Source organism: Humulus lupulus, chromosome 3 (assembly GCF_963169125.1).
Source record: "Humulus lupulus chromosome 3, drHumLupu1.1, whole genome shotgun sequence".
Taxonomy (NCBI): Eukaryota; Viridiplantae; Streptophyta; class Magnoliopsida; order Rosales; family Cannabaceae; genus Humulus; species Humulus lupulus.
In genome coordinates, this window is record NC_084795.1 from 255,379,176 (window position 1) to 255,451,264 (window position 72,089).

At 39.3% G+C, this 72,089-nt stretch overlaps 2 protein-coding genes across 2 annotated transcripts; one reads left to right on the forward strand and one right to left on the reverse strand.

The window, feature by feature from the left end:
* The first annotated feature begins 26,713 nt into the window (after window positions 1–26,713).
* Window positions 26,714–27,790, forward strand: LOC133825581 (uncharacterized). The gene is made up of 2 exons (XM_062258504.1): window positions 26,714–27,167; window positions 27,249–27,790. The coding sequence occupies exons 1-2, from the start codon at window positions 26,714–26,716 to the stop codon at window positions 27,788–27,790; spliced, it is 996 nt and encodes a 331-aa protein (XP_062114488.1).
* A 21,980-nt stretch (window positions 27,791–49,770) lies between these two features.
* LOC133823713 (probable aspartyl protease At4g16563) lies at window positions 49,771–51,542 on the reverse strand. The gene has a single exon (XM_062256559.1). It carries the CDS (start codon window positions 51,462–51,464, stop codon window positions 50,070–50,072), a length of 1,395 nt encoding a protein of 464 aa, XP_062112543.1. The 5' UTR covers window positions 51,465–51,542; the 3' UTR covers window positions 49,771–50,069.
* Window positions 51,543–72,089: the final 20,547 nt, after the last annotated feature.

The following is a 72,089-nucleotide window of genomic DNA, read 5'->3' on the forward strand; positions in this document are numbered from 1 at the left end:
TGTTGCTGTTCGATGGGATGTTGTGTACGACCAGAGGACTTCAGGCAACTGCTCTGGCCATGCTTCTTTTGCTTCCTCAAGCCTTTTCTTCAGAGTATCCTACAGTGTTTTATTGACAGCCTCGACTTGCCCGTTTGCCTGCAGGTGAGCAATTGAAGAAATGCTTTTGATAATTCCATGCCGCTTGCAAAAATTTGTGAACATATCACTATCAAACTACGTGTTGTTGTCTAAGACAATTTTTCTTGGTAATCCATAGCGACACACTATGTTTTTGCCCAAAAAGTCCAGAACTTTCTTGGTCTTTATGGTTGCAAGTGCTCAGCTTCGGCCCAATTTGTGAAGTAATCGACAGCCACCACGACGTATTTGACGCCGCCTTTCCATGTGGGCAAAGATCCAATTAGGTCTATACCCCATATTGTGAATGACCACAGACATTGCATCTGCTTTAGCTCATTAGGGGTTGCTCGTGGAATCTTGGAGAATCTCTGACACTTGTCACATTTTCGAACAAATTCCATTGAGCCTTCATTCATTGTTGGCCAGAAGTACCCTTTCCTTAGGATCTTCTTTGATTAACTCTTCCCCCCAACGTGATCTCCGCAGAAACCTTCATGGACCTCTCCCATCAATTATGCCGCCTTTTCCTTCGAGACACACTTTAGGAGTGGCATTGAGTGCCCTCTTCAGTATAGAATTCTGTCAACCAGGATAAACCGAGCAACTTGCCTCTAGAGGGTCCTTGCTTTGTTTATGTCCGTAGGCAACATTCCATGCGTTAGGTAATCAATGAAAGGTGCCATTGTTACCTGAATTACCAGAGAAGTTTCTTCTGCTCTGATGCTTGGCGTGGACATTCGTTCAACAGGCACTATGTTCAGCGTATCGGCATCCTTCGCACTCGCTAGTTTGGCCAAGGCATCAGCGTTTGAATTCTGGTCGCGAGGTACTTACTGGAGAGTATATTTGTCAAACTATGCTTACAAATCATTTGCTTTGTCCAAGTAAGCAACCATCTTCAACCCTGGGGCTTGATACTCTCCAATAATCTGATTAACCACCAACTGGGAGTCACTATAGATTTCAAGTGACTTTATGTTCATGTACCTAACTAATCATAAACCTGAGAGCAGGGCTTCATATTCTGCTTCGTTATTGGACACTATGAAGTCAAATCTGATTGCGCAATGGAATCAATGTCCTTCAGGCGTTATCAAAATCACTCTGGCTCGAGATTGATGTTCATTAGAAGAACCGTCTGTAAGCAACTTCCAAGAGGGAGTTTGGCTTTGAGACTCAAGCTCTTCTATCTGTTCTCTCTTTGGAAGCCCAGTGAGCTCTGCCACAAGTTGGCCAGAGCTTGCCCTTTTACTGCTGCTCATAGTAAGTAAGAAATTTCAAACTGCCCAAGTTCAACTGCCCATTTCAATAATCGGCCAGCGGCTTCTGGCTTCTGCATAACTTGTCGTACGGGCTGGTCGGTTAAAACTGTGATTGGGTGAGCTTGGAAATATGGCTGTAGTTTTCTAGAGGCTAAAATCAGGTAGTAGGATAATTTTTCAATGGGCAAATACCGCAGTTCTGCTCCAATTAGCCTTTTACTTACATAATATATGACCTTTTGCACATTTTCCTCCTCTCTTACCAAGACAGCACTAGCAGCATATTTTGTGATCGCCAAGTAGATGAATAGAGTTTCTTTTTCGACCGGCTTAGATAGAATTGGCGGCTGTGACATATGTGACTTCAAAGCTTGAAAATCCTGCTCGCATTCCTCCGTCCACTCGAATTTCTTATTGACTTTAAGGAGATTAAAAAATGGGATGCACTTGTCCGTCGATTTGGAGATAAATCTACTCAAAGCAGTGACTCTCCCTGTTAAACTTTGAACATCTTTAATCTTTGTTGGCAATTTCATATTGACCAAGGCCTTGATCTTTTTGGGATTAGCTTCAATTCCTCGTGAGTTCTCTATAAATCCCAAAAATTTCCCTGATCCAACTCTGAAGGAACACTTGAGGGGATTCAACTTCATCTGATACTTATTCAAGATGTTGAAGCACTCTTGCAAGTCCCCTATGTGTTCTTCTACCTTCTTCGACTTAACCAGCATGTCATCAACATATACCTCCATGTTTGTATGGATTATCTCTTTGAACATGTGATTGACTAATCGCTGGTAAGTCGTACTAGCGTTTTTCAAACCGAAGGGCATTACTTTGTAATAGTAAAGCCCTGTATCGATCTGAAAGCTAGTGTGATCCTCATCAGGTGGGTGCATACTAATTTGATTGTACCCAGAGTATGAATCCATAAATGACAGAATCTCGTGCCCTGAAGTGGCATCGACCAGCTGTTTGATTCTTGGGAGTGGATAACAGTCCTTTGGGAAGGCTTTATTTAGGTCTGTGAAATCCATGCATGTTCTCCACTTTCCATTCGGCTTAGGTACTAGTACGGGATTAGAGACCCACGATGGGTAAAACGCTACCCTGATGAATCCATTCTCCTTTAGCTTATCGACTTCTTCCTTTAAAGCTTTCGATCTATCTTTGTCGAGCAGCCTTCTTTACTATTACACTGGTGGAAAACTTTTGTCTATGTTCAGGACATGGCTGATAACTGCTGGGTCTATTCCAACCATGTCTTTATGCGACCAGGCAAAGACTTCCTGGTTCTTCTTCAAAAATTCCACCAGCTTTTGTTTTATTGTTGTCTCTAAGTTTTTACCAACTTTCACAACCCTGGTTGGATCTACTTCATCGAGTTGGACTTCTTCGAGGTCCTCGATGGGTCATACTTCTTCATCAAAATCCTCAAAGCGAGGATCCAAATCCCGATCCTCACTTTGGGCAACACCCTATTGGGAGACACAATCACCTGATTGGGCTTGTACTTCATTGCCCGTCTGCAACTCTTTTCCGACGTCTTCCCTCGATCTTCCTTTCTTTGCCTTAGATATCGACGAGTTATCGCACTCCCTCTCTTCTCATTGGTTTCCCAATACGCATCCTATCCCTGCGTCAGTTGGGAATTTCATGGCAAGGTGCCAAACCGAGGTCACAGCTCGCAGGTTGACCAGAATAGGTCTTCCAATTACAGCATTGTACGCGGAAGGACAATGTAATGCCCCAAAATCCCTAATGCGGTTTAATGGCTGGATTAGTAGGCCGGGAGGGCCATAACTGTTTAATTATTCCATTAAATGATTATATGCATGTGTTATGTGAATTATATTATAATATTATGTTATATGCATGCATGTGGGTCCACATTTGATTATTATGATGTTTTGGTAATTTGGCCCGTTGAGGGCATATTTGTATATTTTGGTGCATATTGTGATTTGTGAATGAGATCCCATTATTATGGAGATATATTTGAGTTATTCGGCATGAGACAATCTTAAATTATAAATTAGCGGTTTTTTCATAACAGGGTCTTTTATTGGGATATTGAGTAAATGAGAATGTTATTTGATGATAAATTGGGAGTTAGTGAGACTAGGAGGAAATTCTGGGAGTTTTGACTATAATGTTCCTAGGAAGGTTTTTGCGGCCCCGGGCACTAGGTTTTATTTGAGGTTACTTAAGCTTGAAGTAGCTTGTCAGATAGAACCGTATGCTAGAAAACCCTTTTCTCTCTTCCCATTAGTTCATTTTACCATTCGAGGCATTTTCGAAGAAATCTTGAGTTCTATGAGTCAGAATCAAGCGAGGATTGAGGCATAGCGATCCTATGAAAGATTAGAAGCTTTTTGACCGAAGTATTTGACGAGAAACAACCCAATCAAAGGTGATCTAAGTTTTAAATTTTGAGTTTTTAGTGTTTCTAAGCTTCGAATTGGATTTTGTGAATCGTTGAGTTTTTGGTTCGTTTGAGCCTCGGGATTTGATGGTTTTGGATCATTGGGAAGCTTGGGAACTTTGATTTGTGGATTTGGAAGTGTTTAGGTATGTTTTTGGAGGGTTTGGGATGATGGAAACCGAGTTTCGGGATGGTTCTAGGTTGGGGGCCACGACCTTAGCTCGAAGAAGCAGGAGGAGGGTTTTGGCCTTGCTGGGCGCTGCGGCCCTTTCTCCTGGTGGGGCTGGGGCCTGCGACTCAAGGTGCCAGGGTCATAGCCCTTGGCTAGTTTTGAGCCCGTTTGAGTGTTTTGACCTCGGGAACTTGGTTTTAGGCCTCGGGATTGTTCCTACTACCCGGATTAGTGAGGATTGATGTCCCGGAGGCTAGATCTTGGTTTGGGAACCTTTGTTATTTATTTTATTGATGGTGTCCCATATTTGGCTATGGCTAGGTGACTGCTAAAGGACTAAAAGTCAGATCGTTCTCAAGGGTCGTTCTTTTATTCATTCTCGTTCGAATCAAAGGTAAGAAAACTACACCCTATGTATATGACATGCATGATTGTTGTTGAGGAATGTTGGTTGATAAATATGGACATTGATTGCATATTAAATGCTAGCGGGTGTTGTTTACTTGTGTATGGCACTGACTAGTCAGGGACGACACTGGTCGCGTATCACTGACCTAAGAGTTAGAAACGGCATAAGCGTTATGAATGCAGGGCCGAATGAAGATTAGATCTAATCGATATCAGCGTTGAATTGCTCTAAGGCATTAATGCTGGACCGACCCTAAGGTCAATGAAACTTATAAGCGCTTGACTAGTCTAAGCTAGTTACTTAGAGCCAGGGCCTAAGGCCTAGGTGACTGCTTGTCACATGGCTAGGGTACATAGTTCCATGGTTGTGACTCTATGGTCATGAGGTAGGTTATGTTGGTGACTAGTAATCATACACCTAACATGTTTAAGCTAGTGAAAGGTTCACTTATTTGTTAAGCCCCGGTGACCCTATCGTCACATGGCTAAAGGGAGCTGTACCCACCTTAGTGACTTTTCAATTGTCACTCCTCTACTTTGGACTAAAATTCATGAATGATTATTATGATCATTGTTGATATTATATTCATGTTATATTGTGTTTTCTTGTTGGCCCTTGGCTCATGGGTGCAATGTGGTGCAGGTAAAGGGAAAGAAAAGCTAACCCAGCCTTGAGTGGAGAGCTTGGATGGTGTTGTGTACATATGTGGCTGCTTGACCACCACGGCCAAGGAGTTCTCCGAGGAACTAGGGGGTTTAGCCTATTTTTTCCGCTTAGGTCAGCGGGTTTGTAAATTTGAAACAGTAATGACCATTTTGAGTTGTAAATAACTTGTAAACGTTTTGATGGGCCCATGAATAGTTTTATGTATTAGATAAAATATATCATTTCCTTTTGATTGTTTTTTCCACCTTAGCCTGTTAATAACACTTAGATGCATGTGTTTTAACTGAAGGACTTGGGTAGCGAGTCAAAATTCTGGTTCACCGTTACTGTTCTGGGGTAACCAGGGCGTTACAGACAATCAACTACTACAAAAGTAGTGAGTAATGTCCTGTTCATGGGTGCAATTCCTGCTGTAACTGGGAGCCTCATCGACCCTGTTGGCGCGAGCCCTTCGCCAGAAAACCCTATTATAGTTTGGTTGCACGGTTCCAAGTCCTTGACGAACAACTTCATCCTCTCCAGCGAAGATTTATACAAAATGTTGACTGAGCTCCCTGGGTCAACTTCATCCTCTCCTTAATCATCATGTTGGAAATATGGACGTTCACGACCAGTGGGTCCGAATGTGGGAATCAAACATGCTGAGCATCATCCTCAGAGAAAGTTGTTAACTCTTCCACTGTTCGAGCTTTCTTAGGCGCTTGATCCTTCACACTCTTCATCTCAATGTCCTGGTCGTGGCGTAAGGTCCGAGCGTATCGCTCCCTTGACTTCCCACTATCTCCTGCAAGGTGTGGGCTGCCACATATGGTGAGTATCGTACCTGCACAGGAGCTAGCTATAAAGGTGGCGAGCGTTGGCGTACAGGCGCCTGCTAGTTGCCTCCTTGAGCTTCTCGTTGATAACCTCATGTGGCTCGTACATATCTCCTTAGGTGTCCTTGTCTAATAAGGAACTCAATCTCATCCTTCAACTGGTTACACTCAATAGTGTCATGATCGTAGTCATTGTGAAACGACAAAATTTTGTTGTATCTCTCTTGGAGATATGCTTCCTTATAGGTGATGGTTGCTTATAAGGGACATTGGAGTTGGTCGCCTAGTAGACCTCTGCTCTGCTCTGGACAAGGGTCGTATAGTTGGTTAATCTTGGCCCATACCTATCGCCTTTGGATGTTTATTTTTGGACGTTGATGGCTCATTGTTCGCCCTTTTCCACCATTTTTACCATTCCCGTTCCCATTGCCTTTGTCGTTGCCATTGGGTTTATCCGACCTGTTGGCGGCTTTGGCGGGATCTTCCTTTGGTCCCTTGTCTTTCGCAGGCGATTTCCCTTCGTTGGCAATCGCATCCTCAAGCTTGATATGCCTGGGTACTCTTCACCCCATTCTTTCTTAGGTTGTTCCAGAGGGGAGAATGGAGCCTTACTCCGGCAGTAAGGTCCATCATCTTTCCTTCGTCGCCCATTATTTTAGCTCCAACAGCTGCTCGCATGAAACATTGGACATATTCTTTTAAGGATTCTCCCTCCTTCTGGCGTATCTCGACCAGCTGGTTGGCCTCAGTGGGGTGTACACGACCAGCGTAAAATTGTCCGTAGAATTCCTTCACGAACATTTCCCATGATACTATACTAGCAGGAGGGAATTTAAAGAGCCACTCCTGAGTAGTGTCAGATAGGGTGGCCGGGAAGATCCTGCAGCAGGCATCGTCCGATACCTTCTGGATATCCATCTATATCTCAAACTTTTTTACATAAGATACTGGGTCCTCATACCCATCGAAGTTCAGCAATACTGGCATCTTGAACTTGCTGGGGGTTTCTGCTACAGTAATCCTTTGTACAAACGGAGTACCTCTCCTTCGATCATACTCGATGTGGGATGTCCGACTTCCCACCAGCTGCTGGACAGCCTAATTCAGTGCATCAATTTGGGCTTGTACAGCGTCTGGGATCGCTAGGGCGACTGGTGTCGGAGGAGCGTACTCATCGTGCCTGTCGTTGAGCACGTCCCTCAAGTCATCATCTATGCGCCTTTGCGCTAGCGCCCAACTGATCAAAGGTGTTATGCTGTCTAGGCTACCCCCCAACATTTTAGCTCGTAGGCCTATTTTCTCTTGGTGGGGGGTTCCTATCTCCACCTCCTCCTTTATGCCCTTGACCGATATTTCTCTTGCCAAAGTCGGCTTCAGTATAATCATGGTCGTCTCTAAACTGCGACCGACTATAGCGTGACCGGCTGGTCATGCTGTTTCCTCCTCTAGCTGGCATCTCCCGAGCATCAGGGAGAGGCCTGCGTTGGTCGATGTACCCCCGTGCATTATTATGCGTAGGGGTCCTCTGACTGTAGAGCCTAACTCGGCGTGCCTTCTGTTAGCAGAAGGATGTTGCCCCCTGCTCGGTGGATTTGGCTCATTGGCCACTGGGCGTCTAGGGCTTCAGGGAGGCTGCCCGACCCTATTCTGCCTCTGGCGCTGGGGATTGCTTCGAGCAGCTTGAGAAGGTGGCTGCTTCTCAGGATCCTAAATCAAGGTATCCTGTTGAGCAGTAGGTGGTTGCTCTGAACTTTGAGGGCTTGCTGACTGAAGCGGAGGACTTGGATTTGGGGCCCGTTACGGTGGTGCATTTGGGGGCTGATCCGGTTGAGAAGCCGGCGCAGCTTGTCCCTGAGCCAACTGAATGGCTACTTCTAAAGCGGCTGTGGCATCTCTTTGTCGACGGTCCATGTCTGCTTGTCGCTCATTTAGTTCCTGACACTGATACTCGATTTCCCTCTGCTGTAGCGTTAAGGTCTCTGCCGCATTCTCTTGATTGGCCAACTCATCCTGCAACACACTCAGTGTTGTCCTTAGCATTTCAGAATCCATTTCTTCCTCCTCAAAATTCAAGTGTGGCTCATTTTCAACCACATTCGAAGGAGAAGGCTGAGTGGATGCAGCGCCAGAAGTCTGCCCAGTTCTCTTGGATGTCTTAGCCATTTGATCTTCTTGAATTCTAGAATTAAACTCTCAATGAAAGCACCAAAATGTTGACCCTCGATTTGTCCAACGACACAGAGTCAAATAAATGATAAAGAACAAAAGAAAAACATGAAGAGAATCAAATGGAAGGCAAATGACACAAACGATTTATAGTGGTTCGGGCCCAACTAGATGGCAATGACCTACGCCCACTTAGTGTTCTTATTGATATTGAATCCCAATATTGTGATCAATGAACTAGGGTTGACGAGTTTCACAAGCCTTGAGAGGATTACAATTTCGGTGGATAATCACACTGTGCTCTTTTCTCTGAATACAAAGATCAAAAGTTTCAAAAGTCCCATCCTTGAGTCCTCTCCATCCTATTTATAGGCTCAAGGGGGTTACATGGGCCGATGGGCCTTAATTGCAATTAAGATTAGCGTACCAAGGTAATATAATAAATGCACTTATTACAAGATTGCATATCCCAAAGGAAGTAAATAAAAGTATACGACTAGATTGGTCGCACCTAATCGCGAGATTTGATGAATCAGTAACTATCTGGTCGATGGTCGAATAGGATCCATCCACTCAAAACCGCCACATGCTAGCCATGTGGAAGAAAATCTTGCCACGTCATCAGGAGTCATTTTTGGGTAAACAGAAGCGTTGCTCGCATGTTTGAGACTAGCTAAAAATGTGAATGTGAAGTACTAGAGATATACAATGATTCTCAGCTAGTTGTTAATCAAATCATCAGAGAATATCAGGCCAAGAGTCTTAAGATGGTTGCGTATCTAAGCAAGGCACAAGAATTGCTAGCACAATTCGAAAAGTATACTCTATAGCAAGTACCTCACGACTAGAACTCAACCGCCACTGCCTTAGCAACACTTGCAAGCGCTAAGGACGCCGACACTTTGAGTATAGTATCGGTCGAATGTTAGTCATCTCCCATCATTCAAGTAGAAGAATCTTCCCTAGTAATACAAGTATCAGGCACGTGGATGACTCCCATCATCCAATATCTCGAACAGGGATGGTTACCTGCAGACAAGAATAATTTGAGAACACTACAAAGGCAATCAACCCGCTTTATCTTGCTCGATGGAATTCTATATCGACGAGGATATTCAATGCCTTGTTGAGATGTATTTCCAAGGAAAATTCTAAGGAAATGATGTGAGAAGTACATGAAGGGTTATGTGGAGATCATGCTGGGGGGCAAAGTTTGTCAAAAATGATTCTTAGACAAGGGTATTTCTAGGAATTACTTAAGAAGTGCGATAAATGCCAAAGATTCTCCAAAATACCTTGAGCAGCCCCAAATGAGCTTAAACAGATGCATAGACCTTGGCTATTTGCATATCGGGGAATAAATGTGATCGGATCTTTGCCTACAGGAAAATGGGATGTCAAGTATGCAATAGTAGTTGTAGACTACTTCAAGAAATGGGCAGAAGCTGAGCCGCTCGCGACAATCACGACCGAGAAAATGTTGGATTTCATTGTCAAAAACATTATCTACTGATATGGATTGCCAAAAATTTGACAATGACCTATTTACCGATTTCTGCAAACGACACGACATAACGAATAGTTTTTCATCAGTTGCCCATCCACATGCAATGAACAGGTAGAAGCTGTAAACAAAACTCTGAAGGACACACTGAAGAAAAGGCTTGAAGAGGCAATGGAAGCATGGCTAGAACAATTACCCAAAGTACTCTTGTCGTATTGAACAACACACCGAACAACAATGGGCCATACACCATTTTCTTTAGCATATGGGTATGAGGCCATGTTACCAGTTCAGTTAGATCCACCCTCGAATAGAAGGATAACATACAACCAGAATACGAATAACCAGTTATTAATGGAGTCTCTGGACTTGGTTAAAGAAAGGCGCGAACAAGCCCAACTACGAATTAAAGCCTACCAGCAAAAGGTCGCTCGATATTTTAACTCTAAATATGCAAAAGAAAGTTTGATGTGAGAGATTGGTACTTAGAAGGGTTTTTCTCAACACTCACGATCAGGTTGTTGGAGTGCTTGGACCAAAATGGGAGGGTCTATATCGAATTGAAGAAATTATTCAACTAGGAACATACAAACTTGCTCGCTTAAATGGAGATCTCTTTCCTCGTTATTGAAATGGAGAACACCTGTGCAAGTATTATGAAAGAACATTTCTTTTTAAGGATTTGGATTGTATTAAATTTACTTTTTATAAGTTTTCAAACAAGTTTTCGACGGTGGTTCCAGCTTTCTCCTTGGCTCCATCGACCCCTATTGCCAAGGAAATTTCAGGAGACTCCAGAGCATTCTTCTCCTCCTCTAGGCGAGTGACGCACCTAGCAAGTTCAACTTTTTTTACCTACTCAGGAAGATAATCAAAGTTTGCACCTTGATTGTTCTTCCAGAACATGTAAAATCAATTGAAGGTGGCTCCTTGGAACCTCTCCAGGTCATGGGCATTATGCTCTTTGAGCAGCTTAACCCGATTCTCCAGACTGGTGGCCTCCTTCATGCTCGCGACCAAATATTCTTGCAGCTTGGCTGTCTCTTTGTAGTTGGTTTCAAAAGCTTCCTTGTATTTTTCCTTGGCAGCAACAGCCTTAGCCAGATCTTCCTTGCTCTTCTTCAGCTCCTCAGTTAAAGTAGCAGCCTTTTCCTTTGCTGCTTTGACTTTGGCCTCTGCTGCTTTGACTTGGGCCTCCAATTCTTTGATGTTGGCCTCCCATGCTTTGATCTCCTCATCATGTTTCGAGTTGATCTCCTCGACACAGTGCCAACTGTTATTCACGGTCAGAAGACCTTGCGAACAATGAAGAAATGAAGCTGTCAGAGTCAATAAAAGAAAAGGTTGTTCGATTAAAATAAAATAAAGAAAAGAAACTTGTGGTGATCACTGCGTTGAACCCACGAGCAAGGATCTACTCGGGTCTTAACGAAGGGAGGGAAGCAAAGGCCTCTTGGCTACCTTCTAGAATTTATCAATTGTTGAGCAAGAAGCGTTGCTCAACAATTCTACAACTAAGTATCCTCCAACTTGTTCGATGGAAGACTCAGTGTGAGGAGGAGGAGGAGGAGGAGGAGGAGGAATTGTTGTCTTGGAGGGAGTAGGAGCTGAAGGGTATCCTGCTCAAGCCCTTTTGTTTGGAGGTTCCCCACTGGTATCTCCAATGTCTTTCCTACTCGATTTCTTCGAGCCACCAGATTTTCCCTTAGAGGCATAAATGTCGAATGCGGCGTTGGTTTGCATGAATACAAGAAAAATAAGAACGAGCAGATATATCAAGAAATAATTTCACACAATGAGACAACAAATAAAAAGAAATTATAAGTACTGTGCCCAAACTACAATTACTGGTCGCTATGTTATCTAAGGAACTACTGCTACAACCATTATCTGCCTCGAAGAAGTCCAAGCTAAAACTACTGGTCAGAAAATTAAAGTTGTCTTCCCTATCAAATAGATGATAAGGGATGGGTAATGTATCTAAGAGTGAAAAATCCATACTAATCTTGTCGGAGGATTCAAATGCACGACCAACATATTCAAGCAATTTTTGTTTTCCCTTCCCATGTTTAGGAGGGATATCGACTGACCAGACATTATGGTTGGGCTCTTGGATGGTCACTCCTGTTGGACGACGCCTTAGGGGTTGTGACACATCTTGTTGTTGTTCAAGGTATTCTTGTTCCTCAGTACCATCTCCAGTGGCACTCCCCGCAGTCGATTCCCTTTCCTCTGTGTGAGGCTCCAACAAGTTGACCGGACTCAAATTGCTTTCCGTGACAAGATCCTTGACGCATTTCTCTATATGTGTCATGCTTTCTAGGGTTGCAGCCTTTATCTCCCTTTCTAGAGTAGGTTCTGGACGGTACCATGGACCTAAACACAATACAAATCGAATAAGGACAAAGATAAAATAAAAAATGACTAAGAGAATACCAAACAGAGACTAAAGAATTTACCTCCTAGAGTGAAGGCCATGTTATCTGTTACCAGATCGGTTGTGAGGAAATAATCTTGGAAGTTCTTCCTCACATTGGACTTGTAGGTTATATCATTCAAGAATGTGTTGTAACGTCCTGCGTTTCGGGTACCTTTAAACGACACAGGTCGAGATTTTTTTCCCTGAGTGAAGAATATTATTTTAAATAAAATTATATTAGTTTGGAATTTATTTCCATGAGTTATTGCTAGCCAAATTATGAATTTTGTGATTAAAAGTCAAGACAAGACTTTCGGTCTTGGACCGACACAAAAACCCAAATTGGGTAAAAATCTCAGAAAATAAAATGAAAAAATATGGCAAATATATTTTGGGAATAAAATACATTCATCAAAATTAAAGTTTGGTAAAAAATAATAAACCTAAGAGAAATGGAAATTTTAGGGCATTTCGTGTTAAATGCTTAATTTTACCGAATTGGGGAATTTTATTCCATGAATGGACCTTAGGTTAAATTGTATTTTGTGATTAATTAAATTAAATATGAGAGACATTTAATTTAATTATTATATGTTAAGTTTTATTTTTAAAACTTTATATGAGTGAAAAAGGTTATAGAAAGTCATTTTGAATTTTTCTACTTAGGAAATATTCACTAACCTTTATAAAAAAAAATACATAAAAAAATAATATAAATGCAAATATAGAAAGAGGTGGCCGGCCATGTGAGGTTTTAAAATTTTGTGGACCAAATTGATTAAGTTTTAAATCATATTTGATTAATGTTAATTACACAAAGTGACATAAAGTAAAAACACTAAGTGTTTTAGATATTTTTAGAGTTGTATAAGCTCTTCCAACCCCCAAAACCTACCTCCCTTCTCTCCTCTCTCTCATCTTGTTAAAAAATTTCCTCTCAAGTTTTCTTATCATTTTCAAATAACAAAAGCCCTAAGAAACCTTGGAAGCTTAGGCCTTGATCTTGAAAGAGTTTCCCTAAGGTAAAAGTTTTAAAAACTTGACATTTGTAAAGTTTTTAACCATAGATCTTTCAATAAATATCTAGATATATTGTTGGGGGAGTTGGTTTAAGGTCTGAAAGAGTTTTGAAGGATCTAAAGCTAGTAGAAACATCAAAAATCTAAATCAAGAACAACAAGAGGTAAAAAGTTTACTTTTTATAGTTGTTATTGTATGGTTTTTATTTTTAAGCATTATTTTGTATAGTTAATTCTTAAAGTTTCTTATTGGTGTTGTAATAAGGCTATGGTAGTTTCTTAATAATTTTTATGATGCTTGTGTGTTGATTTTTAAAAATAGGGACCAAAATCCCCAAGGGTTTTATTGAAAACCCTAAAACAAAAATACAAGTTTTGAGCTGTGACTTCCAAGGGGTCAAGCATCCATTGTATATTGATTTTGTAAAATTAAATTATACTGTGATGTTTTTGAGATTGAGTACATAAAATTGAGCTTTTGAAACACTAAAAAATGTTTAGAAATTGGTGAGTTATGTTATTTCAAAGTTTAGGTAAACAAACTGTTTTTTTTTCGTATTCTTAATTTGGGGACCAAGTTTGGACAGCCACTGTATAGGGAAAATGAATCTAGTTTTTTCTAAAAATTGGTGGACATATTCTTGGAATAATGTAGTATTCCATTGTAAAATTTGGTAACAAAAATATTGAACGGTTTGAAAGTTAAGTGCCAAAGTTTGGAAAAAATGTCATTTTTACCTCATTGTTTGGAAAGTATTTTCACCAATCAAAAGTACTCCTTTTGACCTAAGATTTTACAAAGACCTAAATGGCATACCAAATATGGAATTGGAAATTTTGGTAACAATTGAGTAAGTAAATTTCAAGTTATGACCTAACAAAGTATGTAGTTAAAAATGTGAAAAATGAGGTTTTCACACTTAGTGTAAAAATGAGATTTTGGAACTTAATATAAAAATTACATTTTTGCTTATTGCAAGATAAATACTTGGTAAGTATTAAAAATATTTTGACCTAAAATACCACTTTGAGTTTAAGTGAGAATTATTTTATTAAAGAATTTTTATTCTTTCTAAAAATAAAAGATTTAATTTATTATTAAGTTGATAAATTAAAAGAGGGTTTAAAAGTCCTATATTTTGAGAAAATAATTAAGTAAATTATTTTTCTAGTAAGCAAACTTGATTAATTGACTTAGGAGAATTAACTAGTCAAGATAAGAAATTATTAACGGTTTCTCCTGATTAAGCTAAAATTAGGTGATTTTCTTAAAATGGTTTTTAGAGATTAAAACCTTAAGAAAAATAAAAGGAAAATTTAGATGTTATTTTCTTGAAAAATAATTGAGAAATTTAATTAGTATTTTCTGGATATAATACCGGCTAAAATCTTCTATATATTTAACTGACTTGTTGAAAGTACGGATTAATAATGATACTTTTAAAGAATAATATTTTTAACGGATTATGGGAAAATACAATTGCGATACTCGAACCTAAGTATCGAGACCATAGGATAGGTATCCCCGAGACATAGGGTTTAGTCTCAAATATTTTAGTATAAATTTCTTGAATGAGTTTGAAACCAAATAAGGATCATTAATCCTTACAAATGATTTTTAAAATGACCAAACTGCCCAAAATAATAATAATGAATTATGAAGTGCCATAATTAATCCGAGTATACTGTATGGATAATTACAGTATTGGCTAAGCATAACTGGACTATACATTTGAGGGTGAAATCTTGCTGAGAGTAAAGACTCCAAGTATGTCAACTTCTATTGTGTGGCTACAACATAAAACGACTATTGTATTGTCTATTAGTATAGGGACACATGCACATATATACACTGTCGTAGAAAGTTTGCATAGAGACGTTAGTCTAGTGGGTGTTGATTCAGAAAATATGACCTGTAGCAGTGAGAGTGCCTAGAGATACTAGGGGTTGCCAAGTTTGAGTGAGGTTGAACACCCTAGGGGCAAATGCTCACCAGCACTACTGATTAACATAGAAGTCTCTGTAAACCCGTGTAACTTCAATTACACTCTTGAATAGTAGCAATTCCCTAGGTAACTTGATGGTTACCCTTGTGAGGGATTTACTCTTGGATAAGTAGTGATGCCCTAGGTGACTTGATGGTTACCCTTGTGAGGGATTTACTCTTGGATAAGTAGCGATGTCCTAGGTAACTCGATAATTACCCTTGATGGGGATATTTATTACCTAGATCGTAGTGTTGAGACTCTTTCTCTCTAACATATTAGCATTTATGCTGGAGGGCGTGATACGCCTGAATTTTTGGAAATTTCCGAGTGTTGGTTTTGAATAATAGTTGTGATATATTATATCTGCTTGCTCTGGGATTTTCTGAGTGCAGGGTTTTTTTGTATATATGAAATAGTTGTGATATATTATATCTGATTGCTCTGGGATTTTCTGAGTGCAAGGATTTATCTGTTTATATGAAATAGTTTGTCATTGGTTATCAAGCATGACCATAAGTTTGCCAAGATGTTTTTGCGTTCTTGAAATTTATTGCATAGGGTCCAGATGGATCCGGAATCCTAATTTTTTGTGAGCTATTATTGTTATTTGTGGAAAGTAACTTGGTCAGTGACCACCTGTCTTCTCTACATGATTTTGTTTTAAAGTTGAACTTACTAAGAATTTTCGCTTACCTAGTTGTTTCATGTTGTCGGTAAGAGCAAGGGCAAGGCAGAGCAGTGAGCACTAGAGTCTACCTTGCGAATGTACATGTGGACCGACCTTTTGGGAAGCCTTTTTGTTTTTGGAAATGTTGTGTTATTTTCATAAACTAGGCTCACTTTACTTTTTATAAATTATGTTTGTATTAAATGTTAAGTATGGCCATATGACTTTTAAAAAGTTTTTTTATACGGGTTTTTGAGACATTTTGTTGAATGAAAACGTTTATATTTCCGCATTATCGAGTCTTGAAAATCCAGGTCATTACAGTTGGTATCAGAGCTCGAGTTGAGCCGGTTTTGTAGACAACCCACATGTACAATTCATAAAGATAGACTGACACTCACTGTAAGTACTGTCTTTTCATATATGTTTCCTTTGCTTTCTTTTATTTACCTTAATTCTATAAATTGTAGGTTATGGTCGATATACCTGAGATATGTGACCTTGTGATAAGAAACCTACCCATGATCCCTATGCCTAGAATCGATTACTATAGAATCTTTAACGATGAGAATCTGTGATGCTTCGAGTATGATCAACAACATCTTCGTGTCATTTGGAAATGGACTCATTACATGACGGAAGCCCTTGATAGGGCCAACAAACCCGAGCAACGGAGAGTGCACTATGTTAGTACTTGTTTGAGAGGCTTGACACAGATATGGTTTTGTCACAGACGTTGGTGGCTGGTTTGCGACACGTGGGATGACTTTGTTATGCAAATCAAGCTAGCATTTGGGCCATGGATTGACCTATCTCTGTGGTTGATATCATACCTCGAGGCAAAGGAGGATCCAAGAAGCCAGACGAGGATACCGACATAAGCTGGATATCCTGATGGATAGCCTAGATTAGGTTATGATGTGAGGGTCTTGTTGATAATTTTTGTAAGGACTTCACAAACCTACTAGGTTGTAGGACTTTTGTATAGTTGTAGCAGGCGGACATAGAAACCTAACGTGTAGCTAGGGTTCTCTTTTGGATTTATCGTCATGCTAACCAAAATCCTATGGCATGATCTATCATGATCATTTTGTTTTGCTAGGTTATATCCCTAAATATTATGACTACCTATTTTGTGTCGAATCATTATGGTTCTTCTTTCTTGTTTATGAGCAAAACTAATGTGCTCATTTATTGCTATGTTAGTATTCTTCCCTACTATACATTGCGGTATAAAGACTTGCGATGGTGCCTAACACTCAAGCTAGGGGAGGTCGAGCTGTTATTCAACCAGACCCAGCCGAGAGAGCAGTCGTTGACCAAAATACATGTTGTGGCTGAGGCAGAGAAAGGGGTCAAGGCCGAGGACAAAGAGTACAATCATAAACAAATCTGGCAACTCAGATAGAGGATCTTTGATTTTGTGGTGGCTACCGAAAGGGAAAAGGTAATCAACATTGGTATTAACTTCTCGTAGCTATGCGCTTAGGAGCTTTTTTATTCTAATCAAACAAAAAAATGGCAAGGAGAAGAGCTCAAAGACGTAGGGGTGCTACTGGCCGGGGCCAGGCTGCACCTACTGCTAGAGCTCATAATGTGCCTGCCACTAAAGCTCTAAACCAAGTTGCTAGAGTTCGCAAGATAGCCGACTAGAAGAATAATCTGCAAAGGCTAGTGGAGATGCAGGAACCTAAATTGAAAGAGGGAAAAAGAGACACGATGACTCTGATGCCCTCCAAGCTGAAAGTTTTAAAACCCTTTTTGGGACAACTCCCCATGCCACCCAATAATGCTCAGAAAAATGAAATACCACTTGAAAACAATGAAGAACAGAACCCTGGCCCGTAGGTTGTCATTGAACAACCTGTGCTGCCAGTAGAAGCACCAAGAGTTGCCCGAGCGAAACCTATATTAGAAAGGTTCGACAACCAGAATCCACCTATGTTCGAGGGGACCACTAACCCATCTGTGGCAGAGGAATGGATCAATATCCTGGAAAAGATCTTCAACCTCATTGGAACTACTGAGAGAGATAAGGTAGTTTGTGCGACCTATATGCTGAGAAAAGATGCTCGCATTTGGTGGGACGCAACCAAGAAAGGGCATAATGTTGCCGAGATGGAATGGTCAAAGTTCTTGACCTTGTTCAATGGCAAGCACTTTAGTAAGGTAATTATCGAGCACAAAGTGAATGAGTTCACTAATCTGAAGCAGGGAACGTCGAGAGTGCAGGACTACGTTCAAAAATTCGACCAGCTGTCTAGGTTCGCGAAGAACCAGGTGAATACTGAAGAGAATAAGACCTAGAGTTTTATTAAAGGCCTGCACAGAGACATTGCCAGGTGTGTAGACACTGGTAGAACTGGCCTGGAGACGTATGTTGAAGTTGTGGAATGGGCTCTTTGCCAAGAGTCTTGGGCCATGTCAGGCAAGCTAGAACCACAGAAGAACGAAGACAGAAGGTACACTCCCAACAACCCCGGACAGTTTCAGACCAATCAGAATGGCCCAAGGGGAAAGTTCAACCCGAGGTTCGACCAAAACTCGGGGCAAACAAACAATCCAAGAGGCACAAGGCCGATTGTTGGGGGAAATAACAAAAGAAAAGGGGGACCTCCCAATAAGGCAATGGCTAGTCCCAACAAACAGCCAAGATGTGAGTTTGAATAATGGCCAGTGTGCAACAAGTGTAACCATGTAATGCCTCGACTATTTCTAAGACCTCAGACCATTAAAAACTACTATGACATAACTACTATTTTGAAATACATTCATATGAAATAACATAACTTTATTTAAAGCCCAAAATATTGTACAAAATAAAAAATATGGTATGGGATCCCATTGTTATAAAACATAAACATAAACTTTAAATCAATTGTTTAAAATACTAAGTGGGGAAATACAATAAAACATAAATTTAAAGACTTTAAACAACGTCATCCTTGATCTTCCAGCAGTCCATTCAATCCATTCATCCTCAACACACATGCCAAGCTGCCACAAATCCTTCCCACCTTCCACGTTCATTTTCCTACATCATTCTAAAAAGAAAGGAATGAACCTGATGCCCAACAAGGTAAATCTACTAACACCATATATCATAAATAATAAACATAAGACTATATCATAAACATATACTATAAAAATGTATATCATATAGGACAACAATATTAATGGCCATTAACTCATTAACATGGTATGTGACAAAACCATCTAGGTCCTTTGCCTACTAATCGAGGTAGGTTAGATCATAACTATAGTATATGATAACCCATCTAGGTCCTCTGTCTACTAATCGAGGTAGGGTAAATCATAACTCTAAACCATGAAAATGATAAAAAAATTATTGGGGCTTGCTATCTAAGCAAGTCACATGCCCAAGTGACTACAACATAAATTCTTGGGGCTTGCTATCTAAGCAAGTCATATGCCTAAGCGACTACAAAAAATATTTATACATATACATATCATAGCATAAAACATATCATAACATAAACATATAAACACATATAATCTAACCTCAAAAACTGGGATATGGAGACAAGAACGGGATTTTGAATACTCCTAAAATCAACAGTTGTTGATCGCGTTTTTGGCCAACGACGTGAGAACGTCAAATACGATAAAGCCTTCAAGAGAAATTAAACGACATAGAAAATTTTGAACAGAAAGTAAATAACACACGCAATTTTTATAGTGGTTCAACCCCAATGTGTTGGTAATAGCCTAATCCACTTAGAGTTGTGATTATAGATCTGTACTCAAGATCAGATGAACTGAGCCAACTGAGTTTCTTTAGTAAAGATTACAAGAATACAAGAATTCTTTCAGATACAAGCACTTTCTCTCTCTAGAAAATTCAGACCCAAAATTTCTCCCCAAAAAGTCTAAAAAGAATAAGCAGCCCCTTTTCTAATCCCATATGCCATATATTTATAGGCTTAGGATCATACATCCGCTATCCCCTAGAATCGGGATATTTTATTATATTTATTCTATTTAAATTAAAAAAATATTCAAAATGTAACAGAACACCAAATTTGTGGGAAGAATGAGAGATTCCCGCGTATGCCAAGACCGATTCTTGTTGAAGCCGTTTCTGGGAATCTTGACGTAGTCATGCTCTATCTAGTTGATCCATATCACCTTCAATCTGGTCGAACACACCTTCACTGGGCAGATTTCCTGTGTTGAAGTGCACGCCAGTATACCTTATGTGCACGCCAGTATACTCTATGTGCATGCCAGTATACTGTTGAAGTGCACGCCAATATACCTTATGTGCACGTCAGTATACTCTATGTGCAAGCCAGTATACTGTTGAAGTGCATGTCAGTATACTCTATGACTGGGCAGTCATGCACTTAGCTGGTAGGACATGCACTTGGCTGGTAGAACATGCACTTGGCGGGTAGGACATGCACTTGGCTGATCGGACATGCATCTAGCTGGTCGGACATGTGCATGGCCGATCGGCTAAGTTCATTACTGGGCAGCAAAGTCATTACTGGGCAGCAATGTCATTCCTGGGCGGATGCAAGAACTTGACTGGTCGGTCATGACACCTCTCAAGCAGTCAAAACTCTTCATCAGTCTACCGGGTCACTTTATCACAACTCTGAGGAGTCAATGTATTTATTGACTATTTAATGTGTCTTTTACGGACCATGTACTGCCACTTGTCACCTCTATTTCCACGTTATCGATCTCCAATTTTTGGGGATAACAACAATAAACCAGGAGTTTCTAAAGAAAAAAAAAAGAGATGAAAAAGAGAACTAAACCATCAAAGAAGAAACTTACTGAAAAGAACCTTAAGTTTCAAGAAACTTAAACACCTAACTAAGAATCATAAACAATAGTTAGGATCCGAATGAAAACAAAAGAAAACTAAAGAACCATGAAGAACTAAACTTAAGGATAAGAATACCTTGGATAACTATGACTTTGATCTACACCTCAAAATAACACTATATCTCACTTCCCAAGTGTTTAGAAAAGCTTAGATTGGAAAAGCTTTTATCCCAAAACCCAAGTGTTTCTCTCTATAGTAATCTTAGCAGCTTGGAGGCTCTAAACAATGCTTGAATGATGAATAAAATGGCTGAGTACTAGGTCCTATTTACAGAGTTCAAGGAATGAAACTAACCCCTTTTAATTTGAATAAATAAATGAATATAAAATGAAAAAGATTTGAATTTTCATTCAACAGATGCCCAGAACTTGGTCAAAATCGTTCAAGGGCATGTCCAAGTTGTTAAGGCTGTTTTTAAAATTAAATCCTTAAGTTTAAAAAAAAAAAAAAAAATCACTCCCAGGGGCGATATATCGCCTACCCTGGGCGATATATCACCTAGACCTATATCCCGAGCCCCATTCATTCATTCGTCCGAAGTCGACGTGTTTTCCGTATCTCCCGTAGGCGATATACTGGTCCCTAAAGCTTCGATATATCGGCATACATTGATATATCAAACACATATTTTCACTTTTTTAGCATATTTTGAATTGATTAAACAGCTTTGACTGAGTCTAAACGTGATCCTAACAACTGCTGGAAGGTTCTAGAGCTTCTAGATCTTTCTTTTATTTAAATTATTCATCAAAAATACTTAAATCCTTAATAAACATGATTATGACAAGTGTCACATTCTTAATAATTATATCTAAACCTTAGGTAATAATTATTAATATTTCTAGGACCAGCAATATTAATCAAACCTTATGTTATAATTAATATTTCTAAACTATAAGTTAAACTTATAAAATCCATAACTGTTGCTATGAGTTTCCAACTAAGTCCCGGCTTGAACCAAAATCTACGGAAACTAACATACTACAAACTACTACTTTCTAGCTAAGTAAAAATTCAGGGACACTACAATTCTCCCCTACTTAAAATAATTTCATCCTCGAAGTTTACTTACCAAACAATTTCGGATACCATACTAACATGTCTCCCTCCAACTCCCACTGCCTCTCGTTTAGAACTATTACTCCATAGGACCTTGACTAGAGGAATACTCTTAGACTGTAATTCCTTCATCCCTTACAACATATGATAGCCCGGGATGTTTGTATTACCATTTTTCCAGGGGTGACTACCTATGCACAGGTTGTTGAGAAGGCGCTCACAGCTGAGAGCATAGAGAACAAAATCTGGCATGATAACGCGACCAGGAGAGACACTAGGAGGGTGGGACCTCCATTTATGAGTTCAGGTAGGGGCGAGGGCCCAAGTGATCAGAAAAGGAAGGCTCCTGACTCCTTTCCAGCTCGAATCCATAACAGGAGACCACGTAGTGTTTCAACAAGCCGCCAGTGCGGCAGTGAGAGCTACAGGACTTTTCCAGAGTGCGCCAGATGCAAGAGACGTCACATAGGAGAGTGTCGGGCAAAGGCCTTCTTTATATGCGGGGTAGTGGGACACCTAAAGAAAGATTGCTTGAAGGCAAGGAAGGAAGAACCACGAAAGGCGGACAGCTTTCATCCAATTCGAGTGTTTGTGTTGACTCAGGCAGAAGCTGAGGCTTGTTCCTCAGTAGTCACAGATCAGCTTTTTAGTGCTGGAATCCATTATACTATTTTGATCTATTCTAGTGCTACACATTATTTTGTTGATAGTAAAATCATTGATAGATTGTGCAGATCGTGTGATTATTATGGTGTAGGGTTCGGAAGCATATTACCCATTGGAGAGTTAGTAGTATCCAGAAGATGGGTCAGATCATTACTAGTGACAGAGGAGGGCAGAGAGTTGTCAGTTGATTTGATAGAGTTGGTTATGATCTACTTTGACATGATTCTAGGTATGGACTGGTTATTGAAGTATGGGGCAACCATAGATTGCAGAAGGAAAATGGTAACATTTGAGTCTGAAGGTGAGAATCCTTTTGTATTTTTTGGCACTATGCAAGGACCTCGTGTACCTATGATATTAGTATTGAAGGCTAGAGATCTATTGCAAGGTGGATGCATAGGATTCTTAGCCAGTGTGGTGGATACCACTTAGGTCATGCTAGTGGGACCAGAGGAGACTAGATTAGTCTGTGAATTTCTAGATGTGTTTCCAGAGGATTTACCAGGGTTGCCACCACACAGAGAGATTGAATTTGTGATTGAACTTGCACCAGGGATGGAGCCAGTGTCTAGGGCACCTTACAAAATGGCCCCAGCTGAGTTTAAAGAACTAAAGGTACAACTGCAGGAGTTGTTAGACTTGGGTTTTATTAGACCCAGTTTCTCACCATGGTGTGCACTAGTTATGTTTGTAAAGAAAAATGATGGTTCTCTGAGAATGTGTATTGATTACAGAGAACTGAACAAGTTGACAATCAAGAACAAGTATTCTCTGCCAAGGGTAGATGACCTATTTGATCAGTTGCAGGGTAAGATGGTATTCTCAAAGATAAATCTTCGATCTAGTTATCACCAGCTGAGGATCAAGGATGGAGATATACCAAAATTTCCTTTCGCACTAGATATGGGCATTATGAGTTCTTAGTCATGTCCTTTGGATTGACCAATGCCCCAGCTGCTTTTATGGATATGATGAATAGAGTGTTCAAGGATTACTTGGATCAGTTTGTGATCATCTTCATCGATAATATACTGGTTTATTCTTAGTCAGAGTCAGAACATGAGCAACATCTGAGGTTGGTTCTACAGAGACTGAAGGAGCATAAGTTGTTTGCTAAGTTCAAGAAATAAGAGTTCTGGTTACCTCAGGTAACTTTACTTGGTCATATTGTCAATAAGGAGGGGATCAAGGTGGACCCCGCCAAGATTAAGGAAGACAGAGATTGGTCAAGGCCAAAGAATGCCTCAGAGATTAGGAGCTTCCTTGGGTTGGCAAGGTGCTACAATCGTTTCATGGAAGGGTTTTCAAGGATTTCTACTTCGTTGACTGAACTGACACACAAGAATCAAAAGTTTGTGTGGTCAGACAAGTGCGATAACAGCTTCCAGGAATTGAAGTAGAGATATATTACAACTCCAGTTTTAAGTCTCCCAAAAGATCAGGAGAAGTTTGTGATTTACTGCGATGCCTCACATCAGGGTTTGGGTTGTGTTCTTATGCAGTCAGGGAAGGTGATTGCCTATGCATCACGCCAATTGAAAGAGTATGAACAGAGATACCCCACTCATGATTTAGAGTTGGCAGCAGTGGTTTTTGCATTAAAGGTATGGAGGCATTACCTTTATGGGGAAAATTGTGAGATATACACTGATCACAAGAGCCTGAAGTCCTTTTTCACTCAGAAAGACCTGAACATGAGATAGAGGTGCTGGCTGAAGCTAGTGAAGGATTATGATTGTGAAATCCTGTATCATCCATGGAAGGCCAACGTGGTAGCAGATGCCTTAAGTTGAAAGGGTCCGAGACAGATATAAAGTGCGAGATTGATATCCAGAGAGTTAGCAGAGGATATGACCAGAGCTGGTATAGAGTTGGTGGGCCAGTTGGACAACATTACACAACAGTCTATGCTGTTAGAAAGAATAAAGGAAGGTCAGTTGGGTGATCCACAACTGACAAAGATCAGAGAGGACGTTCTAGCTGGAGTGTCTAGAGACTATACAATGTCAGATATGGGCTTGTTGAGATACAAGGGTCGAATCTATGTTCTGATGGACATTGTTATCAGACGGGAGATTCTAGATGAATCTCATACTACTCCTTACTATTTGCATTCAGGCACCACGAAGATGTATCAGGATGTGAGATCGTTGTATTGGTGGCCTGGGATGAAGAGGGGTGTGATAGAGTATGTGATTAAGTGCTTGACATGTCAACAGGTCAAGGCTGAGCATCAGAGACCAGCAGGGCTATTATAGCCTCTAGACATCCCAAGTGGAAATGGGAGGATATCACGATGGATTTCGTGGCGGGGTTACCTAGGACTGTGGGTCAACATGATTCGGTGTGGGTTATTGTGGATTGATACACCAAATCAGCTCACTTCTTACCAGTGAGGACAACGTATATAGTTAACCAGTACGCAGAACTCTATGTGAGAGAGATTGTGCTCCTTCATGGGGCACCAAGGTTGATCGTGTTAGATCAGGACCCCACATTTACTTCCAAGTTTTGGGGAAGTTTGTAGAGGGCCATGGGTACACAGTTGAAGTTTAGTATTGCTTATCATCCTCAGACAGATGGACAACCTGAGAGGACGATCCAGATATTAAAGGACATGCTGCGAGCATGTGTGATGGACTTTGGTGGGTCCTGGAGTAAGTATTTTCCTTTGATAGAGTTTTCTTGCAATAACAGCTATTAGATGACCATTAAGGTGGCTTCTTATGAGATTTTGTATGGTAGGAAATGCATGTCTCCTATTCACTTGGATGAGACAGGAGAAAGGAAATACTTGGGTCTTGAGGCAGTTTAGAGGACCAATGAGGTTGTTGAGAAGATCAGAACTCAGATGCTCGCTTCTCAAAGTAGACATAAAAGTTATGCTAATCCCAAACGCAGGAACGTGGAGTTCCAAGTGGGAGACTATTGGTGTGTTTGGCATTGTTTTCTGTTTTTTGTTTTCAAAATTATGTTTTCAGAAATGAGAACGGAAGACAGTTTTTGTTGTTTTCAAAAAACAACTGGTGGATTTGAAAACTATTACATAATCGGCGTGCGTAGAATCCTCTCTTCTCTCCACGATGAAGAAGAAGAAGGTTACTCAAAAGCCTGCATCAAGATCTAGGAATGAGGAGCCCCATTCATCCACGCTCATGCCTGAATCTCAAACGAAGGATCAAGTACATAGCATGCATTCAGAGGTAGATCTACTATTGCAATTTTCTGAAGGTAAGAAACAGATGAAGAACCCATTATCGGAGGAAAATTTGAGCCCTGTTTGTGATGGTGGTCCAATTAACCTAGAGGAAGAAGTGCTGGAAAAGAATTGGGCTGCAGATTTTGAGAATGATGATTTTCAAGCTTCAGCTCAATCTCATTGGGCGAATCTTAGGGATAAGCTTCTTATTAATGAGGCGGCCAAGCTTCATTATGAGGAGCCGATTCTAAAAAATGGGAAGAAAGTTGCTCAAATTGATATGGCTGAGGTTGCGTAACAGGCTCAAAATAGGAGTTCTGCAGTGATATGTATGGTAATGGAAGCCAATCCCCCATTTGTTGTGTTTGAAGGCTTTGTGAAACGAATATGGGGACACCTGGGCATTGAACGAGTTGTGAGGATGAATATGGGACTCACCATTGTCAAATTCAATGATGAGGCTACTAGAGGTTTTGTTCTGGAGAATGGCATTGTGCAGTTCGACAAGAAGCCAGTTATTGTGCGACCTTGGACTCAAGATCTAGACACTATAAGGTTAGTCCGCTCTGTACCTCTTTGGATCAGACTGCCTAATCTAGGTCTTCAATAATGGGGCAAAAATTGTCTCAGTGCCTTGGTTAGTACAATCGGGAAACCAACTACGGTGGACAAGTTTACAAAAGATAGGTCTATGATCAGATATGCTAAAGTTCTGGTTGAAATGGAGATAACTGATGACCCTCCGTTTGTTTGTTGAGTATGAATGGCTCCCCATAAAATGCAATAATTGTAAAGGATTTGGTCATAATTTGGCTGATTGCAAGAAAAATGGCTCTAAGGGTTGGGTAAAAAAGAGTGCGACTGGACAGGAACATGCAGGAAACAATGTTGTTCCTGAGATTGCAGCTACTGATGCTAGTTCAAGTGATTCAACTGGAGTTCCTATGGCTATTAAGGAAGTGGAAGAGAAGCATGATGAGCCAGGGATAGATGTTCGAGGGGCAGCTAAAGAAAAGGGACTTTCACAGAACCATCTCTTAACACCTAATCAGGACAACAAAGAGAATTGGGAAATTCCTAAGAAAGTTGGGAACTCAAAAGGGAGAGGGAAGTCTGTGAGATCTGATTTGGACAACAAATAGAATGCTTTCAAGGTTCTTCAAGAATAGGGAAATGGAGAGAAAAGTGGGAACTTAAATAACTCAAAGTCTGATGGACTGCTCATATATTCTTAGTTGGAATGTAAGGGGTATGAATAAGAGAGACAAACAACATGCTATTCTGAGTCTCTTAAAGATGAATAAAGTGGGATTTTGTGCTTTATTAGAGAATAAAATGAAGAAGGATAAAGTTGATGATATGATGACTAAATTGTTCTTTGGCTGGGAACACTACAGTAGTAATGTCACAGAAGGCAGAATTTTGGTACTTTGGAAGAAATCTTTTATCAAGGTTCAGGTCCTACTGGAACAACAACAATTTGTTCACTGTTTGGTTAAATTTACAGGCTTGCCGATGGAAATTGTGGTCACTTTTGTTTATGGTCTTAACACTATGGTTGAGAGATTGGATATGTGGAGGGGTCTATCTTCTATTCATGTCATGAAAAAGCCTTGGTTGGTCGTGGGAGATTTCAATGTTGTGTTTAATTTTGATGACAAAATGGGAGGGAAGGCGATAAGTGCAACTGAGATTCTTGACTCTACTGCTTTGCTAGCCCATTCTCAGTTGGCTTCTCTCAAGAGCATGGGTTCTAATTTCACCTAGTCCAATAAGCAGGAAGGAGGGGATAGGGTTTATTCAAAAATTGATCATATGTTTATTAATGAAGATTGGATTGATGCCTTGCCTAACTCTATTGCTGAACTTCAATGGGATGTCCATTCAGACCATTGTTATTGTCTCATCAAGGCTCTTAAACTTGGAAATCTGGGCATAAAACCATTTCGGTATTTTAATTTCTGTATTGCTCACAGAAGGTTTAAAGAGGTAGTTATAGATAGTTGGCATAAGCCTATGGCAGTGGGGGGTTTACTGGGTATGACTAAAAAGTTTCTTCGGCTGAAGCATATTTTGAAAGCTTTTAATAGGGAGGAAATTGGTGATGTTGAGCAGGGATATCATCAAGCTAAGGGAGACTATCAACTGGCACTAACTAGAGCTCAAGCTTCACCAACTGATACTGCTGCTCAGGAGGCTGAAAAAATAGCAGCGGTTCGCTATCAAGATCACTATGCTAGATACATAAGTTTTTTGATACAGCGTAGCAAAGTTACATGGCTGCAGAAGGGTGATGATAATAATTCGTACTTTCATGCATGCATTAAAAAAAGAAGGGAGGAGAATCGTATTGTTTCATTTCTGAATGAGTAAGGGGACATCATTGATGATTATAACAAAGTGGTTCATCATTTCCTGGACCATTTCAGAGGTTATATGGGAAGTACCAGTTCAGCTAAAAGTACTTTTAATTCTCAATGTATAAAGTGGGGTCCTTATTTATATATTGAGATGCAGCTGAGTTTAATTAAGGAATTTAGGAAATCTGATGTCAAGAAGGCATTATTTAGCATACCGGGCACAAAAAGTCCAGGGCTGGATGGTTACGGTTCAGAGTTTTACAAAGCAATGTGGCAGCATATAGGTGATGACATATCAGAGGCTATCCTTGAGTTCTTTCATTCTGGGAAGATACCTGATGAACTTAATGAAACAGTGCTGGCTTTAGTCCCTAAAACTGATATGCTTCGCAGGGCGATTGACTATAGGCCCATAGCGTGCTGCAATACTTTATATAAGTGCATTTCAAAAATGCTATGCAGTAGGCTCTCGGAAGTGTTACCCACTCTAATTAGTCATAATCAAGGTGCCTTTATTAAAGGGAGATCTCTAGCTCATAATATTCTAATTTTTCAAGATTTGATCAAGAATTACAATAGAAGGAATACTTCCCCGAGGTGTGCTTTAAAGATAGACCTAAGTAAGGCCTATGATACAGTGGACTGGTGTTTTTTGGAGAGGTTATTAATCTGTCTTCGATTTCCTACCAGGTTCATTGGGTTTCGGTGAAGGAGCTAAGTGGAACAAGGCAATGCTTGGCAAATACGTTTGGGCTATTAGTCACCAACAGGAGACTCTGTGGGTGAAATGGATAAATACTGTTTATTTAAAGGGTCAAAATTTCTGGCACTACCAACTTAAGGCAGATACAAGTTGGTACTAGCGTAAAATCTGCCACATTCGTGGAATTTTTACTCAAGAAGACATTGATAAAGCTGGCAGTCAAGGGAGATTCAAAATTGGGTTGCTTTATGCGAGATATATACACCAAGATCTTGTCAAGTACCATCACTTTGTGTGGAATAGAATGAGTGTTCCTAAACATAGATTTATTACTTGGCAAGCAGTGAATGATAAGTTGTTAACCCGAGATCACTTGCATAGGGTGCTTATGCATCTTGATTGCATCCTTTGCCCGGTTTGTGAACAAGCTGAAGAGACCCATGTACATTTATTTTTCGATTGCTGTTTCTCTCAGCAGGTGGTGCATCAAATCCAAGATTGGATTGGCTACAAATGGCCTTTAAAATTCAGTGGCTGGACCCGATGGATTGAAGATATGAGAAGAGGTGTTAAGGCAGCAATTGTGGCGGCTGTTTTCTCAGCAACAATATATTACAGTTGGCATAATAGAAATACTTGTTTTGTTCATAGTTACTCTCTTAGAGTCAATCTTGTGGTTGATATGATAAAAAAAGATATCATATACATAATTAGTTGCTTTACACAAAAGGAAATGAGAAACTTTTAGTTAGGAAAATATGCTCCTTGTAATGTGGCTGATGCCTTTTCCTTAAGGGAGGTTGTTTGGTTGTATTTTGTTTGTGATTAATAATGTCTTTCTTTCTTGATCAAAAAAAAAAAAAAAAACAGGTGTTTTGTTAATGTTTTCTAAAAATAATTTTTTAGTTTTATTTAAAAAAATCATAATTAATAAATATATTTACAAAGAGAAAAATAATTTAAAAGTTTGTAATAAATAATGAGATAAAGTAATGTGAAATAAAAAGTGATGAAAAATAAGGAGAGTTAAAGTAAGGAGAGAAATTTTGAGGAAGAAAAATTGAGAAAAGAGAAATTGATGAAAGAAAAAAATGAGAGAGAAAATGGAGAGATAGAAAAAATGAGGAGAGAGAAAATGAGGATATAGGAAGTGATGAGAGAGAAAATATGGAGATCAAAAGTGATGTTAGAGAAAGTGAGTAGAGAAAACTGAGGAGAGATAAATTAATGAGAGAGAAAGTAATGTGAGATAATAATAATTAAAAAGTTTATGTGAGAAATTTTTTAAAAACAACTTTTTGTTGTTCTAAATTTTTTTTTGTTTCTTGTAACTTTGTTTTTAAAAATTGTTTTCTGAAAACAATGCCAAACACCCTTACTTGTTTTCAAGAAACAGTTTTTAGGTTTCAAAAACAAAACAAAAACAGTTTTTTAGTTAAGGAGTCAAACACCCTCTATGTCTTAGAGTCTTACCATGGAAAGGGGTGAGGAGATTTGAGAAGAAGGGAAAGTTGAGCCCTAGATTTGTAGGACCATTTGAGAACCTGGACAGGATTGGTCAGGTAGCCTATAGGTTGACTTTACCTTCGACACTGTCAGTCATACACAATGTATTTCATATAACGACCCTTCGGAGTTATGTGTCAGACATGACTCATGTGTTGAGTTACGAGGATCTAAAGCTTGAGGCAGATCTCTCCTATGAGGAACAGACAGTGCAGATACTGGACAGGAAGGACAAGGTCCTGAGAAACAAAACTATACCTTTGGTTAAGGTATTATGGAGGAACAGCAAGGTCGAGGAGGCGACCTGGGAGCTAGAATCAGATGTGCAGAGTCAGTATCCCTAGGTGTTCAGGTGAAATTTTGAGGATGAAATTTCTGTAAGGAGAGGATAGTTGTAACGTCCCAAATTACCTAATAAGGCTTAGGGCCTTAATTAGGGGGCCAGGGTGGCAAATTATGGGAATTACATGTGTTATGTGTTTTATATGTGTGTAATTATGTGATTATGTGAGTTATATTATTATATGACTTGATATGCATGTTTAGGTGTGTTAATTAAACATGTGGGCCTGTTTCTTATTAGAAGGGAAATTTTCGTAATTTGGCCTGTTATGGGTATATTTGGCATATATGTGATATATGTGTGAGACCACGCTATTATGTGGATATATTTGGGTAACTCGACATGAGGCGATCCTAGGGAGCAAGCTAGTGTGAAAGTCACAACTGGATTAATACTTGACTCGGGGTGAGTCAAGGGGTATTATGGGTATTTAGTACATTACCGGGATATTGGGTAATGGGAATGATTATTTGATGATATATTGGGAGTTAGTGAGATCAGGAGGAAATTCTGGGAATTTTGACTATTTTACCCTCGGGGGCATTTTTGGGACCCCGTATATTGGGATTTACTTAAGGTTACTTAAGCTCGATGTAACCTGACAGAAATAAATATACGTTTAAAATAATTTTTCTCTCTCTCCCGTTATTCCATTTTACCGTTCGTCGCATTTTCGAAGGAAACTCTAGTTTTAGGACTCGGATTCAAGCAAGGATCGAGTCATAGCGATTCTAGGAAAGATTAGAAGCTTATTAACTGATGGATTTAGTAAGAAACGACACAATCAGAGGTAATGTACGCTTTGAATTTCCGAGTTTCCGCTTCCTAAAATTTATTAAGTTTTTAGGTTGGATTCTATGTTTTGACGAGTTTTTGAGTTATTTGAAGCTTGGGTTTTATTTTTTTGGGCCATTGAGATGATTGGGAACTTTGTTTTTGGGGTTTGGATAGGTTTATGGGGTGTTTGGAAATGGGAAAAACAAAGGTTTTAGGTTGGGTTCCAGGTCAGGCCGCTGCCCTGTTCTTGGGCACCGCGGCCCAAGCTTGACGAAGAAGAGGACCTGGCTGATGGGTAGTTAGGACCGCGGCGCGAGGCGCAAGCAGAAAAGGGGCAGGGGCTTTGTCTGGAGGCAGGCCACAGCTCAGGGGCGTGGGGCCGCGGCGCTTAAGGGTAAAGTTAGCCTTAGGGAGGTTTTGGGTGTGGGAATTCAAACCTAAGCGCTCGGGGTCGATCCTACTACCTGGTTTAGTAGGATTCGACGTCCTGGAGGCTAGGACTCAGTCCATAAGCCTTTATTTAGGATCGTGCTCGAGGGTCGTTCTTATTTTACATTATACTCGGACCTGAGGTAAGAAAACTACATCCATTATGTGACATACATGATTAGGGCTTGGCCTGAATGTTGAATATGGTTTTGATTGGGCATTGGCCCTATAAATGCACATGATTATGATTATGCATGTGATTATTGATGAAGCATGTTGAGTGGTCTATATATGGATATTTGTTATATGATGAATGCTTGGATGCATTATATACTTGAGAAAAGAATTGACTTATGATTCAAGCGTGGCTATAGCGCGTCAAGTGTTGGTCGATATGATTAGATCTAATCATTAGCGCATTACACGCTTGTTCGACCCAATGGTCGTAGAAAACAAGAGCGCTTGACTAGCTCTAAAGCTAGTTACTCAGAGCAAGGGTGACTTTATGGTCATCTATTTAGAGCAAAGGGTCCCAGGTTGACTCTATGGTCATCGGGTTAGGGCGGTGAGCCCCAGAATGATTCTATCATCATTTATTTGTACCTGTATGCATGCATGAGTAGGCTATTACTGCTGGGCATGCTAGACACACATCTGAATCTGTATGTATTGTTCAAGCACTTGTATTAAGTTTTCTTGATGGGCCTTGGCTCACGGGTGCTACGTGGTGTAGGTAAAGGGAAAGGAAAGTTGGACCAGCCATGAGTTGGAGAGCTTAGGTGGCGATGTACACATATGCGGCCGCTTGACCACCACGGCCAAGGTTTCTCAGAGGAACTAGGGTTAAACCCATTTTTTTCCGCTTAGGTTGGCGGGTTGTAACTTTTTAATTGTAATGACCATTTTGGAACTATAAACAAATTTGTGTACGTTATTATGGGATCCCATGTATAGTTTAACATTTTTAATAAAATATCCATTCCTTTTGACCGAGATTTTTTACCCTGGACCAGTAATCACACTTCGATGCACGTTTATGGCCTAATTACTCGTTTAGCAAGGTAAACACTTTTTAAAATACACAGTGTAATGGTCTTGGCTAACCAGGGCATTACAGTCAGCATTGGAATTCTGCTCTCACGACACTTGCATAATAGTGAATCTTCAGAAGTTATGCAACATTTCTTGAGCCTTTGCCAAGTACGCTGCCATCTTTGTTCCCCGAGCTTGGTACTCTCCGAGAACCTGGTTCACAATGAGCTGGGAATCACTAAAGATCTCGAGGCACTAGGCCTTAAACTCTAGTGCCACGCAGAGCCCACTGATTAAGGCTTTGTATTTTGCTTCATTATTAGAGGCAATAAACCCAAATCATATGGAACTATGCACTCTGTACCCCTCGGGGGAAACCAAGATAAGTCCAGCCCCGACACCATTTTTCGTTTGAAGACCCGTCAATGAATAGCTTCTAGGCTGGTCTGGCCACTTGGGCCCCCTCAATCTTCTCCTGATTCCATGTGCACTCGGTGATGAATTCAGGGAGTGCCTAACCTTTTATTGTTGTCCTCGGATAGTAGGTGATGTCGAATTGACTTAACTCCACTAACTACTTCAAGAATCTTCCCGACGACTTAGGTTTCTGAAAGACTTGCCTGAGGGGATGGTTTGTGAGGACCTTAATCGGATGCGCCTAGAAGTAGGGTCTTAGCTTTCGAGAGGCCACCATTAAGAAAAAAGTTAATTTCTCTATCAGCAGGAACCTAGACTCTACCCCGAGGAGTCTTTTGCTAACATAATAGACAAGGTGTTGAACAAGACTTTCTTCCCTTACCAATGCAGCACTGATGGCATCCTCCGAGACAGCCATGTAGAGTAGAAGAGGCTCTCCATCTATTGGCTTGGATAAGATCGGAGAATTTTCCATGTGTGCCTTGAGCTGTTGGAACGCCTGTTCACACTCTTCCGGCCACTCAAATCTCTGACTTCCTCGAAAGAATTAAAGAAAGGAATCCACTTATCTGTTGCCTTGGAGACAACACGAATCAAAGTTGTGATCTTCCCTGTAGCGTCCCAAATTTACTAATAAGGCTTAGGACCTTGATTAGCGTGCCTGGAGGGCAATAAGTGGTTTATTATATTAATATGTGAATTTGATGAGTATGTGATTAGAAATGCATGTTTAGGTGAATTAATTATGCATGTGGGCTCTGTTTGGTTAGTAGGGGCATGTTTGTAATTTTAGCCCGGTGAGGGCATAAATGTAATATTTGTGAATATTGTGATATTTACCATGTGAGGGTGGTGATATATTTGAGATGAACGATCTGAGAGAGTCCTAGGGAGCGATTTAGCTAGAAAGTCAAAATGGGGTCAATTACCCGGCTCGGGAGGAGCTTAGGGGTATTTTGGGAATATTATATGTGTTTGGGAATTATTAAGTAACAAGATTTAGTAATGTTTGAGACATGTTTGGATTAAACGGGGATTTATAGGAATACTCAGGGACTTAACGGGATTTGCTAAATGACTAAATTGCCCTTGGGATTACTTAAGGGTTAAGGATAGGTTTAAGGGGTAAAAGGGTAATTTGGCCTTAAGGGTAGATAACCTGGCTCAGGTAAAGTCCTTCACGTTTTTCACTTAGGCATATACTGGAATTATCTTTTGGAAGCTCTAGAGGAAAGCAGAAGTTAAGAAAAGAAGAAAAAGAAGAGCTAATCTTCTTTGGGGTCAAGGAAGGAACTCAAGGCTTGAGCTTGGGGGGCTTGTGGCTTGGAACTAAGGGGAGAAATTCAGAGATTTAACTGGGTTCAAAGGTATGCTATAAAACTTGATGATCAACTAAATTCTGCTGAGTTTTGGTTAGGAATACAAGTTTATGCATCTGAGCTAAGTGGTGAATCACTTTTGATTGTTTAGATTAGTTTTGGGATTAGTTCTTGGTTAGGTTTTGCGGCTGGAATCATTGTAGAACTTCTGTGGTGATTGAATTGGGTTGTTAGGTTGATTTTGGGGTAATTTGGCTTGGTTTTAGCTATGAAAATGGGGGATTTTTCTGGGTTCGAAGGGTCGGGACGCAGCATTGTTCTTGCTGAGCCGCGACCCTCTAGAACGTTTTGGAGGCTAGGAAGAGGGGCGGGCCGTGGCGCCCTATAGGTTGGGTCGCTGTGCGCATAGGCTGAAATGGGGAGGCTGCTTTCTGCTTGAGGCGGGACGCAGCATGGGACCATGGAGACGCGGTGCTTAGTGGGTTTTTGGACCCCGAGAAGGTTTTAGGCTCGAGATGGATTTTATCACCCGGATTGATAGAATTCAAGGTTCCAAAGACTAGAATTATAACCCAAAGTTATTTATTGGAATAGAACATGATGGATGGATGTTGTTGATGCATTGTGACTAGGTTTTCAGCGAGGCTCGGACTAGGGGACTTTGCTTGGGATATCGGTTCTCGGAAAGCTCGGGACACAGGTAAGGAAACTGTTGTACCCATAGATTAGGGCGTGGCCATATCGTTTGTATTTTAGGGCACGACCTATGTGATTGTGATACAGGGTGTAGCCCCATTGATTATGTTTATGTATGTTTAAGTATTTGTTAAATTATGCTATGTGTGCATATTTGTGAATGAACGACAAAGGTCGAAAACGGCAAAGGTCGAGAACGGCGAGGGCCGGGAACGGAAAAGGTCGAGAATGGCAAGGCTGAGTACGGCAAGGGGCCGGGAGCAGCGTTAAGCACGTGGAGTGCGAGTTGTCAGGGTGAGACCCCTATTGGATACCTGGGATATCCTCACGGTGTAGACCGCGAACCTAGAGCCTGGTAAAGCACCTGGGACGGCATGGCCGTTATGTGTTTAGCCTACTGGCGGTTTTATTATGTGTTGATTGATAAAATATCCATATGTTGATTGCTTGTGTGGAGTTTTCTTGCTGGGCTTCGGCTCACGAGTGCATTATGGTGCAGGTAAGGGCAAGGGGAAGGTCGACCAACCATGAGTACGGAGAGCGTGAAGCGACATGTACATGTTTGGCCTACCTGGCTATCACGGCCAGAGGTATTTTTGGGAGATGTTTTGTATTAGTCCAAATTTTGTCATTTAGTCGACTTTAATCATATTTTTTAGTTGTAAATATTTCCAAACAGTATTCTGGGATCTGAAATGTTTAACGCTTTATAATTTTCAGTGAATGATTACGTTTTCAGATTATATGACTTTTATTATAGTTTAGCTACACTTTTAACCTAAAACCTCGGTTAGCGAGTTAATTGCATGTTTTGAACTCACTTAGTAATGGCTCTAAGGCAGTAGGGCGTTACAACTTGGTATCAGAGCGAGCCAAGGTTTATGGTTCCTGGAGATTGACCAAACATGTACGCTTGATGTCAGTGACAAGCTCGACTCAGGGTTGGTTGGCAAAGACTGAATTATATGTTTGATTATGTGTTTAAATTCCATGTGTGCCTAATTATTTTATATAGAGCATGATGAATGAGTTAACATATGCATGATGCTATGGCATGGCCCGTTGAGTGTTTTATGTTATTTGTGTATTGTGGATTGCTTTTATAGTTGGGTGATGTGAATTAGGAGGTGGTTTTGGATGTTGTTATCATGTCTGATGTGTGGCGTCGTTGATTGTAGGCATATTGTTGAGATGCCTCGAGAATCATCTAGACTCTGCAGCAGTAGGGCCGAGGATGACAACCAGGGTCAGGACCCTCCACCTGCCCCACAGAATTGGCAACAAATGTTTGCCGAAATGGAAGCTAGACTGCATCAAACAAAGGAAGAACTTCGATAGCTAAGGCAGCAGGCCCCTCCTCAGGTCACTAGGTTGTCAGTTCAGCAGGTTGTGGCGTCAGTGCTAGTTCAGCCTGTTATGGAGAATAGGTGGGAACCTTTGTATGAGAGGTTCAGGAAGTAGCATCCTCCCACCTTCGAGGGTGGACCAGACCCATTGCGGGCAGAGTAGTGGATGAATATGGTTTCCTCCATCTTAGATTTTATGAGGATGGTAAGGAACTAGAGGGTAGCTTGTGGCAACTACATGTTCAGAGAGGATGCCCGTATCTGGTGGGATGTAGTGACTCAAAGAAGGAATATTGCGATTATGACTTGGGAAGAGTTCAGAAACATCTTTAATGAGAAATATTACAGTGTTGCAGTCCGAGCTGCGACGGTTGACAAGTTTATCAACCTAACTCAGGGCCGGTTGACAGTTACTGAGTATGCCTTGAGATTTGACCGGTTGGCGAAGTTCGCACTGGATTTGGTGTTGACTGATGCGGCTAGAAGGGATCGGTTTATGCGGGGGTTGAATGTTATGATCGCCCGTGATGTTAAGATTACTTTGGATCCAGAGACTACTACATATGCCCAGGTAGTGGACAAGGCCCTTACGGATGAGGGGGTCGAGGATCAGATATGGAGAGAGAGCACTATTAGGCGCGACGCTAGGAGGACGGTGCCTCCTTTTACTGGATCCAGCTGAGGTAGTGGCCCCATTGAACAGAAGAGAAAGGCCCCAGATTCTTTTGTTTCTCCTAGCTCGAATAGGAGAGCACGGGGTGCTTTAAGTGGCCGTCAGGGCGGAAGTGACAACTAGAGAAGCTTTCCAGTGTGTCCTCGATGCAGACAACGACATCAGGGAGAGTCCAAGATCAGGGCCTGCTTTATCTTTGGGAGTGTCAATCATCTGAAGAGGGACTGCCCACAGGCCAAAAAAGAGGAGTCGAAGTAAGGCGACAGGCTCGCTCTAGCCAAAGTATTCACCTTGACTCAGACTGAGGCTAAGGCTAGCCCCTCGGTCGTGACAGGTCAAATTTCTAGTGTTGGTTCTTCTTATACTACGTTGATTGATTCAGGAGCTACCCATTCATTTGTGTCTGCCAGAGTGATAGATCAGCTGTGTAGACCTAGTGATTTGTATGCTAGGGGTTTTCAGACTTTGTTGCCAACTGGGGAACTGGTAGTCTCTAGGAGATGGATTAGAGCATTGCCAGTAGAGATAGATGGTAGGGAATTTTCTGTTGATCTGATTGAGCTAGTGATGGATGACTTCGATATGATTCTGGGGATGGATTGGTTATTGAAGTACGGGGCGACGATTGATTGCAAGCGCAGGATGGTGACTTTTGAACCAAAAGGGGAGGTACCCTTTGTATTTGTGGGGATAGTTAGTGGACTGCGGGTACCTATGATTTCAGTACTGAAGGCTAGAGACCTGATGCGGGAAGGTTGCATAGGATTCCTAGCGAACATTGTGGATACCTCTAGGGATGTGTCGGTTGGGTCGGGTGAGACCAGATTGGTATGTGAGTTTTCAGATTTATTTCCAAAAAATTTGTCAAGGTTACCACCACAACAAGAGATCGAGTTTGTTATAGTGTTGGCGCCAAGGGCGGAGCCAGTATCTAGGACACCTTATACAATGGCTCTGATAGAGTTGAAGGAAATGAAGATTCAGTTGCAGGAGTTACTGGATTTGGGGTTCATCAGACCGAGTTTCTCGCCATGGGGTGCTCCGGTGTTGTTTGTCAAGAAGAAGGATGGATCTCTTAGGATGTGTATTGACTATAGGAAGTTGAACAAGTTGACTATTAAGAATAAGTACCCATTGCCTAGGATCGATGACTTATTTGACCAACTACAAGGAAAGACAGTGTTTTCTAAGATTGATCTCCGGTCAGGTTACCATCAGCTAAGGATTAAAGAAGAGGACATACCAAAGACCGCTTTCTGCACGAGATATGGACACTATTAATTCCTGGTTATGTCCTTTGGATTAACCAATGCCCCAGCAGCTTTTATGGACATGATGAATAGGGTTTTCAATGACTATTTGGACAAGTTCGTGATTGTGTTTATTGACGACATATTGGTATACTCTCAGTCGGAGACAGATCATGAGCAGCATCTACGTTTGGTATTGCAGCGATTGAGAGAGTATAGGTTATATGCTAAGTTCAGCAAGAGTGAGTTTTGGCTACCGCAAGTCACGTTTCTGGGCCATATTTCAGTAAGGATGGGATTCTGGTTGACCCAAGTAAGATTGAGGTAGTGAGAGATTGGCCTAGGCCGAGCAGTGTTCCAGAAGTTAGGAGTTTTATGGGATTGGCAGGGTATTATCAACGGTTCGTTAAGGGGTTTTCCAGGATAGCCACATTGTTGACTAAATTGACAAGGAAGAAGACAAAGTATGTGTGGACAGACAGGTGTGAGAACAGTTTCAAGGAATTGAAGCGGCGATTGATCACCGCTCCAGTTTTGAGTCTGCTGACAGACAATGAGAAGTTTGTGGTTTATTGTGACACTTCCAAACAGGGTTTAGGGTGTGTGCTGATGCAAGCCAGAAATGTGATAGCCTACGCATCAAGACAGTTAAAGGAGTATGAGCAGCAATATCCCACACATGATCTGGAGTTGGCAGCGGTGGTATTTGCACTTAAGGCTTGGAGACATTATCTATATGGTGAGAAGTGTGAGATATACATCGACCATAAGAGTTTGAAGTACTTCTTTACTTACAAGGATCTGAATATGCGCCAGAGACGGTGGCTGGAATTGTTAAAGGATTATGATTGTGATATCCTATACCATCCTAGGAAGGATAATGTAGTAGTTGATGCATTGAGGGCCCAGGACAATTGTTTAGTTTGAGGCAGATATCTAATAAGTTAGCTGAGGAGATGAATAGAGCGGGTATAGAGTTGGTGGTTGGTCGGTTAGCCAACATCACTCTTCAGTCTACACTCCTTAAGAGGATCAAGGAAGCGCAGGGGAAGGATCCCCAGTTGAGAGGGCACAAAGAGAGTGTCTTAGTTGGGGCGGCTAAGGACTTCTCTATCTCAGAGATTGGATTACTAAAGCACAAGAGTCAGATCTGTGTTCCGATGGATTCTAGTATCCAGCGAGAGATCTTGGATGAATCTCATACCGCTCCCTATTCTTTACATCCAGGTACGAAAAAGATGTACCAAGATTGAGAGCCTTGTATTGGTGGTCAAGAATGAAGAGGGACGTGGTGGATTATGTGGCCAAGTGCTTAACTTGTTAGCAGGTAAAGGCTGATCATCAAAGGCCAGCAGGGTTGCTGTAACCTCTAGGGATTCCAGAGTGGAAGTGGGATGATATCACCATGGACTTCGTGGTTGGTTTTCCGAAGACCGTGGGACAACATGATTCAGTGTGGGTGATTGTGGATAGGTATACTAAGTCCGCCCACTTTTTACCTGTCAGGACGATTTATACTGTGGAGCAATATGCCGAGTTGTATGTGAAGGAAATTGTTTGACTTCATGGGGCTCCGAGGCCGATAGTATCCGACAGGGACCCCACCTTCACCTCCAAGTTTTGGGAGAGTCTGCAGAAGGCTATGGGCACGCAGTTATGATTTAGTACCGCTTATCATCCTCAAACAGATGGACAATCTGAGAGGACGATTCAAATACTAGAAGATATGCTACGAGCTTGCGTGCTGGATTTTGTGGGATCTTGGAGTAAGTATCTCCCTTTAATTGAGTTTTCGTACAATAACAGTTATTAGGCGACTATCGGAGCGGCTCCGTATGAGATGATATATGGGAGGAAGTGCATATCACCTATTCATTAGGATGAGACGGGTGAGAGGAGGTACTTGGGTCCTGAGATGGTTTAGAGGACCAATGAGGCGATTGAAAAGATTAGAGCTCGAATACTCTCCTCCCAGAGTCGCCAGAAGAGTTACTCGGACTTGAAACGCAAGAGCGTAGAGTTTCAATTCAGTGACTGTGTGTTCCTTAGAGTTTCACCTTTGAGATGAGTGAAACGGTTTGGTGTTCGGGGCAAGCTGAGCCCCAGGTTTGTTGGTCCCTTTGAGATTCTGGAATGGGTTGGAGCAGTAGCTTGCAGATTGGCGATGCCTCCAGCTTTATCAGGGGCTCATGATGTTTTTCACGTGTCCATGCTCCGAAAGTATGTATCAGATTCTACGCATGTACTGAGTTATGAGAACTTGGACCTAGACCAGGATTTATCATGAGGAGATGCCAGTTCAGATTCTTGACCGAAAGGATAAAGTCTTGCGGAATAAGACCATCGCCTTGGTGAAAGTGCTATGGAGGAACAACAAGATTGAGGAGGCAACGTGTGAACTTGAATCGGATATGCAGGAGCGGTATCCCAAGTTGTTCAGGTAATTTTGAGGACGAAATTTCTATAAGGAGGAGATAATTGTAGCATCCCAAATTTGCTAATAAGGCTTAGGACCTTGATTAGCGTGCCTGGAGGGCAATAAGTAGTTTATTATATTAATATGTGAATTTGGTGAGTATGTGATTAGAAATGCATGTTTAGGTTAATTAATTATGCATGTGGGCCCCATTTGGTTAGTAGGGGCGTGTTTGTAATTTTATCCCGCTGAGGGCATAAATGTAATATTTGTGAAGATTGTGATATTTTCCACATGAGGGTGGTGATATATTTGAGATGCACGATCCGAGACAGTTCTAGGGAGCGATTTAGCTAGAAAGTCACAACAGGGTCAAATACCCAGCTTCGGAGAAGCTTAGGGGTATTTTGGGAATATTATATGTGTTCGGGAATTATTGAGTAACAGGTAGTAATTTAGTAATGTTTGAGACATGTTGGGATTAATCAGGGATTTATAGGAATACTCAGGGACTTAACGGGATTTTCTAAATGACTAAATTGCCCTTGGGATTACTTAAGGGTTAAGGATAGGTTTAAGGGGTAAAAGGGTAATTTGGCCTTAAGGGTAGATAGACCTGGCTGAGGTAAAGTCCTTCACGTTTTTCACTTAGGCATATATTGGAATTTTCTTTTGGAATCTCTAGAGGAAAGCAGAAGTTAAGAAAAGAAGGAGAAGAAGAAGAGCTAATCTTCTTTGGGGTCAAGGAAGGAACTCAAGGCTTGAGCTTGGGGGGCTTGTGGCTTGGAATTGAGGGGAGCAATTAAGAGATTTAACTAGGTTCAAAGGTAAGCTGTAAAACTTGATGATCAACTGAATTCTGCTGAGTTTTGGTTAGGAATACAAGTTTATGCATCTGAGCTAAGTGGTGAATCACTCTTGATTGTTTAGATGAGTTTTGGGATTAGTTCTTGGTTAGGTTTTGCGGCTGGAATCATTGTAGAACTTCCGTGGTGATTGAATTGGGTTGTTAGGTTGATTTTGGGGTAAATTGGCTTCGTTTTAGTTATGAAAATGGGGGATTTTGTGGGTTCGAAGGGTCGGACCGCGACATTGTTCTTGCTGAGCCACGACCCTCTAGAACGGTTTGGAGGCCAAGAAGAGGGGAGGGACGCAGTGCCCTATAAGTTGGGCCGCGACACGCATAGGTTGAAATGGGGAGGCTGCTTTCTAGTTGAGGCGCGCCACGGCATGGGACCATAAGGCCACGACGCTTAGTGGGTTTTTGGACCCCGAGATGGTTTTAGGCTCGGGATTCCAAAAGTTAAGGCTCGGGATGGATTTTATTACCCGGATTGATAGAATTCAAGGTCCCAGAGACTAGAATTATAACCCAAAGTTATTTAATGGAATAGAACTAAATGGGTGGATGTTCTTGATGCATTGTGACTAGGTTTTCAGCGAGGCTCGGACTAGGGGACTGTGCTCGGGATATCGGTGCTCAGAATGCTCGGGACACAGGTAAGAAAACTGATGTACCCATAGAGTAGAGCATGGCCCTAAAGTTTGTATTTCAGGGCACGACCCTATGTGATTGTGATGCAGGGCATAGCCCCATTGATTATGTTTATGTATGTTTAAGTATTTATTAAATTATGCTATGTGTGCATATTTTTTAATGAACGGCAAAGGCCGAGAACGGCGAGGGCCGGGAACGGCAAAGGGCTGGGAGTAGCATTAAGCACGCGGAGTGCGAATTGCCAGGGTGAGACCCCTCTTGGATACCTGGGATATCCTCACGGTGTAGACTGTGAACCCAGGGCCTGGTAAAGTGCCGGGAAGGCATGGCCATTATGTGTTTAGCCTGTTGGCGGATTTATTATATGCTGATTGATAGAAATGCATATGTTGATTGCTTTTGTGGAGTTTTCTTGCTGGGCTTTAGCTCACAGGTGCTCTATGGTGTAGGTAAGGGCAAGGGGAATGTCGACCAACCATGAGTACGGAGAGCGTGAAGCGACATGTACATGTTTGGCCTGCCTAGCTATCACGGCCAGGGGTATTTTTGGGAGATGTTTTGTTTTAGTCCGAATTTTGTCGTTTAGTCGAATTTAATCATATTTTTTAGTTATAAATATTTCCATATAGTATTCTGGGATCCCAAATGTTTAACGCTTTATAATTTTCAGTGAATGATTACATTTTCAAATTATATGACTTTTATTACAGTTTAGCTACACTTTAACCTAAAACCTCGGTTAGCGAGTTAATTGCACGTTTTAAACTCACTTAGTAATGACTCTAAGGCAGTAGGGCGTTACATTCCCTGTCAGGCTTTGCACGTCCTTATGCTTTCGCGGAGATGGCATCTTGATTAGTTCCTTGATCTTTTTGGGGTTTGCCTCAATTCCCCGAGCATTGACAATGAAGCCTAGGAACTTACCGGAGGCAACCCCAAATGTGTACTTTTGGGGGTTTAATTTCATCCCGAACCAGCGGAGCACTGTGAAGACCTCAGTCAAGTTGCCCACATGGTCAGGGGCGGTCCTAGAGTTAACCACCATATCGTCCACATAAACCTCCATGTTTCTCCCCAGCTTTTCTTTGAACATCTTGTTAACTAGTCTCTGGTAGGCAGCAATGATATTTTTTAGTCTGAAAGGCATCATGATGTAACAATAGACACCATTATCGTTCGAAAGCCAGTGTGCTCCTGATCCACGACATGCATGTATATCTGGTTATATCTCGAGTATGAGCCCATGAATGACAGCAACTCATAGCCAGATGTGGCGTCGACCATCTGGTCTATCTTGGGGAGTGGGAAGCAGTCCTTTGGACAAGCCTTGTTAAGGTCTGAGAAATCAATGCATGAGCTCCAGGTGTAGTTTGGCTTTGGCACGAGAATAGGATTGGACAGCCACTTGGGGTACTAGGCATCTCGGATAACTTTGTTGGAGAAGAGCTTGTTCACCTCAACCTTGAGGACCTCTTTCCGAGTTTGATCAAATGTCAGTTGCTTCTGCTGGATAGGAGCAAAGCTAGGATCGATATTCAAGGCATGGCATATGATGTTTGGGTCAATACCAGTCATGTCGGAATGTGACCATTCGAACACGTCTTGGTTTTCTCGGAGGAAGCCCACCAATGCCTCTCGGACTTCCATTTTCAAGCTTCCCCCAACTTTTATTTTTCTATTGGGGGTGGAGGCATCAAGGACTACGTCCTCCACCTCCTCTATCGGTTCAATGGACCACTCTTCTTGAACCCTCGGGTCTCATCGAGCCCGATCTTCTAGACAGCTTGTACTTCCGATGTCTTGGGCTTTTCGAGGCCTTCCTCCACCACCATCACGGGAGTTTTGAGGGAGACACTGTAACACTGTCTCGCCTCTTTCTGGTCTCCATGGACCGTACCAATTCCCGCCTCTGTGGGGAAATTCATGCATAGATGGCGGATGGAGGTGACAGCTCTGAACTCCACCAGTGCAGGTTGTCCCATGATAGCGTTGTACGCCAAGGAACAATCTACCACCACAAAGGTGCAGTATTTGAAGGCCAGGCGAGGCACTTCTCCAAGCGTTACAGGGAGCTTTATCTGTCCCATCAGGATGAGGGCCTCTCCCGAGAATCCGTAGAGTTTCGAAGCTCATGGGGACAAGTCTGTCGTGGTCAGCCCTATCTTCTTGAAGGCTGACTTAAAAAGGATGTTCAAGAACTCTCGTTGTCTACCAGAATCTGTGCCACCATTTTGTTCGAGATTTGGATCTCAATCACCAACGATTCGTGATGCGGGAAATGCACTCTCTGAGCATCATCTTCGGAGAATGTTATGACTTGGTCAGTCATTCGTGGTATTTGAGCAGGTAATTGAGCCAAAGTCATTATCTCATCATCGTGATTCAAAGCTTGCGCATACCTGTTCTATGAGCTTTGTGAAGTGCCACCTAAGTGGGGTCCTCTTGAGATGATTCCTACCCGCCCGTTCACTAAAGGAGGTCCTTGTGCCACTGGATGTTAGGGAACTACGGGAGCAACTGCTGGGACTTGTGGAGCAATAAGTGGTACTAATGGTCCTGCCATGGGAGATTGTGCTTGACACGCTCCACCCTTAACATATGGATGGAGGTGTCCCAACTTGATGAGATTCTCAATCTCATCCTTGAGCTGGCGTCACTCATTGGTGTGGTGCATTATGCCATTGTGGAAACAACAAAATTTGTCAGGGTCACACCTTTCTCTATCTCTCCAGATGGGTTGCGGCTTCCTGTAGTGAACATGTTGCGCCGTGGCCACGAAGATATTCTCTTGGGAGTCTATCAAGTCAGTGTACTCAGAATACTGCGAGACATGCTTCTCACCAAATGTGACTCCCTGCTTGGCTTATGCAGTTCCACTTCCCCTGGGCTTCCGACCCTTGCCTTTCCCCATGCCAGTTTGATTTTAATAATATATTCTTTATTGTAGGCTAAAACTCTACTTGGATATTTAAGAGAACCAAGGTAGCAAGAAATTCGTGTTCAAGTTCTTGTGTATTGTTTTCTTTCTTTTTTGTAAGAATGTGTATAGCGAGGTTGTTATTTATGTCTATAGTTTTGTTATGTTCTACAAATGTATCTAATCGATAGATTAATTTCACTTGTAAAATAACCGTCATTAAAATTCGTTTTTCTTGCAGTGTTGCAAATGTGTATCCCAAAAGAAAGTTAGGAAAGTAATGTGATGTTGTATTGTTGAATACAACTTATTTATATTAATATAAATAAGTTGTATTTTTTTAATTTTTGGTATGATATTTAGCGACAGTGATTAACTGTCGGCGTAGAAAGCAACAACGACAGTTGATAATTGTCGGTGTAGAGAGCAACGACAATAGTTTTTGGCAGTCGGTATTGCCAGTAACATCGTCAATGTTTGACTGCCGGCGTTGCCAGCAACAACGACAGTTCTTGACTGTCGGCGTACCTACCCTACAACGACATAGACATATACGATAGTTAGCCAACTATTGTCATTGCTCAATAGCGACAGTTAAAAACTATCGGGAAAGCTCAGGTTTACAGTAGTGATCACAATCGATTCAAAATATAGTAGATTGCCTACTCATTTTAAACACTTGCACCTTAATGATCTATTTTTATTTATATATATAATAAAAAAAATGTTATTCATTCAAACGAGAATGCATTGTTATATGTTAATTTTACATACTAAGATATTATACTAAGATTATATGTATTATTAATGATATTTTAATAAATCCAACTTCCATGTGACACCATTGTATTTGTAGGGATGGCAAAAAAAAACCTAGCGGATCGGGACAGGTCGGAGCCCCGACCTGACGGGGAGATTCCCAATCCGCATATAAGCAAGGCGTGGGTCGAGATCCGACCCAACTCGACCCGCTATTGATTGAAGCGGGCCAGATCACGACCCGACTGGTTTTTTGTTTTTCTTTTTTGTAATCAAAGAAATTTTTTAAAAACCAATTACTACCATTATTCTTTTTAAAAAAAACTAAAATTTTACTATTTTTTATATTGTAACATTTAAAAATAAATAAATTAGTTTTTCTTTTATTAAAGAAAAAAAACTTACCGGGTCGGATCTGACCCGCTTCCCCATCACATCCGGGGCGGGTCAGATCCGACCCACATCAAAAGCCTTAACAAGGCAGGGCGGGGCGGGCCGCGGAAGTTTAGCAGGTCGGGGCAGATCTTTAGCGGGGCGGGGCCGACCCACCCCATTTACATCCTAGTAATTTTGATTTAGATTTTTTTGGATCCTATGTTTTGTTTCATTAATTGTTTTGATCATGTGTTTTGACAAATTACTTTTTGGATTCTGTGTTTTGTAAAACATTTCAAATATATCCCTAAACTCAATTTTGGTAAAAAAAATTTGCGCTAAATCACAAATAATTCACTAAACTAATAATTCAGAACAAAAGTACAACTATTTTTTCTAATAATTGTGATGTCATGTTCAATTTTTTCTTCATCAAAATTGGATTTAAGGATCTATTGGAACTATTTTACAAAATAGATGGTCCAAAAACTAATTTGTCAAAATACATAGTCCAAACAGGTAATGAGACAAAACACATGAAAAAAAAAATTATAAACTCTTGGAATTTCATCATTGATGAAAGTTTGTAGTTTATTTATGTTATATAGGAATTTGTCTTCTGTTAGTGAGCCATCTTTTGAAAGAAGAAAAAAAAAAGAGTAAAGGATAGAAAAACGAGAACCAATTATTTTATTTGGTGCTTTAAGCAAGAGATGGAGATGTTCTAACCATTATACATTTTATTTATGTAAAAAAAAAAAACAAGACATATTGAAAGGCAAGAAGGTGGACCTCTTTTTTTTCCTCACTTTTTGGGATAAACTTTCTTTAGCAAAATAATGTGTTCAAAATGATGTAGGATGATTTTTTTTTGACAAATATTATGCTAGATGATTGCAATGATTAATCATTTTTGTTAATTAATATTATTTTGTGAAGATTGAAATTGTGTGGTCTAGTTCTAATAAAATCAGTTTACTTTACTCAAGGGGATAGAAGAATTGAGAAACATCATTTTGTGATGATCCTCTTTAGAGAATATATATATATATATATTTATATATTCACAACACATGAATCAATTACTCTGCACTCAACTATGCTTTTGACATAACAAACCTAGCTAACCACTAATAAAAGATAAAATGGGATGTCCAAAATTTTCTACACGACTAACCAGAAGACTCATATGGATAATATTAGATGAAAATTGCACAATATAACTTCACAAGAAAAATAAACTTTCTTTGGTGTCAACGATTTTGAATTAATCAATCATTTATATATTGACTTTCTTCGTTAACTCTCACATTTTGGACACTACAATCTTCTCCAATTCCCAAGAATTATTTATTTATTTTTTTTTTGCTTCTTAAGTTACAAGCGAAGAGACTCTAACTTAGTGCGTAGGTAATTGACCAATGAAGTGATCCCACTAATTAACTAATCGCTCACCAAAAAAGAAAATAAAAAAAATCACACAAACAATACGTAAATTTGCTCTAAGATTAAGCACCAAACGCACTCCTCCTAAGGCTAGAAGTGGGAGTTGATAGTGGAGAGGAGAGATTCCAAAGGATAAAATCACAGAGGGCATAGCCATAAGTTTTCAATACTCAACCATCCATGTGCTCTATGACTCATTTCTTTGGGTCTTTTTCAATCAACATGTCCTGTAATCTCACAATCACTTATCCCTAACTTTTCCTCACCTTTTTCCTCTTTTTGTACCCTAAAAAAAATGAAGGTTCACTTTATGCCATTTTCTTTTTTCTTTGAATCTTTGCTGTATGATTTTTATTTTTAAAAAAAAATTGAGAAGATCACATAACCTTGTTAAGAATTTAATAATGCACTAGATGTCACAATATACCAGAAATACATAATGTTAAATGTATTTATATATATATATATATTCCTTCGCTACCTTGTTATACTATTTATGACTTTTAAACAAGTTGAATTAATTGGTTATGATTTAACAAGTGACACTACAAAGTACAGCACAGACATCAATTTTGTCCGATTAATATAATAATGCAGCAATCATGTGAATCCCTCTTCATATAGCACTAGTGCCTAATTAGTAAAAAAATATAAAAAAATTTTTTACTTCAATTGACAAAAAAAGATATGGTAACTGTGAGATTGGTATATTTTGTAGAAAGAGGATAAGATTAAGGCCACCCTTAGTTTTTATTGTATTGTATGGAGTCATTTGCATGCTATGCTCCAAAATACATTAATGTGGTTTTGTTGGTTATTTTGTACTGCTTTATAAAGACAAAAAAAAAAAAAAATTAAATTTGACTTGAGAGTGAAATGAGATTTGGATGGGTAGCTCATTCGCACATGCTTTTGTACCACAAGGCAAATTGAACAAATTCCAAAAAGCTGCAACGTAGAAACAGCATTTATTTATTTAATTTTTTTATATAAAAAATACACTTAAATTACATATAAAGGTACTCAATACCATAAAAAGTGGTATGCCCTTTATGCAATTTTTTTTTTAAAATTAGCCATTTATGCAACTTAATACTCATTTTAAAACTCTCACCTAATGATACTGTGGACTATACTTAAATAATAATAATAAGTAAATAAAACAATTGTAGGAAAGTGTAGTACAGTTACAACATTATTGCTCAAAGCCAGAAGGATAAGGTAGGCTTTTTTTATTGATTAAAAATATATTATATCTATCATTTAATTCAGTCCGATAGTTAGGTAGTTTTGCATGTGTCTAAAAGTATTTAATATGAAATGGCTATGGTTTGACAAAAAAAAAAACTCACATGCAATTACTCTAACTATTGTATCGTTTGGTATAATTTTAATCCACAAGTTTTGCAAGAAATTCTTTAATTAGATTTTGTATCTACATTATGCTAAAATATATACTAAGAACACCTTAATAATATCAAAATAAAAGTGACTTACATGTGTATAGATACCTTGTACTAAAACACCTATAATTATATGAAATCGGCAAATAAAAATGGCATCAATATAGAATCAATTCCAAATAACAAAATTAAAGCTCCTTCTTAGATTTGGTATATGATGTCCCATTATTCCATAATATAATATAAAAACATCTTACAAATAATATGAATCTATCAAATGAAAAATGTACAATAATTAAGATGAGCTCACACTCTTCTGCCAATTGGGTTCGAATAGCAATAGCATTGACATCGCTCCACCACACTTAACTAACAACTCGGTGATTAAATAACACTACTCACCTTTAACACAGGATTGGTTTTAACAGTTGTCAGAATTGTCTCCTTATGTAGATTTGTTTTCCTCTATTATTTGAATTTTTCTTAATGAACAACAATTTTCTGAAATGGTACGGTCAACATCCAAATACAATGTCCAAAAGATATTTAAAAGGAAAAAGTTTTAAAGAAATGAATTTCATCATATTTCGTATTTCATTTCGTACTTTTTTTTTTCTTTTCTTGCTTGCTTGTGAAGATTTTGTGAGCTTTAATTGATTGGCAAACACTTTCTCAAAAAAGAAGAAAGTAAAGAAAGTCATCTTTGTTCACGATCAACTATCATGGAAAAAGCATAATTTAAGCCTTTAGCATAGTATCAACCCCATCATATTTATCACTTTCATTGTCAACTTTCAGTAACCCATAAAATAAAAAGTGAAAATAAAAGAAAACACAATAAAACAATTTCCTAAGGGAGTCGGCGGACTGAGCGCAACGCCGTCCCCTCTTCCGCCGCAATTTGCACCCGCGAGAGTGCGACCACGAATTCTTGTCAGTTAATTCTTTCATTCAATTACCATGACAAAACGACTTGTCGTTTCAACCTCATTTACAAGATTGAGGACGAAATCCAAACCTGTCGTTCTTCAAATCATATTCTACATAAAAATTCTGCTGTTGGAAACTGCCCAAAATGATGGCCGGTCCGGCGCTGATTTCGGGGCCGGCCACATTGTTAGTCACCATCGTCAAACACACGATGCCAGAGCCAGAGACCAAGGCAAAGTAATTCTCTACTGGAAAAGCCATTTTCGCACCCCCTTTGAATTGAAAAACCAAATCCGGGAAATTCACTGATTTTTCCTGAGAAATATCGAAACAGGGGCTTAAACCGGTCTGGTTTTCTACCTTGAGTTCTCTCTTGTAATGAGACATTTGTTTAGCGAACTCTGCCGTTACGGCATCGTAAACCGGCTTCTCTAAATACGTGAACGTTGACCCGGAATCAACTATGGTACCGCCGTTACCGTCAGATCCCGGGACCAGATACTCGTACGGAATCTTAACTCGCTTGCCGCCGACGACGATTTTTCGTATGAGTACGTAGTAGTACTCTTTAAATGCAGGGTTTGAGGTGGATGGATTCTTCTGAAACGGGCTGTAGCTGATTTCACCCGCTGTTTTGTGATCGCCGGAGCGGTACAGAACAAGGTCACTGCTCACCGAAGTGTCATCGAACTGGCGAGAAACTAAGCAGTGAGAAAATTTTGTGAGACCCAATTGGGAGGGAAGCGATTCGAGTCCGCGGCCGAACCCAGCGATTCCAGATGGCTGACGAATCGAGAGCAGGGAGCAACCGATTAGAATATTGGTGAAAGCTTTTTCCGGGAAAGAAAGTGTCTCGGAAAGTAAAAGCCCGGCTGTTGACCCGGACCCGTACTGGATTATATAAGCAGGGCAACTCTGCGTACAGTTTCCCTTCTTTTGGTCGCAATCTTTGCATTTGACATTAGGCCCCTGAACCCATTTGCATTTGCGATTTTCACACCCGATGAGCTCGGCAGAAGAAGAAAGCTTTGGCGAAAATGTTGGGATCTTTGACGGATCAACGTTTGGGAAGGCACACCTGGAACAGAGGTACCGAGAGGTACAAGGGAGCCAGACCAAGCTACTACCCGTATCCATGATGAAGGAGGAGGTTTGTGGTGGTGAACCGAATTTAAGAGATATAGAGTAAGCTCCATAGCTCCGAGGGAAGAGAGGGGTTTTGGTGACGAAGGTGGAATTGGATTTTGGCTGTTTGAGACGGTGAGCTCTGGAAATTGATGCAGAGGCGAGGAAATTGAGAGTTTCAAATGGATCTGAAGATGGTGTTTGGGGATAAACGGAGAGAGGAATGGTTATGGAATTTTCTGAAGAAGAAGATGATGACAATGGTAAGAGGAAAAGTGAGACGAGAGTGATGAAAGAGAGAAACGAAGTTGCAGAAGAAGAAGCCATGGATTTTGAGTCCTCCTTCTGCTCTGATAGAAATGAATTCGAGGCCAACAGAAGAGGCTTTTTGTACTCTTCATGGTCTGCACGGTGAATCTAAAAGAGAATAATTATATATTATTTTTATTATTTTTTTGAAAAAAAAAAAGGCTAAAGCGAAGCAACGGTAGACAGACAGAACAGTATCATGTTCGATTTGATCAACGAAATTGCAACTCTGATGAACCAAATTTACAGGAAATGCCACTGTCTTTTCAACCCTAACGGAACACAAGCGGGGGCAATTTGGGGAGATCAAGAGTCAAATTAGTGGAAATTGTGCAAGGAAAACTGTTTAGCCAAATTCTAGCCGTTTAAGTAAAGGTGCGGCGAGTAATACTTGCAACTAACTATGGGTAAGTTACTTTCTAAAATAAGCTGGCAGAGAAGACTTGGCTTGGCAAGTAAAACAATAGTGTGATGCGAGTGAAATGTGAATAGCACAACAATCCCGTGGCATTTGCGATTGTATGTATAATTGGTGGGACCCCTAACTAGAAGTAACAGGAAGAAAGAAGGGGAAAGCCACTGTCGAACTGAACAGATATGCCCATGTGTGTTGTTGTTGTTATTGTTGTTGTGTTGTGCTTACCATTCACGGTCCACAAAATGGAACTCAACACGTGAATTATGGCAACCCTAGCCTTCTATCGTCTCGATGATGTCGTGCCTCTCTCTCGCGATTCTCATGCCCTTTTTACTTGAGAAATGCAGGATAGGATAGCTCCTTGATCTAATTTAGTAAGATATGTTGTATAAAACAGTGTTACGTGCCAAAATACCTTGTAACTTCCTACTCTTTTTCTTTGGCAATTTTTTTCCATCTGGATTAGAACCCGCCTCGATAGATGCTATTAATTGCTCGACTTGATTATTACGTAATTTGAATTAAGACCTTTAAGACTAATTACTAAATACAATGAGAAAAAGAAAAAGAAAACACAAATAATTTCCAAGCTTATGTTACATCTTTTTCTATTTGAAAACTATCTATAACTCCAATATACACGCATTTGGACTGAAAAAAAAGTCCAAATTCTAAACCTTACAATGAATTGTTAATTTAATATTTTAGGATCAAATTATCATCTACAAAGGTCAAATGGACGTTATGATTACTCATTCTTTTATATATATAATATTAACAAAATGAACAATAAATGATCTGGCAATGTATAGTGAATGCGACTCTAATAATAACAATTTCTTCATTCGCCTAAATTAATTGAAAATAAATTTTAATAACATATATTGAATCCAACAATCTTTTAAAAGCATACGTAATAAATCTTAGCTAATAGAATATATGCTGTGAATTTTAATCTTTTATATACAATCGTATTTGGCCAATAAATATCTTACACCATCTTTAATGAATTATTTAAATATCATGAAACTTGTATAAAATAAATAAATAAATAAAAATTTTTGTACAATTGTTGTAATTGTGATTTAATATATAATAATAGTTTTATATGAAAATTGGTATAAAATAATTAAATTATCATTAATAATCATTTAATTAAATAATAAATAATTAATTATAATTAATAATTCATATGTTAAAAATACTAATGACAATACTATAATTAAAAAATAGTAATTTATTTTATGCCAGCTATAATTTGTGCTTAATTTAGTATAAGTTTTATTATGTGTCAACTTTGGTATAATATTTAGCACACAATAAATAAGTTTATTTTAAAATAATACTAAAATATAGTATTATGTCACAAATTGAACATTTCATTAGAAATGCTCTCATACTTAGAATTTTGCTATATAAGAGTGATGTAAGATACACATACTTTTTTTTTACATATAAACTACACAATAATATGGCAATTTTTTCAATCAGATATCTTTTTTAAGGTGAGATCATATGAGTTTTTATTATCACATCAGTGTGTATAAAAAATGGGTGTTTCAATTATTACTTACTGATTTAAACATGATACTGTGGGAAAGAAATAAAAAAAATTCCAAAGATTTCATTTAAAACATAATTTTTCTAATAAAAAAACAATATGATTTCTTCATGTTCTTATACTACTAACATTACTTCAAAATCTACAATTATCACCAATAAGATAAAAGAATGACCAATTTCACATTTTTCTTAGACATGGAGAGAATTAACTGGGAACAAAATTCAGCTTGCATTCCGGAGGTAACATTTTTTAGCCTCACAACAATAGTAAGAATTAGTTATTGACTAAAGAAAGAGCTTAGAGTAAGTCATTACCATCATGATTTATTTTGTACATTTGCTCAATGAGGAAAGGGAGCCATATTCTACAGGATCAACTCTTATGGCTCTTAAGGCATAATGAAATTAAAGAAAAAGGAAAGAAAATATATTCTAGACACTTAAAGGATGTTAATGGGAAGTTGAAATTGGTAAAGCAATGAGTAAAGTTGGAATAAAAATAGAAAGGGGTTGGAGAAGCATTGGGGTACGTAGGGTCAATTAGAATTATAGGTCTGTTATTGTAAGTTGTGACCTAATGAGTACAATGAGCTCTCTGCATTTTGTTGGACCGCCCACTCTTGACATCTCATCTCACGCCAATACAACTTTCAGAGTTCACACCATTGAGTGGCATACTCTAGTCATGGCATTGGCTTCTTTTGGAGTAATGTTTTGTAGTGACTCATTCTTATATCTAGAGGTAAAAAAATTACAAAAATTCAAATTACCTCACATTATCACATCTCTGGAAACATCAATGTTCTATTTCGAGTTGAGATTGACATGGATTGGGCCATGCTGCTTCGAGCAAAAACCATACAACCCAACCAATTAAACATTAAATAAAGAGAAAGTTAAATTAAGAATTATTACAATTAAATTCTTTATCACATTAATGAGACCTGTTTTTATGTTTACATTTTATAGTTCGGTTGGATTTTTTTTTCTTTTTGATTTAAAATAATTCATTTGATATTCTTTTTATTTATTATTTTTTAATCAATTTTCAATTTAAAAGTAACTAACAGGTGGATCTCAAAAATTTCTCTCAACTTTCTTACAGTGACTTCTATTTTCAGCTCCACTACACATTAACTTTTACTCCACAAATTTCTCTCCATATCCTTTTCAAAAATCACACAAAACAATGCACGGAGCAGTGACCTTGAAATGCTGGTGTTAAAAGTAAAAGGTTTGATTTTTACATTTTTGTTTGTATTTTAAACTCTTTGGTTTCAAATTAGAGTTTTTGGGTATTAATATTCAAGTTCTAAATATTTCATAGTTTTGTAATTTGATTCTATTTTTCAGTGGAATTTTCGGTTACGACTTTTTTTATCTGAAAAATAAAAACTTCCATTGAATGAAACGACTAGTATAGGAAGATTACAAAGATAAAGAGCATGGAATTGAACCATTCCATACTAGCTCACAATCTAACCCGCCAAGAGCTTTCTTAGCAAAAGAAATAACCAAGTTATTGGCTACTCGAACAACATGATTAAGAGAAACCCCTAGGAAGGAAGAAAGTGAACTTACAATATCATTGATTGTTAAAACCCCCCATTGACTTTATCCACAACTTGTCAGAAATTCATAAAATATATATTGTATATAATTTAGAACAATATGAGAAATTAAAAAAAATAATTAGGAACACAATCCTAATTGTTCCATATCAATAATCAATACTAACCAACTAAGTTTTCATCCCTAGATCTCTAAATCAGAAGCAAGTCAATAGATCAACTAAAATACAACTACCATACAATTATGATGAGACAATATGTATTTATAGAGTTAGGAATGTGACTTAGCTACATAATTAGATTGAACCTCCTCATTAAAGGCTTCAGCCAACTAGAAAGTCCATATTTCTGCTTCAACTAGACTTCACATAGATGTTAAGTCCATTAACTATAGATCATTAATTATATGGGCTAATACAACAAAGAACTATCTAACAACCTATATTTTAATAAAACAATTAAAATGTTAATGTAAGCCCAAATAAAAGTCTTATATTCTCCCACTTAGATTACATTAATTTTAATACATATATGTATTAAAATAATTTTATTTGAAAACGACTCATGGGTTGAATAACAAGAAAACATTTGTGGCCACTTTTAAAATAATAGTTCTTTAATAGCATCTCAAACAACCGGTCCAATTTAATCATTGATATTGAACTATGACAATTACTTTGTTTCTTAATCAACAAAAGTTATTCATAATCACAAATACCAATAACCAAACCGACATGGTCGACAAGTCTAGTAGTGTGATAAGAAATTATGTTTGGCATGTGATCAATAAAATCACATAATCTCTTTATCAGTCCTCAATTTCACTGTTACCGTGACGCTTAATAAATAAGCCAGTGAAATCAATCATTACCACTACTTAATAAATAAGAGAGTGTAATATCATTAAATATGCTTAAAAAATTAAGCCAATATGATATCATTGTCATTAAGCTAATATACTCAAAAGACAATAATCACAACAATATAAACCAAATGCTTTCAATTCAGTCATTCTCGAGAATATAACAAAACATAATTGAAAACATAATCATTCAATAACCAAATATTGAAACACAAAATGTAGTTCATAACGTCAATCAGAATATTACAAAATAATCATAATTTCTAACAATCAAAAGAAACAGAAGAGAAAACTCCCACTAACCCATAAGATCAAAAGATTCTGAAATGCACATATCAACATGTTTATTAAACAATGGGGCATTTAATGGTGAGAAGATCTGCTAACATCAACTCTATCTTGCAATTTTATATAACAATGTCTCATTTCTTGACTAAATCTTTGACGGTAAGATATTTTATCTCCATATGCTTTGAAGCACTATTGATCTTGTTATTCTTTGAAAAGAAAACGACAACACTATTATCACAATAGATCAGCATAGGTAAGGAAATAGAATCAACTACTTGTATCTTTAAAATCAGATTATTTAACCACAAAGTTTGTAAAGATGCCCCATAACATGCTACAAACTCAGAATACACAGTAGATGACGTAATCAAATTATGTTTAATACTTTTCCAAGAAATAGCTGCACCAGCCAAAGTGAAAATATATCCAGAGGTTGATTTTAAATCATCCACAGAACCACCAAAATCTTAATAAGAATAACCAACAACTCGGAGACTCTCAACATGCTTATACACAAGCATAAAATTCTTGGTTCTTTGCAAATATCTCATAACTTTCTTGGCTGCAACCCAATGATCATGTCCAGGATTAGATAAATATCTCCCAAGAACATTGACTACAAAAGCAATATCGAGTCTAGTGCAAACCTGAGCATACATAAAACTTCCTACTGCACTTGCATATGGGATTTTTTTCATTGCTTCCCTCTCCAAGTCGTTCTTAGGACATTTTTTCTTACTAAACTTGTCCCTTTTCAAAATAGTGACAGAACCAGGCTTACATAGATTCATGTTGAACCTTTTGAGCACATAATTAATGTATGCTTCTTGAGATAAGTCAATAACTTTTCGATTCCTATCACGATGAATCTCAATCCCCAAAACAAAAGACGCTTCTCCAAGATCTTTCATATCAAATTTTGTAGACAGGAATAGTTTGGTCTCATTTAGTAATGTCAAATCACTACTCGCAAGTAAAATGTTGTCCACATAAAGACCAAGAAAGATATAACGACTCCCACTGATCTTCTTATAAAGACACTGATCAAACTTGTTCTCTGTGAAACCAAACGATGTCACAACCTTATCAAACTTCAAGTTTCATTGACGAGATGCGTGTTTGAGACCATAAATAGATCGTTTCAATTTGCAGACCAAATTCTCCTTTCCACTTTCCATGAAACCTTCAGGTTTAGACATATAGACTTGTTCACTTAATTCTCCATTTAGAAAAACAGTATTTAAATCCATTTGATGCAACTCTAAATCAAAATGTGATACTGAAGCCATAATAATCCTTAACGAATCTTTAGTAGAAACAGGCGAGAAGGTTTCAGTGCAATCAATACCTTCTCTTTGAGTAAATCATTTTGCCACTAAACGTGCCTTATACCTTTCAATCTAACCCTTATTGTCCTTTTTGGTTTTGAAAATCTACTTACAACCTATTGGTTTAAAACCAAATGATAATTCAACCATTTCCAATACATCATTATTCTTCATGGACTCAATCTCATCATTCATAACTTTTATCCATTTAGAAGATTGTGGACTATTAAGAGCTTCACTATAAGTCAAGGGATCCACAAAATGACCAATATCATATTCTCCTTCTCCAAGGTAAACTAAATAATCATTAAATGTCGTTGACCTCTTTTCCCTTTGAGATCTTCTTGGTGGGGACTTAGCTACATAACCCTAGTTGGAGTGGGCCTCCTCATCAAAGGCTTCAGTCAACTAGAAAGCTCACACTTCTGCTTCAACTAGACTTCACACAAATGTTAAGCCCATTAACTATAGATCACTAATTATATGGGCTAATACAACAAAGAAGTATCTAACAACCCATATTTTAATAAAACAATTAAAATGTTAATTTAAGCCCAAATAAAAGTCTTACACAACTGACTCCAAATCGGACTCAACATAGGAGATTGGCAGATGATCCGCTTGACACCATTGGAGAGAAAAATAGATTGCCCTAGCCTCCATCATCTCCACTGAAGTAAGACCTTGAACTGTGGGAATGAAACCAGCAACCACTTTCCAATAATGGTTCATGACAATAGCTCCAAACACCCCCCCCCCCCCCCACACTTTTTGCATTGGTAAAGAAACTGCAATATCCACATTCATTTTAAACTGCCCCATTCGAGGTGGAGTCCAACACATTATGCCAAGGCAGCTTACTTCCTAAGATAGTAGAAACCTCCATTGCACGTTTGTAAGCCTGGAAAAATGAACTGACCCAATGAGGAATTTCCTTGTAGTGTAACACATAAGATATCTAGAAAGAAAAAACACATTTATGTTGTTCCAAGAAGCCCAACACAGTCCAAGAAATTTTTCAAATGAAGACAGATCAAATTGAGACCAAGCTAGCAATATAAGATCAAAGATTTGTAAGTGAGCATTATTCTGCAAAAAGTGATAGTAACTAGTATGCTTCCAAAAAAAATTTGGCCCCGGAACAAAACAGTAAAGCATGAAACACACTTTATACATTGGAAGTGTAATAAAAACATAAAGCGGACTAGAGCATATTTCGAGTGACCAAATTTGAGGTTGTGGGGAGCAAAGAGTTGCAGGTTTGCCAAATAAAATGTTTGATCTTTGGAGGTATTTTTTAAATGCCATAAAAAGGACCACCATTTCTTAAGATTTGATTGGTCAAAAAATGAGGAGGGGATATGTAACGCCCTGGGTAACCAAGACCGTTACACTGTGTATTTGAAATAGTGCAAGACTTGCTAATCAAGTCAATTGATTAAAAATGTGAATCTCACAACACAAACATGTTAGGTTTAAAAGATTTTGGTTATAAACAAATAATTTTCATTAAAGCCAATATTTGGTACATGGGATCCTAAATCAAGGTTTTAATAACGTACTTACAGAATTTCCAAAACAAATAAATAACCAAACCACTCTAATGGAAAAATACACATTTTAGGTTCCCGTCCTTGTACAATCCCTCGACCGTGGCAGCCGAGCAGCTGACAATGTACACCTTGCCCCCAAATCTCTCCCACTCATGGTCAACTCATCTTACCCTTGCCTTTACCTACACCACGTAGCACCCGTGACCCGAGGTCCAGCAAAAAAACATAGTATCACAACATAACCAGTATTAACATATAAGTAATTCACGGAGCATAACCAAATGATTTACAAGACATTAATGAATTACCCAGCAAGCCATAGCGTTCATTCAATTGAGCTCATCAGTCAATAACCAATAATCTAGTTCCAGATATTCAGCACATCATACACAACAATTAAGAATAGAATACATGTCAAGCAACAACTAGGGTTATCGCCCGTAGGTCGCACCCTCCATTTAATCCACTGTCTATGGCTCGCTTAGGCCAAGCCCAGCATTATACCCATCGACTCTAACCAACTTAACCGAGCTTAGTGGATATTAAGTTGTCCTCAGCAACCAGTGGCTGAGCCGCGTCCTGTGCGCAAGTATTTATTTCAGCACCCTTAAGCCATTCATCACATGTCCCCATGGCATAATACCACCTCATGACATTCATACAAATATAGGGAACACTTAGTCCCATCCTATCCACATATACAGGTCTAGTTTTCTTACCTTTAATTCCAAGTGATTTGTTTAGGAAAGACGACCCCCGAGTATGACCCTGCCCTGAGCCCAAGCGTATACCTAGTCACAACCATGATAAAGGATTCCATCAATAATTGTATAAGGGTTTCCGGATAGAGTTCTAGCCTCCAGGACATCGAATTCCACCAAACATGGTAGTGGGATTGATCCCGAGCACCCTAGGTTAGGTTCCCACGCTTAAAAACTCCAAGAGGCCAAAAATGCCCTTAAGGGCCGCGGCCCTCAAAACCCATGCTACAGCCCGCCCCTGAGACAGAGGCTAGGCCTCCCTGAACACGGACACGCGCCGCAGCCCTACCCCTATGGCGCCACGACGCTCCCTCATCTCAGAGCCATCCTGGCTCTTCCTTGCTCCGAAGGGTCGCGACACTCTAGAACAGAGCCGCGGCCCAGCCTCGTGAACCCAGAAAAATCACCATTTGTAACATTCAAACCTCACCCAAATCCACCCTAAACCATCCCAATAACACAATCCAATTATCCCAACATTCTAACATGATTTCAACAGCATAACCCAACAAAAACCTAGTCTAGAAACTCATCAAAACAACATCTCAATCTTTGAAACCCAAAACCTCTTAGAACAACTAGAAATCCCAGAATTCAGATGCTAAACCATTATGAAAAGCTTACCTTTGCTGAAGAACAAGCCCACCAACTAGTTGCTGAGTTAATTCCCAAGCCTTAGCCCCAGTTAAATCTTCAATATCAAAATCCAAAAACTCTTAGAACTCAGCCAAAACTATAGAATTAAGTCAGCTAAACCACAATTCAATACTCACCTAAACCCCTGGTCTGAACCTTCAGGTTGCTACAGAAATCCTCCCCACAGCTCCAGCTCAAATTCTTGAGTTTCCAACCAAGTCTTCCCTTGGTTCCATGGTTTCCTTAAGAGAGAAAAAAAAGAGAGTTGAGCTGAGTGTGAAGGGAAGGGTAGGTTGGCAAAGTTCTAGCTTTTTCCTCTCCATTGTTTTATTTTACTTAAGTTACTTAAATTAAACCCAAGGCTCGGGGTACCAAAAACGTCCCGAGGGAAAAATGGTAAAATTCCCCGATATTCCCACCTAGGCTTCCTAACCTCAAATATATCTCCAATTATTTATTTCCATAACCCGATAACCCAAATAACCACCTAACACCCAAAGTCCCCCTTAACTCATTCCCAAGTCAAGTATCGGGTCCTGTTGTGACTTTTCCCGCTACTTGCTCCCTAGGATCGCCTCGTACCGAAAGCTGAAAACACATATATCCACATAATAATGCGGTCTCAACAGTTTATCACAAATAGCCACATTTATGCCCTAACGGGCCAAAATTACAATTATGCCCTTACCAACCAAATAGGGCCCGCATGCTTGTCCAATACTCATAACACATGCATTCTCACACCATTAATTCACATAACTTCCAAGTATGCCCTCCCTGCACACTAATCAAGGCCCTTAAGCCCTATTAGTAATTTTGGGTCATTACAGGATATGACAGAGAAAGCAAGATGACATCAAGATTTTGTAGTGTATACCCTTAAAGAAGTAAGACCCTAAACCAAAGAATCCATCCTATTAGTTTTATCAAGAGGAATAGCCAGAATAGCACAAACAATTTCATAAGAGAAACAACTCCTTAATTGCAACTCATCCCAAGAACCTGAAGGAGTTATGAAAAAAACTGTGACAATCAGTCACAATTAGGTGGAGGATTCAAACCATAAGATAAAATCCTAAGATTAAGGATCAAATAGTCTTGCAAGGTAATAATAGAGGAACCATTACCTACCTTATTCCAAATTAACCCTCTATTTAGCAAATCTTTGACCCAAAGCAAACCTTTTCAAGTATAAGAAGGAGCACTACATTGCTTAGCATTCATAAAATCCCCTCAAAAGAAGTATCGAACCTTAAGAAGTCTAGCAAAAAAATAATCAGTATTGGTGAAAATCCTCCAAGTTTGCCTAGCTAGCATTGCTTGATTGAAATGTACCACTGACCGAAATCCAAGACCCCCAAAAAACTTGGATTGACACAAGTGGGACCATTTTCTCCAATGGAATTTAGATTTAGAACCCAAGGTCCCCCACCAAAAACCTGTCGTAGTAGACTCAATATTTCGATGGAAACTAACAGAGAGTCTAAAGCAAGCATAGCTAAAGAAGGAATTGCCTTGAATAATTGTCTTAAGACGAATCTCTTTACCAGCACAAGAGAAACATTGAACAAATCAAGAGTTAAGATAAGAGAAAATACTTTTAAAAATTTAAAAGCATTCTTCTTCTATCTATCAAAACATTGAAGCAAGCCTAAATATTTACTAATAAAAGGTTTGTGATCAATTCCAAGAATTTCATAAAAAAAAAATAGGATGGAAGACTTCAAAAAATCAACAAAGTGACCAGCTACCCTATTATACTCATTTAAAACATCCCTAATTGCCAAACAAGATTGACTATTTGCCAAGCAAAAAAGCATACTATCATCTGCAAAGATTTAGTGTGATAGAGAAGGCACCCTACGAGAAATAGAGATATCAGAGAGAGAGCCAGAGTTTTCCTCAAGACATAAAGCAAATGAAAGACCTTCAAAGAAAAGAAAGAAAATGTAAAGGGATAAAGGATTTCCTTGCCTTACCACGAGAGGGTTTGACCTGACCTTGAACTAAATGAACAAAACGAGAAGGGAAGTGCAAATTGTAGGATCTCATTTATATATGTCTACATGAATTTGCACAAAATAACATGCAATAGAAAAACATAAATACATGCATAGAAGTGATTTTCATTTAGAGATTTGTAAATACAACAATAAAACCATTAGAGTACTTACGAGATGTGTAGCGAACAATGACTACACCCTTTGGATTCTCTAACCTTTTGTCCTTGTTGAATGCTAGGTATTGCAAGGACTCTAAACCGCTTTGAAATAAGACCACAATCTACCAAGTTTTTCTCTAAAACAACCTAGTATTTATGTGGACAAGTCTCAACACATGAGAAGAGAATTCCTAGAGAGAAAACTAAGAGAGAGTGGGTGGCTAAGTATAGAATATTAGTAGTGAATTTTTACCTTGTCAAATTCATCTGGCCTAATGCATTCTATAACACTAGTATATAAATAAACTCACAGTAACTTATTGGAGCTTGAGTTCATGGATCCATGGTCCCCATGTCATCTCTTATCAAAATGAATCTAGTAGTCTTGAATAATTAATTTAATTATTAATTATAAAAATATCATATTGATTAGGTCAATGAAAATAAATAATGTTAAATTATTTATTGATATTTTGTGAGAAAAGAAATAGAAGAAAATTTGAGGTTTTTAGTGCAAATTCTCAAAAAGAGAGTATTATAGCCAATTGGGACAATTTTGTTAATATTGATAAATTTGTATTAATATTAATAAAATGAATTAAATAAAGGACAAAATTATAATTGGTTAATTTTGACAAGTGATTTTGCACAAAATAACATGCAATAGAAAAACATAAATACATGCATAGAAGTGATTTTCATTTAGAGATTTGTAAATACAACAATAAAACCATTAGAGTACTTACGAGATGTGTAGCGAACAATGACTACACCCTTTGGATTCTCTAACCTTTTGTCCTTGTTGAATGCTAGGTATTGCAAGGACTCTAAACCACTTTGAAATAAGACCACAATCTACCAAGTTTTTCTCTAAAACAACCTAGTATTTATGTGGACAAGTCTCAACACATGAGAAGAGAATTCCTAGAGAGAAAACTAAGAGAGAGTGGGTGGCTAAGTATAGAATATTAGTAGTGAATTTTTACCTTGTCAAATTCATCTGGCCTAATGCATTCTATAACACTAGTATATAAATAAACTCACAGTAACTTATTGGAGCTTGAGTTCATGGATCCATGGTCCCCATGTCATCTCTTATCAAAATGAATCTAGTAGTCTTGAATAATTAATTTAATTATTAATTATAAAAATATCATATTGATTAGGTCAATGAAAATAAATAATGTTAAATTATTTATTGATATTTTGTGAGAAAAGAAATAGAAGAAAATTTGAGGATTTTAGTGCAAATTCTCAAAAAGAGAGTATTATAGCCAATTGGGACAATTTTGTTAATATTGATAAATTTGTATTAATATTAATAAAATGAATTAAATAAAGGACAAAATTATAATTGGTTAATTTTGACAAGTATTTAATTAATTATAATTAAAATAAAATGGGTAACTAAAATCTATTTTATGTCCTAGCTAATTGCCTATATATACAAATAATCTCACTACCTTATTAATTCCTCGTGACTCTACATAGACTCAGAATTGCACTCTTGAATTCATAGAACACTTTACACCAAATGTAAATACGTTATCCATTGTTACAACAATAACCGTTATTCAATCATCTATGGATGATCTACTAATGAGACAGGTGAAAATTACCATTTTACCCCTCATTGCTATTTTATCCTTAACTCCCACAAAATTCCTTGTAAATGATATTTCTGTTAAACTTAATTACAGAAAGGAGTTCTCTATCATTTAACACTTGAACCAAGCTATAAGGAAATCATCGTTTCACTTCTTAAACAGAAGCTATAGATTTTATGTCTATGATAAATAGTCCCACTCAATTATACTACCAAATCTCCAATATGTAAGTATGAGCTAGTCCATAGGGTAAGTGTAACGCCCTAAACTCCAGGGACCGTTACGGTGTGCCTTATAAACAGTGCTAAGCTCGCTAATCTAGTCATTTGGCCAAAATCGTGTAACTATGTATAATTAGCGGTTTAGGGATTAAAAAATTTGGTTAAGATGTAACGTTTCATTAGAACATTTATTATATACATTGGGATCTCAAAAATATAATTTAAAGGTCTATTACAAGAAGAATATTTACAACCAGTCGATCTAAGCGGCAAAATAGGGTTTAACCCTAGTTCTTCTTTCAACCCTCGGCCGTGGCGGTCGAGCAGCCGCATATGTACACATCATTACCTAAGCTCTCCAACTCAAGGATGTTCCAGCTTTCTTTTGCCTTTACCTGCACCACATAGCACTCGTGAGCGGAAGCCCAGCAAGAAAACTCAATATGCTCATGAACAGTAATAACATGTCATCAAATCATAAGGCACACACATAGCAAATACAGCACTATTCAAGCAGGCAAATGAGTTCACATAATGATGAATATAAACATCAACCGATGATCATAATAATCATCCAGAACTTTTAGTCCAAAATAGAAGAGTGACAGTTGTAATAGTCACTAAGGTGGGTTCCATTCCCATTATCCATGTGATGATAGTGTTGTTTGTTAAGAAGAAGGACAGGACTCTGAGGATGTGTATAGACTACATAGAATTGAACAAGTTGACTATCAAGAATAAGTACCTTCTACCAAGGATTGATGACTTGTTCGATCAGCTGCAGGGAAAGACGGTGTTCTCAAAGATTGATCTGAGGATCAAAAATGAGGATATACCGAAGACAGCCTTCCGAACACGGTATGGGCACTATGATTTTTTGGTCATGTCTTTTGGTTTGACCAATGCCTCGACAGCTTTTATGGATTTGATGAACAGGGTGTTCAAGGACTTCTTAGATCAGTTCATCATTGTCTTCATCGACGACATCTTGGTATACTCCAGTTCAGAGGAAGAGCATGAGCAGCATCTTCGACAAGTTTTACAAAGGTTAAGGGAGCATCAGTTATACGCCAAGTTTAAGAAGTGTGAGTTTTGGTTGCCAAAGGTGACTTTTCTTGGGCATATAGTTGGAGCAGAAGGGATTAAGGTGGATCCGTCCAAGGTAGAAGCAGTAAGAGATTGGCCGAGGCCAAGGAACGCCTCGAAGGTGTGGCGTTTCCTTAGGTTTGCAGGCTATTATAGGCGGTTTTTAGAGGGATTTTCCAAGATTTCTTCACCAATGACAGAGTTGACGAGGAAGTATCAGAAGTTTGTTTGTTCAGAGAAGTGTGAGAACAGTTTCCAAGAGTTGAAGCGGCGACTTATTTCTACACCTATGCTAAGTCTTCCTTCGGAGGAAGGAAAGTTTGTATTTTACTGTGATGCATCGAGGATAGGTTTAGGTTGTGTGCTGATGCAGAATGAAAAAGTTATAGCTTATACATCGTGGCAGTTGAAGGAGTATGAATAACGGTATCCTACTCATGACTTAGAACTAGCAGCAGTGGTATTCGCACTGAAAGTGTGGCGTCATTACCTGTATGGGGAGAGGTGTGAGATACACACTGATCATAGGAATTTGAAATATTTCTTTACTCAGAAGGATCTGAACATGAGACAGAGGTGTTGGTTGGAGCTGGTTAAGGATTATGACTGCGATATTCTTTATCATCCGGGGAAAGCCAATGTGGTGGCAGATGCGTTGAGCCGGAAGGGCCCAGGACAGTTTATAGTTCCACCTAGATCTTGAGAGAGTTAGCTGATGAGATGGCCAGGGCAAAGATAGAACTGGTGGTAGGCCAGTTAGCTAATATTACCTTGCAGTCAACCCTACTAGAGCGGATCAAGGAGGGTCAGTTGGTAGATGCGCAGTTGCAGTAGGTTAGACAGTGTGTCTTAGCGGGGACAGCTAAGGATTATTCTGTTTTTGAGACTGGTTTGCTTCGATATTAGGGACAGATTTATGTTTCGGCAGATGAGAGGATCAGACGGGAGATACTGGATGAGTCTCACACTACGCTATACTCGCTTCATCCGGGTACCGCGAAGATGTATCAAAATCTACGTAACATTATATTGGTGGCCCGGGATGAAGAAGGATGTGGTAGAGTATGTGGCTAGATGTTTGACATGTCAGCAGGTAAAGGCTAAGCATCAGCGACCGGCGGGATTGCTTCAGCCTTTGGGTATCCCAGAGTGGAAGTGGGATGACATCACTATGGATTTCGTGGGAGGACTACCCAGGACAGTGGGACTTTGTGACTTGGTGTGGGTGATAGTGGACAGATACACCAAGTCAACTTATTTTCTGCCAGTGAAGTCGACTTATACAGTGGAACAGTACGCAGAGTTGTATGTGAGGGAGATAGTTCGTCTCCATGAGGTTCCAAAGTCTATTGTATCTGATCGAGATCCTATCTTTACCTCCAAGTTTTGGGGAGCTCTGCAGAGAGCCATGGAAACTCAGTTGAAGTTTAGCACAGCTTTTCATCCTCAGACTGATGGATAGTCTGAGATGACGATTCAGGTACTGGAAGACATGCTTAGGGCGTGCGTGATTGACTTCGAGGGATCTTGGAGTAAGTATCTTCTGTTGATCGAATTCTCGTATAATAACAGTTATCAGTCCACGATTGGGGTGGCTCCTTATGAAATGTTATATGGGAGAAAGTGTAGATCGCCCATTCAATGGTATGAGATGGGTGAGAGAAGGTATTTGGGGCCAGACATGGTTCAGAAGACCAATGAAGCTATTAAGAAGATTCGAGCCAGAATGCTCGCTTCGCAGAGTAGACAGAAAATCTACGCTGATGCTAAGCATAGGGACGTGGAGTTCCAGGTTGGGGACCACGTGTTTTTGCGAGTTTCACCACTGAGAGGGGTGAGGAGATTTGGAGTAAAGGGCAAGCTGAGCCCTCGGTTTGTTGGACCTTTCGAGATTCTAGAAAGGATTGGACAGGTGGCTTACAGGTTGGCCTTGCCACCGTCGCTGTCAGGAGTTCATGATGTATTCCATGTCTCCATGTTGGGAAAGTATGTTTCAAATACGACACATGTGCTTAAGTATGAGGACTTAGAGTTGCAGAAAGACTTGTCCTATGAAGAGCGACCAGTTCAGATTTTGGATCGGAAAGACAAAGTCTTACGGAATAAGACGATTCCGTTGGTTAAAGTGTTGTGGAGAAATAGCAAGGTCGAGGAAGCGACCTGGGAGTTAGAGACAGCAATGCGGGATCAGTATCCTGAGCTATTCAGGTAAATTTCGAGGACGAAATTCTCAGTAGGAGGGGATAGTTGTAACAACCCAAAATCACTAATATGGCTTAAGGGCCTTGATTAGTGTGTCGGGAGGGCATAATTGGTTTATGTGTGAATTTATTTATTTAATGCATGATTACATGATAAGCATGCTTGTATGATTATATGAATATAGATGTGGTTAAATGTTATGTTTGTGAGAACCACGTTATTATGTGGGTAAATCTGCAGCAGGCGATCCTAGGGAGCTAGATAGCGGGAAAGTCACAACAGGATTTAATATTTCACTTTGGGCAAGTCAAGGGGTATTTCAGGTGTCGGGTGGTTATTTAGACTATCGGGTTATGGAAATAAATAATTTGAGATATATTTGAGGTTAGGAAGTCTAGGTGGGAATATTGGGGAATTTTACTATTTCGCCCTCGGGGACGTTTCCGGTACCCCGAGCTTTGGGAATAGCTTAAATGCCTAAGGATAGACTTAAGGAGCTATAGAAAATAGTAGAACATAAAAATAGACCGACTCTTTCCTCTTCCTCTCTTTCTCTCTCAAAGGAAAAACATAGAACATAGAAATTATGGTTGGAATTCTGAGGATTGAAGCTGGGATTTAGAGGATTAGCTCAAGGAATAATAAAGAAATTCAACCAAGACTGAGGTAAGCATTGAATCCCATTTTCTGTGGTTGAAATTCTGTGATTTTGAGTGTGTTCTAAGTGGTTTTTGGATTTTGGATTTGAAGATTAAATTGAGGCTAGAACCTTGGAAGTTAGCCCAGGAAGCTCTTGGAGGATTGGTTATGCGGTTGAGGTAAGCTCGAATTTAAGGTTTAATGGCTGAGTTATAGTGTTTCCATGGCTGGGTTTTGTATTATTGAGTTAGAAAGTTTCAGTGATTGAAATAGGTTTTTGATGGGTTTCTAGTCTAGGTTTCAGCTAGGTTGTATTGCTGGAATCTTGTGGGAAGTTTTTTTGGGTAATTGAGTTATAAAATTGGAATAGTTTTGGAGGAGTTTGAGTGATGTTTGGGAGTTAAAAATGGAGGTTTTCTGGGTTCAAAGGGGGTCGAGCCAGGGCATAGTTCTTGGTGAGCCGTGGCCCTTCGAAGCTGGTGTGTGCTGAGGAAGGAGGGCGGGCCGTGGCATGGTCTGGGTAGGGCTGCGACCCGTGTCTGTTTTTGAGCATGGGAGAAGCCTCTGGTTGGGGCCATGCCGCGGCATGGGTGGCTAATGCCGCGGCCCTTAAGGGATTTTGGGATTTTGATATTCTAGGCTTGGGAATTTAACCTAGGGTGCTCGGGATTGAATCTTTTACCATGTTTGGTGGAATTCAATGATCCGGAGACTAGAGCTTTGTCTAGAAGCTCTTTTAAGATTGTTGATGGTATCCTATATCTTGGTTGTGAGTAGGTGCTAAGCTAGGGCTCGGGGATCGGATCACACTCAAGAAGCAACGCTTGTAGTCAGTACACTTGTAGACCAAAGGTAAGAAAACTGCACCCGGTTGTGTATTTGTAATGGGACTAAGGGTTCCCTAATATGTATGCTTTGGAAAGGATGGTATTATGCCATGTAAATAGTAAACCAACGGCCTAAGATTGCCAAAGGTTACACTAGCGCACAAGGACAGCTTATTATGCACTGAGCTCGGTTTAAGCGGGCCGGAGTCAGTGGGGTAAACAGAGGGTGTGACCTAAGTTTTCGGCCCTAGTTATTATGTGACTTAATTGTTATTAATGAGTGGTTTCATCTTTGATTCTGATTACATGCTATGTGATTAATGTGGAATGTTAAGTGTTTGATTATGCTTAAAGAATTATTCTCTTGTTATGATTGTTGTGATGTATATTATGTTTTCTTGCTGGGCCTTGGCTCACGGGTGCTACGTGGTGCAGGTAAAGGCAAGGGCAAACTTGATCAGCCCTGACTTGGAGAGCTCTGTGAGCGGAATGTACATGACCAGCTGCTCAGCTGCCACGGTTGAGAGGATAACAGGAATAGAAGAGCTATAAATATCTGTTTTGCCTTAGAGTGGCCGGCAGTAGTCTGTATTTTGGAAATTTTGTAAACCAACTTTTAAACATTGCTCCTTTTTAGGATCCCATACGTAAATTTGTTTGAATATATGTGAAATGTATCTTTTGAGACCTAAACCATTTTAACCCTAGCGCATTTATGGTTTAGTGACACGTTTTCAACTAAATGACTTGATTAGCAAGTCTTGCACCTTTATAAGTACACACTGTAGCGGTTTTGGCTGTCCAGGGCGTTACACAATGCTACCAAACTTATATCATATGTCAAATATCCGAATACAAGGCATTCAGCATGCTTAATTAACAATTGCTAGCATAATTAGGATAATGCATAAACACAGAGACTCAAGCTCTGAACCATCTCATATTCAATTTTCATAGCATGCTCTAATCACATGTTTCTCGTGCAACACATGCATCATATTTAATCACTTGACATGCCTCAACAATAACCATGCATGTTACATTTAAACATCCAACATGCATAAAGAATAACCATGCATATCATATACACAGAGTGCAGTTTTCTTACCTCAGGTTCGAGCAAGAATTAGTAAAAGAACGACCCTTGAGAACAATCAATTATTTGATCCTTTAGCGGTCATCTAGTCATAACCAAATATGGAACCCCATTAATAAAATAAATCATAAAAAGGTTTTTAATCTAAAACCTCACTCTCGGGACCAATCCCGCACTCTCGGGACTCCCAATCTACCCAAACGGGGTAAAGGAACCCATCCCCAAGCCTTAAAAGTCATCCCGAGCCCTAAAATAGGCTTGCTGGAAAGTGCACTAGCACTGGGGCGTTACCTAGTGGCGCTGGGGCGTTGCCCCAAAATAGAGAAGCTCAATTCCTACGCTGCATAGCACTGGGGCGCCATCGGCAAACCAGAGAAAATTCTGGTCTTCCCCCTTGCGACCTCCCTTGAAAACCAAGCATCCAAACCAATCCCAAAATTCAGCCAAACATCAAATTCAATTCCTAAACTTCATCTACATCACACCCTCATCAAAACCTAAGCAATCTTACACAAAAACTTCCATTAATTCTCAACTAACCACCTTTTATTCCTTTGACTGAAAACCATAAGAAAAACAGAGCAAAGCTTAAAGTTCATGGATGGAATCTTACCTCAAGCTAGATTTAAGTCATCTTCAATGAATGAACTAAGTTTATAACCTCCAAACTTTGATTTCCTAGCTTGTTTCTTCAAGTTGGCTTTCAATAATTAAAAGGACGAACGAGGAAAGATGATGATCGGATGTGAAGGAGAAAAATCTGTTTTGTTCTGAAAGTTTCTACAGCCTTTGAATGATGAGATATATCTTAGGGTGAAAAGACCTAAATGCCCCTGGGCTTATATTCTTTCCTTAACAGCCCTCAAGGGAAAAAACATCCTCTTCCACCTATTTTGTTAATCATAATTAACACCCTCCAATTCCCGTTATTCTCAAAATTCTCAAATACCAATAATTCATATCTCGTTACCCTTTAATTCTCATCAACGCTCTAATCACCAAATTACCCCGTTATGACTAGACCGATAACTTGCATTCCATGATCGTCTCATGCCGAATGGCCCGAACAAATCCACATATAGTGTGGCCTTATTTATAATTCACCCACATACATGAAAAAACACAATCTCGCTCTCAATGGGCCAAATTACCAAAATGCCCTTATAATAAAATGTGGACCCATATGCATGCATTTATCATCATATAATAATATAATTCACATAAACATACATATAATCATCTAATAACATAATAAATCAATTATGGCTCTCCCGGCCTCCTGATCAAGGTCTTAAACCTTATTAGGAAATTGGGGGCATTACAATAAGTTGGTAACAAAAAAATCAAAAGACTTGTATAATACAATTAGCAAAATATTAATCACTCAGAATTAAGATTGAATTGACCTATAGTCAACATTGTGATATGATTAGATTAGATAATAACGATACTTACTTATCTTATTAATAATCAATATCGGTCCAATCCAATGTAACAAAATACATTCGATCTTATCTACTTGGTTAGTGCATTGGATGAGACATCACACCCCGAATGTATAAGTAGATCATATCGTAGATTACCAGATCAGTGAAAATCCAATGCACTGACTTATAATTAGGACTCGTTCTTTTGAACATATAATTACAATTATAATCCACTGTGACCTAGTCACTATAATTGTAATTATTTATATGCTCGGGATTTTATAAATGTTTGTATTATTCAAATAATCAAGTAACAAAACAAGCAAGAAACATAGTTGTCAAACTAAATGATTTCTACTTCTTTTATTGACAATATAAAATCGCGTTACATGTC

What these genes read in the sequence shown, in the direction of transcription:
- LOC133825581 (XM_062258504.1), top strand. Translation starts at nt 26,714, where the DNA reads ATGAATAAAGTGGGATTTTGTGCTTTATTAGAGAATAAAATGAAGAAG. An exon ending in GGCTTCTCTCAAGAGCATGG is followed by an intron (nt 27,168 to 27,248) that starts GTTCTAATTTCA and finishes TTATTAATGAAG; the next exon opens with ATTGGATTGATGCCTTGCCT.
- LOC133823713 (XM_062256559.1), bottom strand. Translation starts at nt 51,464, where the DNA reads ATGGCTTCTTCTTCTGCAACTTCGTTTCTCTCTTTCATCACTCTCGTC.